At 43.1% G+C, this 72,089-nt stretch overlaps 3 protein-coding genes and 1 pseudogene across 6 annotated transcripts; 3 read left to right on the top strand and 1 right to left on the bottom strand.

The window, feature by feature from the left end:
- The first annotated feature begins 2,611 nt into the window (after positions 1-2,611).
- LOC310775751 (galactose-3-O-sulfotransferase 3 pseudogene) lies at positions 2,612-3,620 on the top strand (annotated as a pseudogene). Its single transcript has one exon. The product of its transcript is annotated as a galactose-3-O-sulfotransferase 3 pseudogene (transcript).
- A 5,250-nt stretch (positions 3,621-8,870) lies between these two features.
- On the bottom strand, positions 8,871-15,628 carry ghitm (growth hormone inducible transmembrane protein). Of its 3 annotated transcripts, none has more exons than XM_083636190.1 (9): positions 15,575-15,628; positions 15,111-15,241; positions 13,736-13,838; positions 12,899-13,010; positions 12,337-12,478; positions 12,030-12,138; positions 11,586-11,774; positions 9,899-10,070; positions 8,871-9,790 (listed from the first exon to the last, which is right to left on the bottom strand). In XM_083636190.1, the coding sequence occupies exons 2-9, from the start codon at positions 15,210-15,212 to the stop codon at positions 9,706-9,708; spliced, it is 1,014 nt and encodes a 337-aa protein (XP_083492316.1). In that variant the 5' UTR covers positions 15,213-15,241; positions 15,575-15,628; the 3' UTR covers positions 8,871-9,705. The 3 variants fall into 3 exon arrangements, with proteins under 3 accessions (XP_083492316.1, XP_083492315.1, XP_083492314.1); XM_083636189.1 differs by having other exon boundaries at positions 15,081-15,241; XM_083636188.1 differs by having other exon boundaries at positions 15,060-15,241.
- A 1,188-nt stretch (positions 15,629-16,816) lies between these two features.
- Positions 16,817-26,372, top strand: LOC310775753 (snRNA-activating protein complex subunit 4-like; the record flags this gene model as incomplete). The annotated part of the gene is made up of 3 exons (XM_083635890.1): positions 16,817-19,510; positions 19,952-21,360; positions 26,171-26,372. 3 exons carry the CDS (start codon positions 16,817-16,819, stop codon positions 26,370-26,372), a joined length of 4,305 nt encoding a protein of 1,434 aa, XP_083492016.1.
- On the top strand, positions 23,274-32,215 carry chst3b (carbohydrate (chondroitin 6) sulfotransferase 3b). The gene is made up of 3 exons (XM_083635248.1): positions 23,274-23,589; positions 29,606-29,821; positions 29,989-32,215. Exons 2-3 carry the CDS (start codon positions 29,742-29,744, stop codon positions 31,214-31,216), a joined length of 1,308 nt encoding a protein of 435 aa, XP_083491374.1. The 5' UTR covers positions 23,274-23,589; positions 29,606-29,741; the 3' UTR covers positions 31,217-32,215.
- Positions 32,216-72,089: the final 39,874 nt, after the last annotated feature.

Here is a 72,089-nt window from a genome sequence, read left to right on the forward strand (position 1 = left end):
GTGCCACCATGTTCAGCTTCTTTTTCTCGCGATATGAGATTTCATCTCAACGATACATATTGTCACGTTTTGATAACGCGATATATCGTGGGACGATATATTGTGACATTCCCTACCATTTACACAACTGGGAGCACACTGGGAATCTCTTTAGACAGCCTGGGACATTCAAACGTCCTGTCTTGTTCTGCCCGATTCTTTGTTTTTAGGGTCTATAATCTGTAGGTGTTTCTTGTAAGGCCCTCACCCAGCAACACATTTGACTCATGTTGCTGGGTTTTTAAAGTGTATTATGATTATGATATTATGTGTGTGTCAAGTCCCACTGGCCTAAGCTTCCCATGGCCTGGCCTCTTTTGGCCTTTGCAGTCCACTTTCTCTGCTGACCCGTCAACACTACACAACTACCACCGATCCGCCCCATGGGCGATGTCTGAAAGTCCTCCACATCGTTTGATCTGGAGTTTTTCGGTGATGTGTGGCTGCGCACAAGGCTCGTTCATACTTCCAAGATTATTGGTGGACAGTGTTGGGCAAGTTACTTTCAAAATGTAATATACTACATATTACTAGTTACTTTCATTTGAAAGTAATAGGTTACTTTACAATATTACTGTCTGTGTAGAACCGGCTCTTTTCAACCGTCTTGAAGTCAGTGTAAACCGTCCAAAATTCTAAATGTTATCCTTTTCCTTTGTTATTGTCATCTATACTGGTTATTTGCATGAAAACACACAATTTGATTAGGAAATGATTGTAACTTTCTTTAAATATGTGCTTTGATTAAAAAAAAAAAAAAGTAACTCAATTTGTAACTTGTGTTACTTGACAAAGTAACTGGTATATATAATATTACTGAAATCCTGTTGGTAATAAATATTACTGAGTTACTGCTAAAAGTAATATATTACGTGTGTTACTTTTGTAATAAGTTACCCCCAAGACTGTTGGTGGAGCATGACAATCACTGTCAACATTGTGAGAAAGCTCCCTGGTATGCATCATTTGCAGCAGGTTGAATGTAGAAGTCATGTGAGTGATGATGGTAAGAGTTCACATTCACCTCGGGCTCAGCAAGGCGTGTGTTAAAAAAATGGTGATTTACTCACGTAGAGGTGCGCTCACGTGCGCTTCCCCTGTTCACAGGTATAAAAATAGCCGTTGACGTTCAACGACACACTCATACGATACCGGCTTGCAGCCAGTCAGAAACCTGCTCTGTTCTCTCAAATACAAGCAGAAACCATGAGCTTTTCTAGGTTTAAGGTAGAGGTTAAACAGCAATAAAGGAATATTTTGAAAATGAAAAAGCTAAAGGGTAGAAAATATATTGATAGAAGAATAAAAATACGAATTGACTTGCTCAAGAAGTACCGTATACAGTATAACTGATGTGAAAGAACAGAGGTGGAGGTTACATGTACTGTATTTGAGTAATTTAAAAAAATGAATTGTACTTGAGTAGTTTCTACTTAATACTCTTTACTCAAGTACATTTGCAATAAAATAGATGTACATTCACTCAGTTACATTGGGCCATTAACCCATTGATACCTGATGCAGCATTTGCATGTACAGTATATCCCTCATTTGTATGTGTATCCCTTTAAGACTGCGAACCGCGTTAACGCGGTTCGCGGTCTTAAAGGGATACACACACAAATGCTGCATTAGGTATCAATGGGTTAACAGGTAGAGTAGTGAGTAGTGAGAAGTGTGCACACCCCCCACTCTGCAGCTAGAATGATGGGGGGAGGGGGGGGGGGGTCTTTCTACTGAAGTTAATCCAAACCCATCTCTTAAAGGGATAGTTCACATTTTTCAAAGCCTAAGCCCATTTTGCTACTTACCACTGATGATGTTGATTGGGGTAGAGTTCTTTCTCAGCACAATCCAGGCTGTTCTTCATAGGAGCTCTAGAAAGTTGGGCAAAAATGAATGCAAGGTCAATGGGGTCACGCTCCTAGTAAGTACAAGTATGTACAAGTTGACTGAAGCTCACTGGTTAGTGGATAATAATGATAGCTGGCTTTTTTCTAGGCTTCAATTTTTTGAGCTGAGGCCTGTGGAGGGCAGCAGTGTCGGCTTTACCTATCAGTTTCAGCAAATATCCTGTCAATTTGTGCCAATTTCAGTATATCTGGGATGTATTGATGTCATTATTTATTGATTGATTTATTGATGTATGAAAACACTCAAATGGATCCAACTTGCCTCCTTCCCCCCAGGTTCTCCCCTGGCCTCTGGCCTTCTCCATTAGAAGCTGCTTTCCTGGCTGAATTCAGCTCTCATCAGCATTGCAATGAGACCACATTTTTGCAAACTTGACAGTGTCACTGGATAGATGACAGAAATTACAGAAAATGACCTAAGAAGAAGGAGAAAAAGACAGAATTGAATTAATTAATCCGTTTTCTTGTGTTTTCTTCTTGTGTTTTTTCCAGGCTGTTTGGAGTGAGGTACAGCGTTTTCTGCCTGTTGAAGCCCTTTGGAGCCATGAGGCCATTAAAGCAAGCAGGCAGCAGAGAGACCCACCCACCCAAAGGAAGAGAGATATATATACAGCACATAAAGTCAACATGGGAGAGGGGGTGGGGATGCAAACCAAAAAAAACTGCTCTTCCGCTCCGCAGAGAGCAACAACCTGACGGTGGCGCTGCCCGTGGAGGCGTGCGGCCACCAGTTCTGCTACCCACGCTCCTTCACCTCGCACTTTGTGCACCCCCACACGCTGCCGCCCAGCGTCATCACCAGCCACATGCGCTTCAACAGGTCCGAGCTGCAACGCCTCATGTTTACATCACCATCCTGCGAGAGCCCGGCTCCATGTTCGAGTCGCTGTTTACCTACTACAACAACCAATACTGTCAGAGCTTTAAGAGGGTCCCCAACGCCTCCTTGGAGGCCTTCTTAGCCAAGCCCTGGCGCTACTACCGGCCGGAGGAGAAGGACTCCATGTACGCACGCAACACATTGACCTTTGACCTGGGCGGGGACAAGGACCGGCCTTCGACAGACATGGCGTATGCGCAGTCCTTCGTGGCAGAGGTGGAGGGGGGGTTCTCCTTGGTGATGATCGCCGAGCACTTCGACGAGTCGCTGGTTCTCCATCAGCACCTCCTCTCCTGGGACCTGGACGATGTCCTGTACGTGAAGCACAACATGCGGACGCCCAGCTCCAAGCGGAGCCTGACTCTGGGCCTCCCCGGCAAGATCCGTGCCTGGAACTCCCTGGACACACGCCTCTACGACCACTTCAACGCCTCGCTTTGGCGCCAGCTGTCGGCACTGGGTGTGGCCCACGTGGCCAGTGGGGTGCGGCGCCTTCGGCGAGCCTAAGAGCGGCTGATGAGGGGCTGCTTCTTCTCCGTTCGGCTGCGCAGATCAAGAACAAGGATCTCCGCCCCTGGCAGCCTAGCACCAAGGTGCACATTATGGGCTACGACCTGCCGGCTAACATCAGCCATGGAATCTCCAGCCAGGCCCAGGAGCTCTGCCTCAAGCTCTTCATGCCTGAGGTCCAGTACACGCGGGTTCTCCTCCACTCCCAGTCGCTCCGGTACCAGCAGGGCCAGACAGGGCTATGGTCTGGGGTTGCCAACTCCTGGAAATGGAAATAAGGAACGGGGGGCGGTCAGTACTTTATATTAACAATCACATAACTGCAATTGCTTCAACTTCAACTATTTACCCATTATTATTAACACAAGCAAACAAACCTGAATTTGATCAGTTTTTGCATTTTTGTGCGCCGCCTATTCCTAGATTATCATTCAAGAATTTTATTTGGGCGTTGCAAAACAGAAGTTTCTCATTCTTAACTCATTCACCGCCAATGACGTCTTTGACGTGTTATCAGCAATGGCCTTCCCCGCCAAGGACGTGTTTGACGTGTTTTTGTTTTTATTGGTGCAGCGCCTGCAGCAAACACTTGCCCAGCCTGTGACACAGACACAGGTCCCTGCCTTCAAAGGGTAGCCGACAGCACGCGATCAAACACATACCGCAGCTGTTGTTTTGAAATTGAGCAAGAGGAAAAGCAGAGAACGGGTAACGCTTCCTTGTGCAGACAGGAGAAACGCCATTGAAACGCCCTCGGCGCGCTGCACGAGCTGGAGTCGCCTTCCTCTGTGCCAGCCAGGAGAAAACGGGAGAAAGTAATCAAGAGATGTGTTTGATCATCGGAGGAATGAGGAAATGATCGATCAGTTTGCGAGGGCGGTGAGGACGTGTTGAATAGCCGAGGGGAAAACGGGAACGATCAAATAGCAGAGTTGATATGACAGGGAGACATGGACGAGGACGGCTGTACCAGAACAAATCAAAAATAAACACAGGAACAGCTAGGCAGCAGCGGGCAGAAGGCACTCACAGCAGCCCGCTGTCCTTCTCAAGAGCTCTTCAGTTGGTTCATGAAATCGCTGGGCTGCGTGCCCTCCAGTGTTGCTCCTGGCCAATCCCAGCGCCACAGGGCGTGGTTATTGCTTATCCTATGTTGGGTTAGAAATCTAAAAGGGGGATCGTGTGTGTGTGTGTGTGTGTGTGTGTGTGTGTGTGTGTGTGTGTGTCTGTCTGTCTGTCTGTCTGTCTGTCTGTCGGTGTGTCTGTCTGTCTGTCTGTCTGTCTGTCTGTCTGTCTGCACACTCACACCGAGTAAACTGTATTGTTGAATGTAAAAAAAAAAGCACTTCATGTGTGTATATATATATATATATATATATATTTTTTTTGTCATTTGTGTCCTAACGAATAATATTTACATGTCTGATGTCAATACAGTTCAAAATAAAAGAATTGAGAGTGAGTTATGCCTGAGATTGTGCCCTTTTACAAAAATGCTTTTTTCTCCCTTTTCTCTTCCCAGACAGGCTTTTTTGGTGAACATGGGGTGTATAAAAAGGGTTATAAGTAGAGTACAGAACATGCTAAAAGCTAACTTTCTTTTTGGGGGTGAAAGTAGAGACTTAGATCTTCATTTAGAGGTATTGGACATCACTGTAGTCCTAGTACAGAATTTACTGTGGGTCTTGAAAGATGACCAAACATTATGGAAATACTTGGCCTGTGCCAAAAATGCCAGTCAGATATTGGCAGTGAATGAGTTAATAAAACATTTTTTTTTTTTTTTTTTTTACACTTTGATGTTTATTAGTACCCTCCTAGTCCATCTGATGGACTTTTCCTGCATTCGCGTATGGGCCGTTTCGACATTTTTTGAGTATATGGTCTTAAATTAAGGCTAGGTATTTTTTTGGGGGTATTTGACAAAAATCAATCATAGTTATCATTTTTATACGATCCTAAGACCTATTTTCAAAAATACTCCTCAATTTACTCCTGGTCCATCTGATGGACCCATTGACTTCCATTGAAACCACTCTATTGGTACTCCCAGCAAATTTTCACAAAATTAATTAATTTAATTTATTTCAGCGGGCATCCTGGACCAAATACCTTGAACTTTGACCTTAATATCTAACCTTGGAGTTGGTAGAAATTTTGGGGGAGTTACATGGTCTCAAAGTCCATTGCATAGTTGTCCCATTGATTTCAATGTTAATTTTGCACAAAAAGAACTTTTTTTTTTTTACTTCCAGCTAATTTTTCAAAAAATCATTATTTCCTTGATGTTACACATCTCACCTTGACTCAAGCGGTTAAAATTGTAGTTTCTAATGTGTTTGCCTATTTCCCCATATTCCCCCAGTTTTGGCATAGCAATCAATTCCATACAGTTTACATGAAATGTAAAAAAAACTGATTCCTATGCCAAAGATGGGAAAATATTATAAAACTGAATTTGACAGTCCACACTACTGATTTGAAGCCTTTAGACCAGGATAGATGCTGGACTAAAGCTCGTTTGTGTTTTTTGGGGAAAATGGCTGGTAGTCCAAAACATGCGCTTTTTGGATTTTTGGCTCAAAATATGAAAAAATACTATTTTTACAAAAAATCACAAAAAATACAAAAACCCACTGATGATGTCACAATGTCTGTGACATCATCAGTAATGTCATCAGTGACATATTATTGACAAAAAATCATCTCATGACATCACTGATGATGTCATAGGCTAGTGATGTCATAGCTATTGTGACATCATGCCTGCAAATCTTTGATACTAGGCATCTTGCAGTGGTGACTTTTGTAAAACACCCCAACTTGCCCATAATATCAGACCCAAAGCCAGTTTGTCTTTATGGAAATGGAGAAAAAAAATCACTTTTTTTTTTTTATGTACTTTTTTTTTTTTACTGTACTTACTGTACACTGGCATTTGAGGGGTTAAAATTCGAATAGGTATGAAATGTTGGTATGAGGTATTAGGGAAGAAGTTACCAATGAATTATAAACAGTCAAAAATTTAATAATTATAAATTAGTACAGATTTACCGTTAAGGTCCATCAGATGGACCAGGAGTAAATTGAGGATTCCGCGGCAGCATTAAGTTTCAATTTTTGCATAGATCAGGTTAAAACAGCTGTATTTTAAGAAAAAACAATAAAGAGTAGTGCAAACGGTATTTTGATATAGGCCAAGCGGTAATGCAACTTCGCATCCACTCATTCAATTTTCTTTTAACAGTGCAAACAGCAACATTACATTACATATTATTTTGAATAGAACAAACCTGGTATTATGAAAGTTTAAATCATTAGTGCAAAAACATTTCAGATTTCAGATGAAATATTCTGAACACAACAAAAACAAGTCGGGGTCCACCACCACACCCAGCCACCCTCCGCATCGGGCCCGGGCTCCACGTAGACCCTGTACATTGTGTCTGCCCGGCTCTCGAGGAGTGGCATCACTAGCTGGAGGCTGCCAAGCACAGCTAGTCCTGTACAATACGCACAGTGATGATCTGGCAAAGCCTGACACACATTGTTTTGGTTTACTACTGTGGGCTTAGCCGGGTCATTATCGGGAAAACTTGGACATTTTTAAAAACACACCTCTGTAAACCTGAATAAACAATAAATAAGCAATAAAACATTTTATAAGTTACTCCCCAGATATGTCTCATAACAAAAACAATAATAGTTTCTTCATTTTGTTTTTAAAGAGTTTTAAACAATTTCTTGTGTGAACAATCTTGAAAAAAAATTAAAATGACGTGTACATGATCAGATCTTACTATTTAACCCTTCTTCTGAAACCTGGTACCTCTTCCCATGTGCATGGAATTGGATTGAAGGACTTCTCCGTGCACTTTGCAAAGTCATCCTGTGGTCCACTGGCAGGCCGGTTCTGGCCCCCAGGCCGTATGTTTGGCATCCATGTTATAGACAGATAATAGTTGTGGGTTGGTCCTGTATTTAACAGGGAAAAAGGGGGGAAACCGCGAGAGTGTAACTGTTGTTGCTGTTGTTGTTACTTTGTATGAAAATGACAATAAAAATCATTCAGTCACAAAAACACATTGGTTTCCATAGTGAATCTGTTTGACCACATACTAGGCTATATCTTTAATATAGCTGCTTTACTTTATAGAGGTAAACTATAGTTTAACACAATCAGTGTTACTGTTTCTTTCATGGTAATTGCCCTGAATGTTAAGCCTGTGCTTAAGTGACATATTGACAGAAAAGTAAGAAATTCAAAATAGATCAAACAATAATCTAAGAGTGACTTGAGGTAGCCTAGCAAAGAAGTTCCTTCCTTTAACTTGTTTACAAACTGTATGGCAACTATCAATAAGCGGTCATGAAAGAATGAATAGGAAATGGGGAGCTTTAGTATGGCATCCATATATTCATTAATGATCATTAAATGTTCTGTAATAAAAGAGGCTCTGACAGTAGAATTTGTCTTGTCTTTGTGTCGTTTAATGCGTGTGTGAGGTAGCTCTGTGTTGTGTCTCCTGAATAATCTCCTGGAGCTGGTCAGGTTGTGCTAACAGCCTGCCTTATTATTCCACATCTGTATTTATGACAAAGGACATATCCTAAGGGAGAATGGTCATCTCTGGTGGACAAACAGCACATGCTCATCGTAAATCCATACTTTTACATTTTTGAAAATCTATACGACACTTGATGTCCAATTGAAAATATAGTATTTGGCTGGGTAACTCGACACTATCCATTTACAATCCACAAGTTCCCCATGAGTTTTAGGGAGAAAGTGAAAAGCGAGCACACTCCAAAAAATGATGCATCTTCGGTGCAGGGCACATAATAATAATATCAAGTCACAACAGAAAAGCGAGCACACAAAAAAAGTCCTTTAAAAGGACTTTTTGTGTGTGCTGGCTTTTCTGTTGGCCCATGAGTTTTAGCACACATCTGCTTCCCCCGCACCTCTCTGATACAAGCCTGTCAAGTAGTCAGCAGCCTATAATGACAAGAATTACGGTGACATGAATTAATGTCCCCCACCCATTGAATTACAGTCCTTTGGTTAATACCGGTCTGGTTTATGTCGTCAGAAATACAAATAAAAATAACTCACGAGTTCTTCTAATCTTAAAAGGTTGAAGCCTCCTCCAGAATGTGACACTGAACTGCGCAAAAGGAAAAAAAGCAGCCCCCTTTAAAAAAAAAAAAAAGAAAGCTTGTTGAAGATGCATCCAATCGTTTTGGAGCTCTGTGATTTTGATCAGGAGTTATGTAGTTCAAATGTTGCATAACATTAATTCTGAACACATTAGGTTTTAGGCTGAAAACAAGACGTAAACTAGTATGTGTTATGATAAATGATATCAGGGACTGTTCATGGGAACAGCATAACACATCAGAAGTGAGTGATAAAGTCAAATAGCAAAATGCAGACCACGATGATTCAATAAATAAAAAATATATATATATATCTTCTGTTTAATATTCCCATCACATTCTCCCTCATGAGACAACAGCAACTGAAGACATGTTTGACTTGCTTTATTGAATGATTCCATCACTGACATTACTTTTTTTTACAGACACATATGCTAGTGCCAACCTCTTTAAGCCCATCACAAAAGTGCATTATCAATGCATATTGAGGAACTAGGTGCAACATAATAATTTGTTGTACTGTTTATTGTGATTCTGGGGCAGTCTAAGATTGACATATGGCATTTCTGTGTTCTGTGCATATACCAGAGAATTCAACTCTTTGTCTTAACAGAAATGGGAACCCACAAGTGAAAATAAATATAGACAGAAAACATACAGAACAATATAAAAGACTTCTGAGGCAGGCCAAGAGATGCCAACAGATAGATTTAACCTATCTGCCTCCCTGGAATAAACCAAATACACCAGAATTAAGATCTATTAGACACAATAATCAATGTGTGACAATTTGTCTTCTTTACTTGGATATAGTACAATATGCACTAGAAAGTGCAAACCTCTTCTTGACACAACAGCAAAGCATACATGTTTATTTGCCAGTTGTATTGGAGTTTAAACTAAAGGAGAACACTGGGTGTATGCTATGCTGCTAGTAGCAGAACACTGGGTGTATGCTATGCTGCTAGTAGCAGAACCCTGGGTGTATGCTATGCTACTAATAGCAGAACACTGGGTGTATGCTATGCTGCTAGTAGCAGAACACTGGGTGTATGCTATGCTGCTAGTAGCAGAATACTGGGTGTATGCTATGCTGCTAGTAGCAGAACACTGGGTGTATGCTATGCTGCTAGTAGCAGGACGTGACTTGGTTCAACTCTGTGGAAGCCAGGTCAAACTAAGCTGAAGTGAGACGGCTGCGGTTTATTTCCTTCTGCTGCCACTGCCGGACAGAATCATCACCAGCCTCATGAAGATGTTCAGTGTGTCCATGTAAATCCCCATACACCTATGAGATAAGATTAAATACAGTATAAGATTCATATCTTATAACATAACATTAGAAAATCGTTCTTAAACTTCCCAGTGCACTGAAATGTTTTCTCGAGTGACTTACGCATTGATGGGGTCATATTTCTGAACGGCATAGAGCGGGTGGGTCTCTGCTCTCTTGATGACCTTCTGTGTATCGTAGAGGAGGAACAGGCTGAACAGGACCAGGCCTCCATAGACGGCCACAGAGTACAGGCCGGCTCCGAACGCTGAGCTGGGCGGCAGGAACATGGACCCTGGGGAAGACACGAACAGTCACTATCCATGATGGTAATGTATAGACGTCACCTAATCAATTAGCAGTGTTGCTTGAATTTATTGATCAGCTACCTCATCTCTTCTATGGAGAATACAGCAAGGTTTGGCTACTTGGCTTGCTAATAAATGTTGGCAATTTGACTGTTAAGAATAAATAAATCAGATAAATGGAATAGGCTCCAGGAGGACACTCTAAAATTGGAGCAATTGGTCTGTCTAGAGTCGTTGAGAGCAGTGGTTCTCAACTTGTATAGGCTCACGACCCACATTTTTCCTAGTCATTAAGTGGCGACCCAAATTGCAGATGACTCAAAGCCTATATGTTATTTAAACAGGTTCAAACCCGTGATGCTCGCAGCAAGCAGGCCATGTTTGGTACCAATGGATGCCGTAAGCCTTCTAGTTTCAGAGGATACCAGTATCTTCACTCTGGCTTTGAAAGTGAGCTCACTACAGCCTCTGAAAGACAGCAATGGTGGCCGCAGTCTCAAAGAGTAGAATTACTGCAGCATTTGTTAACGCGGTTCGCGGTCTTAAAGGGATACGCACACAAATGAGGGATATACACGCAAATGCTGCATCAGGTATCAATGGGTTAAAAGGGCCCCACGACCCACCTTTGGGTCTCGAACCACCAGTTAAGAACCACTGGTTTAGAGTGCTCCTTGCACGGAGTGTGCTCGTGTTTTACTTGATGTGTTTTTATCATCTGTTTTTATTGTCCGTCTTTATCTTGCGGTCTGTAATTGTGTAACTTTCTTTAATAAATGTTTTACTGTAACAGGGCGCTCTTGCAAATGAGAGCTCGCTGCCCTGTATAAACAAAGGCAAAAAGAAAAAAAGAAACATAGCTTGCAGTCAAGGCAAACAATTTATCTAAAAGCCCCAATCTGGAACAAAGTTATGTCCTGAACATTTTCAGAATTAGAGCCATTGCAATACTTGTGTGGTAGCCATTTTTCTGTCCAACACTGCCAGCAGTCAGATGAGCTTTTCTGTACACTTGAAATGACCATAAGAAGACTGGGAGGGAAATGTCTACACCTAGGCTTGGATGGACAAGGAAAATATTGACCATCCTCTTGTGTAATGGTCAATTTGATGATTTGTAAAGAAATTGTGATTTTAAAACTGTAATTTTAGGATTATAGGATTTCTTTACACAGTATCATTAAATTCGCCATGACATGACTTATTTGGCCTGGACTATACTAAATATTAAATACACACCTAGAAGTACTGCTTGTACAACAATGTGATTAATAAAATGGCATATGTGTTATAATCATAAAATATGGCCAAGCAAACTAATTCACAAAGTTCTCCCGCATGACTCATTTGCATGCAAGAGCAATGCTGGGTGAAAAATAACAGCTAAGGTGTGACAATGTATAGTTCGACTACTTTTTTTTTTAATTTATTTCGTTACTGCATTACGTTACTGCGTTACGTTTATTAATTCGTTACTGCATTTGAAACGGCATTATACCAACCAAGTGAGGAGGCGAAGACCACTCCAAAGCCGACAGCCAAGGGTCCGCCCATGCTGAGGAACTTCTCACTGGGGGCGCACATGGCCACAGTGGACAGACCTCCCACAATGCCTGCTGTGTACCAGGCTGCCCGCATCATCAGAGGACCTCCCAGGAGAGTGAGGGGGGCTATAACAGCACCCATCACACCTTAGTCATAAAAACAAACAAAGGCCAATGAATTCACAAACCAAACATATTTCATCAGTTAAGATCACTTTTGTTCTTTACCAGTGAAATAGATCAGAGCAATGTCAGATCTTTCCAAAATTATCAAATACAAGTGCAGCTGATATTTTCTGAGCCTATACATCACTGCCCTCTAGTGTTAACTTGAAGCAAGGACAGAGAAGAGATGGGTTTGAATCATTGACTGGTTTGAATAAAGGACATTGTCGGAAGTACCTGCATGTAGCATCCAGGCGAGGTGTTTAGGCATTGGGCTCTGGTCATATGAAATGGAACGGACCAGCATACCAGCACCAATCATGGCAGCAAACGTTGCTCCAATTGCCTGAGTAAGAACATGACAGTCATATTGAATATCCAAGAACGACTTTGAAAATGTCCGACTGAGCCACTGTTTGCAGGTACAAAACATATTGCGTTAGCCATCAAATTGATTTGAAAATAAAAGTAATGGTCGACTTCAAAAATACTAAATCAGACCATGATAGGTGTAATAAAGGTATATAGGAGTTATAAGGCTTACTATCCAGGATCCTCTCATCATCAGACCCATTAGTGCTGGGGTCCGGCTCACGGCTACAGCCGACAAGGCTGTCAGTCCAATGCTGCCTGCAAAGTACATGTAGGTGGAGTGGATCCGGTCCTTCACATACTGAGGCCAGATCCTGCACAGAGTAGAGAGGGAAGGTGAAGCCTTTAGAACAGGCTTTTTCAACCTTTTTTGTGCCACTGTTGACATTGAGAAAATGTTTAGAAAAGCACGCTAAAATGTCCAGCAATGAACGTGTCAGCCAACAGGCCTTCTTCAACGTTGACGCTCTTTTTCTCTTTTATTGTTTGAAATCAACAAGGTCATTATTAGGCTAATAATTTTGCTGCCACCACCCACAGGGAAATTAAGAGTAGCACAACCATAGCACTCAAAGAGAGCTGTATGACTATGAAATCAATTATTTTGTTTGGCGCAACTTATGGACCAATTAAGTGAAATTGGACAATTTCCAATCACAGTGGTTTTAGGATACAAACACTTTCGACTGATCTGAGCTTCAAAGCAGAGGCAAGTACAAAAAGCTGTTACTCACATTGCTTTATCAATGGCACCGATTTCATTGGACATGCCGAGTCCATAGTAGCAGAGGGCACCAAGGCCAACTGCTGCACCGCCAGCCAGGACCATTCTCCCCATGCTGTCAACTATGGACAGAACAACAACCATTTATTCACAGGCCATTGCAGATGCACTTTACAAATAAGTTCATAATTACACTATAGAATAAAACAAATTACTTGTGTGTGTGAAGGATAGACACTGTGGTGGTCACAACTCACAAGTTAAATGTTTGATGTATGATTGAAAAGAAACTGTAGCATTTGAGTGCAATTACAGAACAGTTATCTAGTTTGGTCTCAAACCAGGCTTCAAACTGAGCTTATAATACACTGACAAGATTTTAACCTGTGAGGACAAGTGCAAGATGCATGGTATATATCGAACCGATAAATGATCGACCAATAATGGGAAATGTATCTTTATAGCTATATATAGCTGATATTTATATCGGCTATAATATCTATACAGCCAAACTATGTTTGTGATTTTTTTAATTGACTTTACTATAAAAATAAATAAAAAATAAACATTTGAAGAGTCACAAGTGTTCTTTGTTTTGTGTCAACAATAGTGAGTCAGTTAAGAGTTGGTTAGGTCAAAGCTATGGAACATGACATCATCCATCTTTGCCTTTCTCACTCTCAGCTGTGCATAAACTGCAGGTTATTATCAACTTCTTTTTAAAATACAAAAATGTGAAATTATGGGTTATCGTATCGGCCATGAGAAGCAGGTAATTATCAGTTATCGGTATCGGCTGAAAAAAATCCATATTGTGCATCTCTTTTTGATAATTAATGGTATTCACTTCTAATAGCAGTATCTGTTGCTGGCTCAAACGCTGCCTCCTTCAGCTGGTCTCTGGATGCCTTCGCACGACGGAAGCCAAATCTGGCCTTGGTGGAATAACCCTGGTGAAAGAAAGAGGAACAAACATCACATCAAGTGCACATTTGCACTGCTGATTAGGCTCTGAATTATTACATGGCTATAAGTCCAAGCCCAGCCTATCATCAGAAATAAAAACAATCATCGGCGTGAGCTAAGCAAAATGCTGCATATAACAAATAATATTGATAATTTTAACCAAGCTTGTGTGTATTAGGGGTGTCAAAATCAATTGTATAATCGATGCATCGCGATGCGGATGTGTGAATCGAATCGATTCGTTGACAGATTTTAAAGCACTTTCTAAGTAAAAAAGGGACTTGATATGTATCTGACTGCTTGTATTAATTGATGAAAAAGTTGCCATGTGCAGTAATAATACAGAAAATTGAGGATTTGATACTTGGAGCTGCAATACTTTGAGCTGTATCGAGATGCATCGTGGAATCGAATCGTTGACAGATGAATCGTAATCGAATCGAATCGTGAGGCCAGTAAAGATTCACAGCCCTATAGTGTGTATGAGATGCAGCCACTGAAAATTATCCAGTCAATCTGCCTATGTATTTGTAAGGTGTGGACATGCCATTGAATGAATATATTGATCTTAGAAAGCTGCAGCAGCAGCGGAATTCAGCTGACAGGAAGTAGCTCCCTTGCACGACGCACATTAACATGATGCATGACGAAGTCATGACCTGCCCTAATCTGCCTCTGATTGGCTAGACTCATTGCTTTCGCCAGTTGGATTGGTCAGGTTATTGCTAGTCTTTCAGTAGTAGTAGTGAGTGACCACGTGAGAAGTAGATTCACAACACACGATATGCACACAGACAGGCGTCAACACCTTTTTGTGTAGTTTTAACCGACAAATCGTACCAGCATACTTTGATGCCAAAATACGTGCATGCATGCTATGAAACATGTGTGCAGGTTGACAGGTCTGCCATTCCTGGGTTTGTGTATTTGAAAGAAGAACAATTAAACCGTCAAGTATATGCGCTAATGTTTGCCACTTTTCTTTGCATATGTCACGCCTATATTCAGAGTGAAGCACAGCACTGATCTAGGATCAGTTTTTACTTATGGATTAATGAACTTGATAATTAACCTTTTATAGTTTTGTGTTTCATTTTCCAATCTGATCTGTTACTACTAGTTACTTAGCTCCTGCTCATTGCCTCCTGTGCAGTTTAAGAGCGAAGCATCTTATCTGGCAACATGTAAGGGCATTTTTCTCTGACCTGTGGTTGCAGTAAGGTTACCTGGTGAGGCTTGAGCAGCGGGGGACAGACCTTCATGGTGGACGTCCTCAGGGCCGGACTGGCCTGTGCCAACATGGGACGGAGCCCAGCGACTGGGAGCCTGCTCAGGCATGCTAGCCTCGCCACCAACATGGCCAAAGTGTTCTGGTAACGATATCCGCCTGTTCATACATCAATACGGTGGGTCAACTAACGTTAACTGATAGACAGTAACAATGTCTCGAACATCACACAGTTGTTACGGTAAAAGTTAAGGGCTAACGTTAGTTAGCCAACAATACATTTAGCGTTAATATTAGCTTTTGACAGTGGCAGGTTAGTGGTGGTATACTGGGATAGCAACGTTAGCTATCTAACGCTATAACGTTAACGCTACGTAGCTACCTCCAGCTACATCGTCATCTGAAAGTTTTATTTCAGCCAAAATCAATTGGTCTAAATGTATTCTAGGCGTCTATGTATTACAAATATCCACAAATATGTAAGTTACATACCGAGAGAGCAAGGTTTTGTCGTTCACCTTTCTGGAATGAAGTGCGCAAGTTACTGACGCAATTGTTTTGCAACCTTCCTGAAAATTCTCATTCAGTGCGTCATCATTGAGCGACAGATGACGGGACCATGGGACTTGAAGTTCAAGTTGGCCTGCACTTTGCTGTACATATCATCAGGATTGGGAAGTAAGTAACTGATTACATAATGTTTTGTGGTGCAGGAGTCTACACCTTTCATGCCCTGCTGAGAAATCTGATCTACAAGTTTATCTGTCGTCTTAATGTGTCTCAGAACTTGATTATCATGCTGCTGTCTCAACCTGGTCTGAGTGCTATTAAGTACCAGTCCAGCATTTGGGCACATTGGTACAACTCTTTAATGTAATGTATTGGGGTCTGTATATGTTATGATTTTATGTATTGTCTGTTTTTATACTGGACTTTGTGTCTGTTAATAAAGTGATGATGATAATGCAGTTACTGTAATCAGGATACATAAAAGGTAACTGTAATCCCTTAGTTACAGAAAAAAGATGTAATCAAGAATACAGTTAGCCTACATTTAGTAAAAATGTAGGTTACTTAGCAGGATAACAATTTAAAATACATTTATTGTATATTCTATTTATTGTATATTGTGTATTTATCCAGCACTCTAAATATTGACTCTACTTAAATGACATCACAATTGCTCAAGTGACATCACTGATGACATCACAATTGCTCAAGTGACATCACAGATGACATCACAATTGCTCAAGTAACATCTACAATATTATGTTTGATATTGTAGCATTGCGTGTGGCAAACTTGTAGGAAGAAGGGAGACTGGAACGATTCTTCTCTTTAACTCAAAGCGAGCGGCTTTATTCCCTGCCGCAGCTCACATACTAACCTGGAGTTGGAGGGGCCCCGGAAAATAACAGCAGCTGGCTGCCTGGGTTATGCTACAGACCGTTCACTACGGTAGCTAACTCCCAGCTAATGGTTAGCATTGCGTGTCTCTATCCCTCCCAGAACAACGACAGCAGCACGTGTGTAACACCATAACTCTTCCCCCTACTTCCCGTCCCCATTCCTACACGGCCGATACCCGTACGGACAGCACCTCCCTCCAACTAGAAACCAAGGAACACATGAACGTCCATAACACACCCATTCCCCAATCCCCCAAGTCCATATCCCAGCGTCAGTCTGTCTCAGAGTTTGACATCCAGAGGGGAGACAGACATAAACTACGTCATGTCTGTCTCCCTCACAGCAGAGAGAGACAGGCTCCAGCGACAGGTGGAGCAGCTGGAGGCGAGTCTGTCAGCCAACCAGCTGCTGCTCACCAGTGAGACAGATGAAGATTCAGATGATGATGATGATGATGCTCAAGAGGAGCTGGGCCAGACTACAGCAGGTCTGGTGGCTCAGAGAGAGAGGATCCAGAGGGAGATCAAGGATTTGGAGACAGTTCTGGGATCGCAGTCAGATGACGACAGCAGTGCCAGTGAGAGCGACCTGGGCTTCTCTCATTCGGCAGACTCGTCCCTCCAGGTGAACCTGGTCTATCAGCAGGTCATTCAGGAGACTCTGGAGCACCATGACACACTGCTGCTACACAACCAACAAGAGCAGAGGGAGGTGCTGTCTCAGATGTCTGGACCAATCACAGACTCGGCCAGGGAAGGGCACTGCCCTTCCTCCTACCAACAGCCAATCAAAATGTACATGGGCCGCTTCCTCAAACCCTACTTCAAAGACAAACTGACTGGACTGGGTCCACCAGCCAATCCGGAGATGAAGGAGAAAATCAATAAGATGACGAGCAGTCAGGACAAGCCAATGAAAAGTGAAAGATGGGAGGCCTGGCAGAAGACTCTGCTGATCCATTCTGTAGCCAGAGACCGCCTGAAGAGACTGACCCAGCCCAAACTGTCCAAAATGGACTATCTGACTCAGAAGCTATCTACAGCGCAGCCGACAGACAGCTGCTCTCTGCTGAGAGAGCAGATAGAGAGTCTGGAGACAGACATCGACCTGCTCAAAGGAAAGACGGAGGAGGAGATAATTGGTGATCGATATGATGATCATGACTGGGCCAAAATCTCCAATATAGACTTTGAAGGCACGCGGGAGGCGGAGGACCTGCGCTGCTTCTGGCAGAACTTCCTCCACCCGTCCATCAACAAGAGCCGCTGGAGCTCAGAGGAAGTGCAGGTACTGGGGGAGCTGAGCAGGAGACACCAGGAGAGAGACTGGGGGCCTGTGGCTGAGGAGCTGGGGAGTGGTAGGACAGCCTTCGTGTGTGTGCAGACCTACCAGAGGTTTGTGTCTCAGAGTCTGAGACGCAGCAGCTGGAGTCCAGAGGAGGACGCATCGCTCAGAGAGCTGGTGGACAGGATGAGGATTGGAAACTTCATCCCCTACACACAGATGAGTTACTTCATGCAGGGTCGTGACCCGGCCCAGCTGATCTACAGGTGGACCCAGGTTCTGGACCCGTCAATCCGGAAGGGCCCATGGTGCAAAGAGGAGGACCAGCTGCTGTTAAAGGCTGTGGCTCGTCATGGAGAGAGGAACTGGTATAAGATCAGGATGGAAGTTCCTGGACGAACTGATGGAGCCTGCAGGGACAGGTATCATGACTCTCTGAAGGCGGGGATGAAGAAGGGGGGGTTCGACCAGCAGGAGACGGAGCTGTTCAAACAGCTGGTCAACAAACATGGAGTTGGCCGATGGGCAAAGATCGCTGCAGAGATTCCAAACCGTATCGACGCCCAGTGTCTGAGAGAGTGGAAGAAGCTGAGCAGACAGAAACAACGCGATCACATGAAGGAAAGTCCGTCAATGGGCAGAGGAGGAGGCACAGCTCAGAGGAAGAGACGCCCGGGCTCCAGAAGGCGAACGGTCAAACTGGAGGAGAGCGAGGATGAGGAGCATTTGGTGGTGTACATGGACAGTGAGGAGGAGGAGGAAGAAGAGGAAGAGGAGATCCAGGAGCCAGAGGAGGAGTACAGCTTTGCCTCCATACAGCACTGGGTTCCTCTGAAGACACGAAGAGTCTCTGCTCTGAGCGTCAGGCTGGTGATGCTGCCGCCGCCTGGCCCCGCCCACAGCATGCCTAGCCTCTCCCACAGCACACCTACCCCCACTCAAAGCACGCCTGGCCCCTCCCACAGCACGCTTGGCCCCTCCCACAACACGCTTGGCCCCTCCTGCAGCATGCCTGGCCTCACCCACAGCGCTAAACCCGTCCGCTGTACGGTTCTAGAGGAGTCTGGGCAGCTGAGGTCGGTTGTCGGCCCGAGGACTAGCATGCTGCCGAAGGCGGAGCGTCAGGGCGCCCGTGCGCTGCTGATGGTGGCATGTGACCGGCTGCGTGCTGAGATGATCCGGCGTTCGCATGGCGTTCAGGGCCGGTGCTCCAGCCCTGCCTGTAGCAGCAAACTCCTCCCCCACATCTCCAGCCCCACCCCCGGCAGCAAGCTCCTCCTCCACAGCTCCAGCCCCCCCGGCTTCAACCGTGACCAGAGCCGCTCCGGCCCGGCGGCCAACACCAAGCTGAGTCGCTCGGGCGCGGCGGCCGACAGGAGGCTACGGTATCAGTTGATGGCGGCCGTGACGCCGTGGATCGGTGACCTGCTGATACCCACGCCGGCACGGACCAAGCAGAGCTCCGCCCACAGCCTGAGGCAGGTCAGCCAGGAGCTCCGCCTCTCCTCCACACCCGTCTTCCTGCTCCTCCTCCAGGCGCTGCACGTGGACACGGTGGGCTGTAAGGAGGTCATCGAGGAGAGGGACAAGAAGGACTTGTCATGGAGACCGACACCGGACCCGCCCTCACCCCCGCCCCCTGCCGAGATGAAAAGTGAGAAAACAGTTGCAGGGATTCTGCAGAGAAACAGAAAGAGAGAACAAGGCCGAGAACTAGATGTGCAACAGAAACTGGTATTACAGCAACTAAAACAACCAGCACAGCAACAGAAGCCAAAACTACAGCAAGAACAGCTACTGCAACAAAAACATCAACTACTACAGAAACAACAGCAACTAATAGTACTACAGCAACTGCAACCATTTCTACATCTTCAACAGCAGCAACTGATGCAACAGAAGCAGCCTCGTTCTCCATGCATGTGTCTCCCTCTGATCCCTCTTAATATGCATCCTAACTTGCCTCCTAACATGCATCCTCAGATGTCTCCTATATCGTTTCCTCTTCAGACACTCTTCCTTCCACACCCTGTCCTCCAACCTCGGCAACCCCTGACTGTATCCCAGCAACCCTTGACCGTATCCCAACAATCACTGACTGTATCTCAACAGCCCCTGACCGTATCTCAACAGCCCCTGACCATATCTCAACAACCCCTGACCATATCTCAACAGCCCCTGACCGTATCTCAACAGCCCCTGACCGTATCTCAACAGCCCCTGACCATATCTCAACAGCCCCTGACCGTATCTCAACAGCCCCTGACCATATCTCAACAGCCCCTGACCGTATCTCAACAGCCCCTGACTGTATCTCAACAGCCCCTGACCGTATCTCAACAGCCCCTGACCATATCTCAACAACCCCTGACCGTATCTCAACAGCCCCTGACCGTATCTCAACAGCCCCTGACCATATCTCAACAGCCCCTGACTGTATCTCAACAGCCCCTGACCGTATCTCAACAGCCCCTGACCATATCTCAACAACCCCTGACCGTATCTCAACAGCCCCTGACCATATCTCAACAGCCCCTGACCATATCTCAACAGCCCCTGACCATATCTCAACAGCCCCTGACTGTATCTCAACAGCCCCTGACCGTATCTCAACAGCCCCTGACCATATCTCAACAGCCCCTGACCGTATCTCAACAGCCCCTGACCGTATCTCAACAGCCCCTGACCATATCTCAACAGCCCCTGACCGTATCTCAACAGCCCCTGACCGTATCTCAACAGCCCCTGACCATATCTCAACAGCCCCTGACCGTATCTCAACAGCCCCTGACCGTATCTCAACAGCCCCTGACCGTATCTCAACAACCCCTGACCATTAGCCAGCAGGCCCTGGCTGTACCCAGGCAGCAGACTCCTCCCTCCTTCCTGGCCTCTCACATGTTTGTTCACAGATCTCTTCCTGTCGCCCATTCTCCACTGATTGAGGGTACAGCACCTCCACCTCCTCCACCAGGAGACCCTTCACCTCCTCCAACAGGAGCCGACCCGGCAGTGCCCCCTGCACTCAGGAAGGGGGTGCTGCAGTTTGACCCGTCTCTGATGTTTCGGGAGTCCAGAGGAGCGGTGCAGGAGTGGCTGAGCGGGCGTGGGGGGGCGGCGGCCCCCAGAGTGGGCGTGGCTCTGCCCTACCTACCGCCCTTCGTGAGCAGTCTGAGCAAGCTCAGTGCTCTGCTGTGCGCCAAGAAGGCTCTGACTGACTCCGCCCTCAAGCTGCTGTCCCAGGACGCCCGTCCCAAACACACCCCGAAGAGACCTAAAGCTGAACCCACATCTGACCCTCCAGAGGACACACAGCCAGTCCCCGGTCTCAACCCGGAGGCAGAGCCTGCGGCGGCCGTGCGCCACCTGGTGGCCGTGTGCTTCTCGGCTGACCCTGTCTACCAGCTGCTCAAGGCTCGCTTCCTGTCCTGCTTCACTGTCCCTGCCCTGCTGGCCACTGTCCAGCCAATCACAGAGGAGACTGAGCCCTGGCCAGCCAGTGAGGAGGAGGACAGGGTTTCTGCAGAAATCCTGGAGGAAGAGTCACAGAGAGGAAGAAGAAGACGGGGGAGAGCCAAGATATGGTGAGAGAGCGGAGGGTATGCAGCAAATAACCACGGGCTGGATTCGAACCCAGGTCTCTGCAAGGAAAGAACCTGATACGGTCCTCACGCAACCCTCTGAGCCACCGCAGCCCTACTGCTGAGAGACTGCATGGCTGCACCATGGACATCACACACATGTACTTAGCCTCTTAGATCAGCTTACTAAGTTAACTAGAAGCCACATTATATTACAACCACATTTTATTATATTCTACACACAAACCAGGCATAGCCTATTTATGTATAAAAGTTGAGGCACAACCTTGTGCACTCCACTAGGTGGTGTTCTTTTCTCTCTCCTTTCTATGGTGGCTAAAGACCTAAAATAAATTACAATAAAATGATACAAATATTCATGCAGTGTCTCTATTGTTTTGCAACCTTCCTGAAAATTCTCATTCTGTCCGTCATCATTTGAAGTTCAAGTTGGTCTGCACTTTGCTGTACATACCTACATCAATCCTCCTATCACTGATCAGGCTTGGGAAGTAACTGATTACATATAATGCAGTTACTGTAATCAAGATACAAAAAAGGTAACTAATTCCTTAGTTACAGAAAAAATATGTAATCAAGATTACAGTTACATTTAGTAAAAATGTTGGTTACTTAGCAGGATAACAATTTAAAATACATTTATTGTATATTCTATTTATTGTATATTGTGTATTTATCCAAGTGGCTCTGCACTCTAAATATTGAGTCTACTTAAATGTCTACTTTATGTTTGATATCATATGGTGCAAATAAATAAAACCTAAAACACCTAAAACCTCTGGGAGAAAACACCCCACAATTGGCTCTTAAAAAGGACCAATGAACACAAAAAATAAATGACTATTGACTAGAAACCAGATAATCAGTGGACTGTAATCCGAAGATAGAAATATTATTGTTATTGTATTCGATTCCTAGGGTGGAGACTTTGGAGATGATGCGACACTTGTCCTCTTCTCCCTACTTATACTCCCACCGCTTATATAGCCTCAGCCAGGAACTGATGACATCACAATTGCTCAAGTGACATCACAATTTCTCAAGTGACATCACTGATGACATCAGCACTGATGACATGAGAAACAGGCAACTGGCCTACCACATATCATACTGCAGGCCTAGCCTATATAAATGTAGCTTAATGCAATTCTTGTTTCATACCCTCAAGCCTCAATTCCCCTTATTATGGGTTATTATGCACTGATGTATTTTTAGGGTTGCAATTTAAGGCTATAATAAAAATCCAAATGCTTAAATTAGCTCTTGATTTTTCCACTGCCCAATTTCGTCTATAAATAGCATAACGTTAAACACATTGTATTGTATTCTACACACAAACCACCATAGCCTATTTATGTATAAAAGTTGAGAGGCACAACCGTATGCACTCCACTAGGTGGTGTTCTTTTCTCTCTCTCTCCTTTCTGTGGTGGCTATAAAGACCTAAAATAAATTACAATAAAATAATATCAACATTAATAACAAAACATGTTATTAATAACCCTGACATAGGTTTTCGCTCACCAGTTTGTTTTGTTATCGGTCATAACCACTGAGCTATAACCATGGAAGTGATAACAGGCAAGAGTCAGGACAACTTTGTGTGTGTGTGTGTGTGTGTGTGTGTGTGTGTGTGTGTGTGTGTGTGTGTGTGTGTGTGTGTGTGTGTGTGTGTGTGTGTGTGTGTGTGTGTGTGTGTGTGTGTGTGTGTGTGTGTGTGTGTGTGTGTGTGTGTGTGTGTGTGTGTGTGTGTGTGTGTGTGTGTGGGAGGGAGGGGGCGACGGGGGACGGTGTAGTGCGCCTCTTGTGTGGGGGAAGCTCCGCTTTTTTTGGGACCAAACTTTCCCATGTGATTCATTGACTGCAGACTTGTCATTCAGTGGCTCAGACTGGAGACGCAGCGGCCAGAGCAGAGGAATCACTTCGAGAACCTGACCTGAACCTGTATGCCTGACCACGCCGAGCTCTTTCAAACATGTTTCCATCTGTTGCCGAGTTCACACTTGGAGAAAGTAGCCCACGTGCTTCGTTTGGATTGAATTTTTCGGTCACACAAGTGAACTAGCATGAGTCCTCCTGCTGAGTAATGGAATTAATTTCTACCTGGAGTCGCACGGTGAGGAAAGGCTGATCAGCTTAACGGGTGATATGATGCGGGATGCCATCAGGCACACAGGATTTCTCTACGATTTGTTGAGTCTCAACACAATGGTGGGTATACTGATAACAGACAAGTTACTACTCCTATAGCCTAAATAGGCTTTCATTTAGAATGATACTATACAAATTGAAAAGGGCTGCCTTATGGTTTTGGTCATTTAACCTAAATAAGGGGTCCTATTCCTCTAGAAAGTAGCTAAACAATTTAGCAACAAATAGCCTCTGCGCTCTCATTTGCATATCCACCTGTCGGGAAAGATTGCGACTTGACAGCAAACAACGTCTGCTTTCTGCGTGTGTCTGCAAAACCCCCGCTGCGGACAGGACAGTGTAGGCTTGCATGTTTTTTTTTTTTTTACTTGAGACTTAAAATACCCTTTAAATGACCTCACTGGATCTTATTCCACTGACCCATACCAAGTACAAAATCATGGTATTGTCCCAAGCATATTCTATCAGTAACCAGATCTTGCGTATAGCCTACTAGCCTACACACTCCGACCTTAATTAAACTTGTCAGCACGAGGATACTGATACCCCCCCCCCCCCCTCTCTCCCCCCCATGATGTCCCATGGCTGTCACAGACTAACTGTTGAACTGCCCCTTTTCATGTAAGACACAACCTGCTCTGTGAGAGCATGCTTCCCGCACTTGCTGCACAACACTGTTGAAACAGCAATACACCAGGGCAGTATGCTGTCAGTGCTAATTTGAAGGCAACAGACATCATTGATCAGAAAGGCAAATGCTCTTGTGGGGGAACTCGTGTAATAGTACATTGTGTGGTTTGGGCGGAACCACCTCTTCAGAGAGGAAGTGAAGCAAAAACAAAAGACAATTTCCTTTTTGCCATGCATCTGTAAACCTATGTCAAAAATGAGAACGGCCCTTTTCTAATAGCAATTGTAATGGGATTTTGCAATAGATTGTGAATGTAGCCTACACATTCAACCAAAAATTGGGCTCGGCTGGCTGATGTTGGATTTTTCCTTCACATGAGACTTACATGAAATAAGAGGCAGCTATTAAAATCATTTGTAACAAGATGATAAATGGTGCATGTGTGGTTTAGTTATGAGCAGATGATCAAACGTGTCGCATGCCTCAGTGGTTTGTGAATATTCAAAATGTCAGCTCATGCTCTTTTTACACAGCAGGAGTGTCTGCTGCAATAAACTGAGATAATTGCTGTGGTTGTAGTTTTCCATATAAATGATGAAATCTCAGACCACATACAGTAGGTCAGGTGCTGATGAATTGTTGATCTAGCTTTTTTGTTTGTTTTATGGAGAGAACGATCTAAAACAGCTAAATACGTACTCCGTCCCATGGCTGTAACTACTGCTCTTGCACAGAATGTGTTCACTTTTGTAGAGATCGACCCATGAGACAGAAATCTCTTACCCAGAAAACAGAAATCTTTCACCCAGACAACAAAAATCTCTCTTAAAATAGGGGGGGGGGGGGTCTCATTTAGAGACATGTGTAACGTATTGTGATTTTATGAATTTATGTGTCTTGCTTACGATTGTACAATAACTTAAGAACAAAATGAGCAGAAGAAAATGATGCAATATCAGAGCTCAACCACAGATTTCCTCAGATCTGCTGTAGGTTTACTCAGACAGATCTGCTGTAGGTTTACTCAGACAGATCTGCTGTAGGTTTACTCAGATCTGCTGTAGGTTTACTCAGACAAATGTAACTCTTTTTTCACAATGTTTAATGTCCACTGGATACTATGTTTCCAATTCAATCATTTTCTTCTGGTATGATACATTATATTACATCATTTTTTAGCAGATGCTTTAATCCAAAGCGACTTACAATAGTACATTTTGTCAACAGTAGTGGAATCAGCTGTGCAACACAGTCTGCATCAGCTAACACTTTTAAAAAGGAATAAGTGGCATTTGTCAATACTTGAAGGAATAAGTAGCATTTTTGTTAATAGTTGAAGGAAGGATTTTTTGTTGTTGTTGAGCAGTTGGTTCAAGAAGGGTTCAGGTATAGCCTGAAGAGGTGTGAAGGATACTATGTTTCCAATTCACTAATTTTCTTCAGGTAGAATACTATGTTTCCAATTCACTAATTTTCTTCAGGTAGAATACTATGTTTCCAATTCACTAATTTTCTTCAGGTAGAATACTATGTTTCCAATTCACAAATTTTCTTCAGGTAGAATACTATGTTTCCAATTCACTAATTTTCTTCAGATAGAATACTATGTTTCCAATTCACTAATTTTCTTCAGGCAGAATACTATGTTTCCAATTCACTAATTTTCTTCAGGTAGAATACTATGTTTCCAATTCACTAATTTTCTTCAGGTAGAATACTATGTTTCCAATTCACTAATTTTCTTCAGGCAGAATACTATGTTTCCAATTGTAGGACAAGTAACATCCAGGAGCTCAGTCACTGACCCTCTGACGTGTGAATGACCCGGGAGTTTATGTGCTGGGATCTCAGCCCAAAGGGGCTTTAGAGTCTCCTCTGTGTAAGAGAGCTTTGTGGTTGTGGCATGCGGCAGGGTGGTGCAAGACGGAGTTGATTTTTCCTCTTGGTGAAAGCGTACCTCAGTGCACGGGGCTGTTCACACTTTGATTACACACCATTCCACGTCAACAGTGCTCTGGAGCTGCAAAACTTCCCCATTCCCTCTCAGAGAATTTCGCAGGCGGTGTCCAAGCATTCCCCTGTGTTTAGAGTGCAGGCGTTTGGACTGGCTACAGTGCTCCAAATGGGCCTGGGACAGAAGTGGCAACAGGATGCGAGAAGTGGCCCTTCAGACGTGTTGAACAGAAAAGTCAGAGGGATCCAGGCTCAATAAACACTGCAGAGAATGATGCGCACGGAGAAGAGCTGGCAGCGTTCAGCTCTTCACTTCCTACATGGTGTTTGTTTTCCTGTGAACCACAAAGCTCAATTCCTGTAGTGTAGTGAAACGCTTGGTCTATTGGTTGTAGCTCTGCTGATTAATAGCAGCAGTCTCACTAATGGGTTGGCCCTGGGGCCAGACATGGGCTCCTTTAACAGTGATCCATGAGAAATCACAGACACACTCAGTCTGGACTATCTGTAGCACCTGAAGGATCCCGTCAACACATGTTTTCACTGACCCACATGTCGGACACAGGGGTCAACGCTGACTGTTGATCCAACTTTGTCCTCTCTTCCTAAGCAGTTGTTTTGCGAGGTCCGCTTCAGCCTAAGCATTTTAGTGGGCGCATATATATATATAAAAAAATAAGCTTTTCTAATTTTGTCAGTGGCTCTTTTACTGGCAAAGTATGCAGGATTCTGCTTAAATCCCAAGATTAGTCAGGGATCTGTGCCAAGCTGCCATTATCTCAAAGGTAACCTAATATTAATCTTTCAGGAATGGGCATGATATCCCCCAAATAGCGACCAAACATCTTAATTTGACGGCCCCACTGCCTGCCAGGTAGAGGCGTATTATTCGTCAGACTAGTAGTATTGTGTACGGCACTGCATACCTTGCAGTCGCGATTTATGGCTCTCTGACAAGCAGGTTTCCCCCCTCAATTTGTGTACTGTGTACTTATACCTCCTAGTGTTTGCCTACATACCCCCTCACTCCCAGTGAGTGTTTTAGAGGCACTGTGGTATATTATGGGGGCGCAGCAAGCCATTAGCCTATCAGCAGATGGCCTCCTGTAGCAGTAGCCCAGTCATGTCAGTGAAGGGCTCTGTGGAAAAGATCTCCTCCCAGTGTTGACATGGAGGAGCAGCTGGCAGATTGGACAGGCTGTTCTGCGTCCATCAGTGGGATAGGGTTATCACACCATCCCAGACAACACCGACTTCAAGGAAACACCGCTGCAATTGTGGAATAACGTCACAACCCCCCCTGTTGCAGTCTGTCATTTATATTTCACTAGCACCTTCAGAGTTGTTATTCCACCCATTTTAACTAACTGCTACAAAGACAGACTCATAAACATTGTTCTCTCTATGTGTACCAGCCTTCAGCACTTGCATGGTGGGTGGGCATGCCCCTGAAATGCACTGGTGCACTTCAAGATAACAAAGACTTCCTCGTGGGAAAGACTGAATTCCAGTCAAACATTCTGCCATTTTCTATTCTTATCATCTTCAAGATATGACATTTTTGTCTCTGAGAAAAGACATCAGAGGAGGCACAAGAAAGAGAAGTGTTTTGTGTGGCCATGTATGGATTCCTTTATTGCAGCGGGTGTCACACTCTTTTTAGTCCACGGGCCACGTGGGACCCAATATTTTGGTCTCAAGTGGGTGAGACCAAGAAACTCATGCATAATAACCTATCCACCTTATTTTTGAATGCCCCACTGTAAAAAATAATTGTGGGAACAAGGTCCGGTTTAACGTGACTCATTGTTGCAAGCTGCTTGCAACAATGAGTCAGGCAGGCTTCTTCTGCAGCCTTTGTACTCGGCTGCAGACCCGAAATATAAACCGGAAGCTGGAGTCCATTATAAAAGTTATAAATATAGTCACGTTATAAACAACTAACCAACGCTGCGGGTCCGTATGGAAACAGTGTTACTCGAAATGGTTAAAAGTTAAATCAATTTGGTCATTCAGTGGCGTTTTACTGCCATGTAAAGTCTATTACGCTAGCCGTTAGCATTAGCCACAGTAGCCGACTACTCACAATGCATTACGTTATCCCAGCACCCGAACGACACGGCTGAATGGCGCTGTTGTAAAATCCTCATAGACGTTTTTTTTGTCAAGTTAAAACAGTGTAAAAATTACACCGGAAGCGGAAGAAGCACCCATCAGGCATCATGGCAGCTAGAAATAAGGTGGATAAATAACAACACCTCCCAATTTACACGGTTTCACATAGGGTTTTCTCAGCTACCAACAGGCCGATCATATCAAATCTACTGTCTGTAACTGTGCATTACAGTTGGAAGCAACTGTGCAATTCTCTATATTCAGGGGTAATAAACATAGTTGACCATTTAGTGATGACTACAGAAAACATGAATACTTAATATGGTGACTTGCCCCTGCTGGTACCTCTGAGCCTTCACAAGTGCATCAATATTAGGAGTCAAATCCCGAGCTTGAAAAAAATTGGAATGGACTTCTCAGTGCAATTTTCACACTTTGCAAAGTCTAACCTGTGGGCCGGATCGGACCCTTTGGTGGGTCGGTTCTGGCCCCAGCGCGCCACATGTTTGACACCCCTGTTTTATTGTTGTACACTACAAGCCATCTACGCTGACGACAGTAAGCATCGCAGGTTCTCTCCCCCCCCCCCCCCGATTCTTTTATCCCATTTTTATCCCACATTAGTGCTAATTTTAATGTATTTATCCTGGTTGCTGCTCCACCCTCTGCCGATCTGGGGAGAGCCGAAACTGGCTCCATGCTTCCTCCGAGACATGGGCAGTTAGCCAGCCGCTTCTTTTCACCTGACAGGGGAAGCTTCACCGGTAGGACATAGCACGTGGAAGGATCACCCTATTCCAACGAGTTCCCCTCCCTCCGAACAGGTGCCCCTAACGACCAGAGGAGGCACCACATCAGCGACCAGGATATTGCATGTTTTTGGTGTGGGGTTCCTATATGAGGGAAACCCCCAGGGGGCACGGGGAGAACATGCAAACTCCACACAGAAAGGCCCTTTTGACGACCCCACCCGGGTGGGCACTCAAGGACATGCGGACAGTCAGCGTCCCAGGTGGGAATCGAACCCAGGACCTTCTAGCTGTGAGGCGACAGCGCTTACCACTGCACCACCGTGCCCCCCTGCATCGCAGGTTCTCAGTCTATCGTATCAAGACTATCTTTCTCCACCCAGTTACTCATTCCATGAGTACAGGAACTGACCCCACGTGGGTCGGGTGACGTGGGTAAATTCTTTAATGCAAGAATAGAGTAGAATAGAATATGGCTTTTAACGTCCGAATTTCTATGACTAGTTAAAAGAAGATTTCCCTGTGCTCTGACAGAAAGAATTGAGAGCAAGTGCATGTTACTTACAGGCAGTCGTGCTCAAATGTGCAAAATGTGTGACTGACAGTGTGATGTTCCTTTCCTTTACAGGATGAAACACCGTCCACGATGGGGAATACAAATAACTGGAAGGCTATTTAAGAAGGCAACTGGAGGCTTGTAAGATTGGCAGAAGCTATTAAGAAGCCGTTTGTAACAGGATATCCAGGCACAACTACATCCAAGAATGAGGATCAAATACACAATATCCATTGTCTTTGTTGTGGCACTTGTTATCATCGAGAAGGAAAACAACATTATCTCAAGGTTAGTCCATTTCAGCCATCAGTCAGAATGCCTTGGTGTTCCACACCTATCTCTTTCAAGCTATTTGACTAGCATTCCTCATTGCAAATGTCAAGCTACATAATGAGTCTTTGTTGTTCTTACCTTTGCAACATAACGTAACGCTGTGACTCCTCCCACACTCTTAGGGTGTCAGATAAGCTCACCTTAAAGCAGACCCCACAGACCCCTCTGCAGCCCAGCGGTTCTTCTCATGTCTTGCTGAAGCACAATGCATCCTTCCCCGCCCTCGGCAAGCTGCACCCTGCCTTCGTGCTGTTGAAGCGGCACCTGGAGAACTACACGGAGCACCAGGAGCTCGTGGCCGGGGGCCGCAAGCACATCCTCCTGCTGGCGACCACCCGGACGGGCTCCTCCTTTGTGGGCGAGTTTTTCAACCAGCAGGGCGACAACATGTTCTACCTGTTTGAGCCGCTGTGGCACGTGGAGCGGATGCTGACGCTGGAGACCGGAGGCACCAACGCCTCGGCGGCAGCCCCGGCGTACCGCGACGTGCTGCGGCAGCTCTTCCTGTGCGACTTCTCCCTGCTGGAGAGCTTCATCGACCCCCTCCCTGTGGACCACGTCACCCCGGGCCTCTTCCGCAGGGAGTCCAGCAGCTCCCTGTGCGAGGACTCGGTCTGCAGCCCCTTCGTCAAGGGGGTCTTCGAGCGCTATCACTGCAGGACCAGGCGCTGCGGACCCCTGAACCTGACCATGGCCTCAGAGTCTTGCCTCCAGAAGGAGCACAGGGCCATCAAGTCGGTGAGGGTGCGTCAACTGGAGACCCTGCGTCCGCTGGCCGAGGACCCCCGTCTCGACGTGAAGTTCATTCAGTTGGTCCGGGACCCTCGAGCCGTACTGGCCTCGCGCATGGTGGCCTTCGCCGCCAAATACAAGAACTGGAAGCAGTGGGCCATGGAGGGGGATGTGCCCATTGATGATGACGAGGTGAGGAAGCTGAAAGGGAACTGCGACAACATCAGGATGTCTGCAGAGGTCGGCCTCAGACAGCCGGCGTGGCTGCGCCGGCGCTACATGCTGGTGCGCTACGAGGACATCGCCCGCTTCCCAATGAGGAAGGCAACGGAGATGTACAGGTTTTCCGGAATCCCCTTCACTCCACAAGTGAAATTGTGGATCCTAAAGAACACACAGGCCTCCAAGGAGGCCAGTGGTGTGTATTCTACACAGAAGAACTCCTCCCAACAAGTCGAAAAATGGAGATTCAGTATACCTTTCAAAATAGCCCAGGTTGTACAGAAAGTCTGTGGACCAACATTGAAGCTGTTTGGGTACAAATTTGTGAACAGTGAAGAAATGCTAACAGACAAGTCCATCAGTTTGATAGAGGAAAAGATGTTCAACTTTATATAGACATTGACAAACATGAACTCTGAACCCAGACAGATAAAAACAACCGTTGGGAAAACTCTGGGATGACTGATATTTATTAGGGACTAGTAGCCTTATACAGAGAACAATATATTTTCTGATGGTGTGCTATTTAAAGTTTAATATTATTTAAAAAAATTGATTGATGAAGAAAAGGTATTGTTGAACAGACATACATACTGCCTTTAACTATTAAAGATAGGTGGTTGAAACAATGTTGAAACCTCATATGAGTAGAGCATAGTAAAAAGAGGTTGCTGTCTTTATTTTGCACTCATGATCACTTTCTCACTCCAACTCAAACTGTATTGCTTGTATTGCAAGTCTGTCCCAAAATCATTTGAACTCCTTAAGTAAATAAGGCATAAGGGAGATATTGTAACTGTGTGCTTGTGAACAGTGATCAACTGTTCCAAATGCTTTAGGAATCTTCGATTAATCTTCTTTTTGTCCAACAAATCCTGAGCTAGCAACAGACGCCGCTTTTATACCAAAGAAACTTGAAGTGAAATGTAATACAGGGCCAAATGAATGAGTTGCCTTGTATAGTAATGCTCATTGCAGGAAAGGAAATGCCAATGTTTTGCCATGTAATTTCTGCGCATAAGATTAAGAAGGGATGTTGTTTCATGCTAATTTATTTTTTTCTCTTCTGTTTGCTGAAGGGTCATTATGACTTCCAGCTCTGAATGTGCTCCACAAACTCCTTCCCCCCCTGCAGTGGGCACTTTTCTTGCACATGTATACTGTAGGTTGCTGTACACGCATGTTTTCTAATTGGCTAGTTGTTTGAAGTTGTCGTGGCGACAGTGTCAGGACCCGTTCTGTCCAAGCAGATGTTTACAGTGCTACTGTATGCAGACATTCCAACTGCAGCTGGTTTGCAGGATTGTGTGAGGTTTGTCCGCAGGTCTCTGGCTGTTGACACAAGTCTCTTGGCTGGTGATAAAAAAAGAGGCCCCCGATACTGGGGCCTTTGTTGATATGCCTGTCTGTTTCTTTTGCATTTGTTTGTTACAATAAAACTTCACTTTCATTAACTGCGGGGGGAACAAATCTCAATTTGTGTGAGATGACGGTTTCAATTTTGACATCGTAAGAATATCACAAATATAATAGGCCCTTTTCACAGCAGCCGTTTTGGGTGTCAAAGCAGCGTAAACACAGGTGTAACAAATAACATTAATGAGGGCCCTGGAACACCCTAGAGTGGAACTGGCATTAATGTTAATTGCTTACACCTGTTTTCCCTGCTTTGAGACCTCAAAATGGCTGCTGTGACAAGGGCCGATAGAGTACCGCAGGGTTGACGTATTTTTGTAGTCGGAAGGCGGAAGTCCCGGACATGTTGGAGCTTACGGGGGAAAGTGAATGGGGGTTTTAGAATGGGGATTTCACTTAAATGGATCAAATAATGTCTGTGGCTAACAGTGGGAGTGGTAATTTGTGTTCAGCAGGATAATCTTCACAAACGTGAATCACTCGTATGCCTTTTGAAGCGTTTTATGAAAATCGCGTTTAAAAAAACTCATTTACATTTCAAAAGTCATAAAAGTGATTCACGTTTGTGAAGATTATCCTGCTGAACAAAAACCGTCACAGAGGTTTTGTGGAGAACAGTCCAGACATGCTGTGTGTCGTGGTTTGGTGAAGATTCTAAATTCTAAATGGCGGCAAACCTTGAGGAGGGAAATAAGCCGGGCTTCCATGGATAGATGCAGCTCGACCCATGGAAAACAACAGTCAAGGAATAGTGTTTCTATGATTTACATTACAACCACCGAGTTATGGCCTTTTAAATTTTGAAACATTGGTATAGCGCCCCCTATAAGCGAAATCATGCCAAAAAGATTGTACTAGCTCTGAGTACATACCTGCATACAACTGCACCAAGTTTGGGTAGCATCAGACAATATATTTTTGAGTTATGTTGATTTTTGTGAAATAGGCTCCACCCACAAAACTTGGAAGTCGATTATATCACAACGGTGCAGACTTAAAGTCCCATTCTTCAACTTTTCCAAGTTTTGCTATTGGAGAAACTGCCCATACTATTGCACCCAGTATTGATATCGCCGTTCAAAGTCAGCAAAACAGCGCCACAAAGCTCTATGTACATGTTGTGACATCGGCTACTCACCACGTGATGAAATAATAATCCATAGTTACGTGAAACATCATTTTCGTAGCAAATCCGCACAGAGTTACTTCCTTTTCCTGAACACAACGCTTCCGCTGTACAGCGCATGCACGCATCTTGCCACCGGGACGCAGCCACCAAACTACTTAGTCCCAGGAGAGGCCTTTGGAGGGCGGTGTGTGACCAATAGAGGTGACATTCTCCCTGTTACAAGTCACTGTACCATCTTCAATGACTAAAAAGCTGTTATATTAAGGTGAAAAAGTTACCTGATTGGGGCTTAAAAAAAGAAAAGAAAACATGAGAGAGGTTTTGTGCATGACAGACCAGACATGCTGTGTGTCGTGGTTTGGTGAAAATTGGATAACATTTTTTTTATTTCACCTTTATTTTACCGAGAAAATTACTTGAGATCCAAGATCTCTTTTTCGAGTAAGACCTGGAGGAGTTTGTAGGAGGAGTAGCGAAAACAACAACAAAAAAGTGTTTTGGACAAAATGCCGGAAAATATATTTATTCGGGAATGGTTGGGCCTATATCATACACCATACATCATGCGTATAAGGACCTGAATCCAGGAAACATTTTTTGATTGTAGACACTATGGACCAAACGTAAAGAGGGATGTTATAGTGCCACCATCAGGTCAATTGGTGTAATTTTTTTGCCAATAGTAAAGTACGAATATATGAAGCTACTTATCAAGTTTGGTAGCTGTAGCTCTTATGGTTTCTGAGCTACAGCTACTTTTATATATATATAAAAAACAATTCAAGTGAATGGGGAGAGGGAATCGCACTTAATCGTGAATATTGCAAAAACTGCATGAGGAATCTCTTTAGTAAAGTAATAGCCAGTGTTGGGGGTAACTCATTACAAAAGTAAGATATTACATGTAATTACTTTTAGCAGTAACTCAGTAATGAACTTATTACTTATAGGATTTCAGTAATATTATACCAGTTACTTTGTCAAGTAACTCAAGTTACAAATTGAGTATAAAAAAAATAAAATCAAAGCACCTATTTAAATAAAGATACAATAATTTCCTAATCAAACCATGTGTTTTTATGCAAATAACCACTACAGATGACAATAACAAAGGAAAATAATACAATTTTGAACTTTGGATCGTTTACATTGACTTCAAGGCAGTTGAAATTATTTTTCGGGATGGTTCCGGGGCGGCGATGTCATTCTGCTGCTGCTGTTGTTTTGGTGGAAGTAATGCAAAAGTAGTGTAATAAGTAATGAGTTACTCTACACAGACAGTAATATTGTAAAGTAACGTATTACTTTCAAATGAAAGTAACTAGTAATATGTAGTATATTATGTTTTGAAAGTAACTTGCCCAACACTGGTAATAGCACACCTCTCCTCAATGAGCCGCACGTGAGGTCCCCGCATGCCTACGTATAGTGTGAAAACTGTCGGTGAAATAGCGTGCACAACTTCAGGTGTCTCAGACGGTAACACACACACAGACAGACAGGCACACACAGACACACACACACACACACACACACACAGACAGACACACACACGACCGAACACATAATCTCCTCCTGGCTTCGCCTGGCGGAGATAATAAGCAGAAGCAAATTACTCAAGAATGTACACCAGCCTGGGTGTAACAGTGTATACACTGTCACTTGTTGCACACACACACACACAAGCACACACGCACACACACGCGCACTCTCTCACAAACACACACACACACACACACACACACACACACACACACACACACACACACACACAAGGAAAGACATGAATTGACTAGTTCTGCTTGTGAACTACCATCACTCACTACAAGCTGGTACTTACTTATTGACTCAAGTGTCTCTGCCCTCTTTAGTTTGATCTGCACCAAATGTTGAAGCTTGGTGCAAAGTGACAAGCTGGTCTTGGAGGAAGCAAAGTGTGGAGGCAGCTGCATGCCTTCCAGTGTGTTTACCACTGTGCGGGCCCGGGCCCGGCTATTTAAGTCTCCAAACCTAGCAATTACCCCAGATTTACATATAATGTGGTCCAAGTCATTTTCCTCCACCTGACCCCACCCGCCTACAGAAACCATGGGAGGCTGCAGTCTCTCTCTCTCTCTCACTCCCTTCATCTCAAACACTAAAAAAAGAAGTGGCTTATTATTTTCCCATTTTTTCATTCACTAGTCTGTCTCACATTCCTATGCCACCTCAATGCACTTCAAATATACTTTTTTTTTTTAATCAATAAGTCACATTGGTGAGGTTCAGCCAGTTGTTTATTTATCTCTTTTTTTGAACAATGGTGTCGCCACTTCTGCAGAGTTATGAGTGAAGACCTAATGAGGAGAAGCCTCATTCATAGAGTCTTATATTGCAGTGGCTTTATGTGGGACGTGTGGAGGGTGGAGTCACTGTATGGTCGGGGCAAATATAGAATAAAATAACCACTCTCCACTGAATGAAGGCCTTCTTCCCCCCGTTCTGCAGTAAACTGAGGGCACTTAGGTAACCCCGCCCTCCTGCCCTGTTATATGTGCCCTGCCACATCAGCCACGAGGGCTTTGGAATATGCAAAACAGCGTTAGCCGAAGCGCAGAATGATGCCATGCTGGATCTGTGACACACAGACAAAATGCAGGTGATTCAGACGTGTCTCAGAGCGATACATAAAAGTCATGCTGTTGCAAGCAATAATCACGGTGGATGGGCGAAGAGGAGGCATAAATCTAAATCGCACTATAACTCATACTGGGGAATGCCATTCACAAAACTCAGGTTGTCGCATAAAACTGTAGCTATTGATGAGTGATGAGTAGACAAATCAAAGTTTTCTAAAATCATCTGTCAGACAAAATTGCTTAATAGGAGAATGACTATAATTATTATGATTTTCACTCGTATCTGATCATTTTCTAGCCGCATCGTCAAAAACCTATATATAGATGATTTTCCAGTGCATGCTGTGTCAGTCGATGTATAGTTTCATTACCTTCATGTGCTCACAGGTTCCCATTTACTTTGAAACTCTGCTAGACACCCCAACGTTTTCCTCTGAGCATTGTTTATAGGGCCCAGGCAAACTGCCATGCCATAAGCTTTGCATGGCCAGTATCATGCTGCTTCAAATAAAATGCTGGCAATAAAACCTGTTTTTCATCAGCACTTTATGGCACTGGATCAAATGTCTTGTGAGCTACTTACTGTCTTGCTGTTACCATATTAAAGTCAGACACATTTTAGTTTGAACTTCAACAGGAAAGGGTAACCTGCAGGTTGACTGTTCATGGTGTTTTTCTCTATGCAGCCAGCCAGAGGTAGTTAGTGAGATCAAAGATCAGAAGTGGTTTCCTGTCACAGTTTCCTCTCATGCAGTGGTGGCTAAACTGTCTGTTGCAGTGGGAGAGGGGTGGCCATTGTTTCTAAACCAGTTGCAATCAAACCAAGAGGCCTCCGTTTCTGCTATGAACATGACAACCTTATTACCGTGTCAAATCCTTATCTAATTAATGTCTGCTCATCTTTCAGCAGAAAGCATATTTCTGTTTGATCAGGCTATTTCACAGAATACACCCCTGGGCTTTATCATATCATATCATATATCATATCATACTGTATCATGATATGATATTTGATTTTTTTGTGTGCACCCCGCTGTGGCAGACCACACCATTAAAAGCTTTGAGAGAAAAGGAAATGGCTGCAGTAACGGAAATACAATTCACATAAATCTCTCTCTCTCTGGATTTAGATTCTGCAAAACAAGTGAAAAATGCCACAGAGATGACATGTGGTTTGTGGATGTGGGCAGTGGCCCAAGCTCTCTGACCATTACAGCCACCAAAGTATGCGTCAAAGAAACAAAACAGCAATCATTGTGATGGCTGTGGTTGTTTAAGAAAAAGTATATATTTTAACCTCACAGAGCGGTATGTGATTTCCGTCCGCACAATGAGGGTACACTATAATGCCAGCAGTGTCTGTCTGTCCTTCACATAATCTTGAGTGAGCGGTGTGGTTCAGCCACGATTGTGATGTCATTAGTGATGATGTCATCAGTGATGTCACTTGAGCAATTGTTGTGATGTCATCAGTGATGTCATTTGAGCAACTGTGATGTCATCAGTGTCTTATAGTTCAAATTGGCTAAGTGGGCACTGTGGTGGTTGTGTCTGTTTGTCTCCAGTCTCCACCCTAGGAATGAAGCGCACGTAGCACGCAATATGCCTAGTAATAATAATAATAATAATCAGAATTCTGAGGAAAAAAGTCAGAAGACTTCTGAGATTAAAGTCAGAATTCTGATATTAAAGTTAGAGTTCTCAGATGAAAGTCAGAATAATGATCACCTGAGCAATTGTGATGTCATCAGTGATGTCACTCGAGCAATTGTGATGTGACTTGAGAAATTGTGATGCCATCAGTGATGTCAATCAAGCCAATTGTGATGTCATCAGTGATGTCACTTGCCGTTCTGAGCATGTGCAGTTGGGGAATTGTGCGCTGCTCAGTGATGTCACTTGAGCACTTGTGATGTCATCAGTGATGTCACTTGAGCAAATCAGTGATGTCATTTTAGCAAGCCATCCTGACTGAGCATGCACAGTTGGCAATTGTGCAATTAAGCAAGGATTATACAAGTATACTAGTGAGATTATTATTACTATATAATAGGGTGTTTCCGGCTACATGACATCTACCTGCCTCTGTGCTGTACTAGTTACATATAAAGTAATGAAACAGACAGCTTCGCTATTTATTGACTTTCAAAATACATACCATAAGTTAGCGGAGGCTTCCAGCTGTTTCAAACACAGCAGTCTCGCATATACAGACAGACATTTTATCTGTTATCACAATATTTCTATAATATTTCCTTTGAGACTATGGGGACTTGAGAGTGAAGCAGAAGAAGCAACGTTACTTGAAAGAAAGAATCGTCGCTATGATGTGCCGAGAACAAGCCGATCCTTTCTAACGTATTAATGGCACACTGGGAATCCCTTGTTACCACTGGTTAACAGTATGTCACAGTAGAATGTGTGAATTGTTTATTGATTACAAATATATTACATTCAATCAAAACACACGTCACAATACTGTGGTAACAAGCTATTCCCAGTTTGTGATAAAACGGTTTGAAACGACCGACTCGTTCCCGCACATCACATTGCACATCACATTGCACATGACAGCTGTGAATCGGCTGGATGAATTGAGATATAATCACATGGCGCGAAGCATCCTCGTATCTAAATTAGGGCTGCCACTTTTTCCAAAATGAAATCCCGTTTGGCTGTGCCACTGCAGTGTACGTTTACAACATGAGACTCAGGCTTCATTTTTCATTTTGCGTCTCACAGTAGCGACCCCAGAGGCAGTTGCGGTCCCCGCTTCAAATGGCTTCACATCTTCACTAACGTACCAATCACAATGAAACAGCAGAAAGTTATCTTGTGAACATGCTCCTTGGTGTTCCCGAATATTGCATAGTTTCCAATATCTAGCCTTTATTCACATGCCAGAGCATGTCATTTCTGCCTTTTCCGATTTGTAATTACAGGTTTCCACCCGTAGACACAGCAGAGATGGCGCTGTTTCCCCGCTGGGAAGCAGAAGAACAACAACCGCCATTTTGAATGGAAAAGCAGAAACTACATGCTCTGGCATGTGAATAAAGGCTCGGTATTGGAAACTACGCAATATTCGGGAACACCAAGGAGCATGTTCACAAGGTAACTTTGTGCAGGAGGTATGTACTTCGCCCAGGTCAACGTACTGACCTCCAGGTGCATACTTTTTTACACGAGATGGATTCGCCCAGGCCAACTACTGACAGGACCAAGCTTTTTGATCAATATACCGGTAAGCGATTGATCACTATAACCATGATCACTATAAGCAGATTCCTCTGTATTATGAAAGAGCTTGCCTTAACACTTCACCCAGAGAGAGAGGTCATTTGCTTGGAAATGCTTTAGGAATGACTAAAGTCCCAAGAAAAGGACTTGTGACATGTGTGTCACGACCTGGCTCAAGGCGTAGACAAAAGTGGAGACCACACATGACTTTTATACAAAATAATCAAATTTATTTTAAATAAACTAAATAAAAAGGTCAATCAGCAAATCAGTAGTGTCTGTAATGTGTGGATGAGTGTAAAGGCACAAATCAATGTCAAACCCAACTGAAACAAATCAACTGAACAGGGCAAGGAGGAGAGAGAGACTGACTGCTCAGGCCTCCATTTATAGGAGTGAGCAGCCACACCCACACAGGTGTTGGAGGTTAGCTGATTACTGTAGGTAGGTGGTGACGAGTCTCTCCTCCCAGCTCAGCAACTAAACAAACAGGCCAATAGACCCTTCTCACGGGGGCCATTTTGTGTCGAGAAGCCAGGGTAAACACAGGTGCAAGCAAAACACTAATGAGGGTTTCCAAATTCCAATCATGGAAGTTGGAAACCCTCATTAGTGTTTTGCTTGCACCTGTGTTTACCCTGGCTTCTTGACACAAAATGGCCCCCGTGAGAAGGGTCTATTGGGCCTAAAGGGCCAAGGGCTGTCACATGTGACACACACCATGTGACTTGTGACACACACCAGGGATTTTCCACGCAAACACAACGCAATCTTTTGCTTCCCTACTTGGCTTTCTTGGTTGGCATGTGGTTTCCCTGGTATCCCCTTTATCATTTTCACGATTAACTCACTGTTTATGTAAAGTATTGCCACGCCCTCCATCTTGTCCCATGAGAAAACATTTTTTGAAGCATTACTCTTGCTCTAAACTTATATCCATATATAGTGTATCCATTCTGGTTTGAAACAAGGATGTAGGGAACCAAGATAATCAAATGTGTCAATGGTTCTAGCAAACTAGCATGGTGGTTTGTCATAGTTCTGGATGAAAGAAAACAAATGACCTTATTGGGAGTGTATTTTTGACTTTAGCTTATAGGCCGCAGTGGTTCTCAACCTGGGGGTCGGGACCCCCTAGGGGGTCATGAGATTATTTGGGGGGGGGGGGGGGGGGGGGGGGGGGGGTCGCAGGAGGATTGTCAAAAGAGAAAAAATAAAATAAAATATTTTTCTCCCATGATGATTACATCTCCCATACCAATGGTTTCATGTATTATAAAGCTATATAAACTATAAAAACCATTTCAGTGAGTGAAATCAGTGTGTGAATGCATGCGCACTGTCGTTGGGTTGGCTTGCGGCGGGAGGGGGAGTCGTGAACCCCAGCCTAAAGTTTTTTTGGGGGGTTGCGGCTCAAAAAGATTGAGAAGCACTGGCTTAGGCCGGGACGTCCCGTGCAAGACGGGGTGAAGGAGAAGAGTAGTGTCAAACAAATACCTGGGGTTGTGTCAGCAGGTGGTGCAAAGAAAACAAGAGAACAAGGTACTGCTTCCTGCTGAAGAGTTGTCATTCTCATATTGACTCTTGATGCAGGTATTTTAACCTCTGACTCTCATTCCTTCACCAGAGTTTAAACAAGCATGTGCTGTAGTCTGGGCCTAAATAAGACGTCTGTTTGCTCTGGTGCAATCAATTAACTTGTTCCTGTTTGAAGTAACTTGGGTGTTGGGACATCAACAGCTATGTTGCATAATCATATATGCAATGCACCGATTTGCACAACCAGAATGAACATAATTAAGAAAGCACAGACTACGCAAAACGAAGCAAAAACAAATAAGAATTACAGGTCGAACACATTCAGTATCCTTGAAACTTTGGGTAAAATCATCTAAATGGCACATACGAGTATAAAAAGAATATCATTTCGAAAATTGCTGTGTTGCTACACGACTACGAGACTTCAAATAGACTCAGGTTTCTCAAGTACGAGATGTGCAGCATTTGCATTTTGGAATGGGTTTTGTGAAAGAACAGTTTCCTCAGCCAGTTTCTGGCGGGGGACACAAAAGCTTCAGTCTTCCCTTACCAAGAGCACATCAATACCTCCTTTTGTGTGAGCACCAGGCGAGAGTGAAGAGGTCTTTCAAAAAATTTAACACTACTGAATAGATCGCGCCGCTCGTCCCACACTGCTGGCACATTTTGGCGCCGCTCCAAATACAGAGGAAGTGCCACTTCTACTGAACTACAGTCACAATAACACAAGCAGAACCTACTGAACTACAGTCACAATAACACAAGCAGAACCTACTGAACTACAGTCACAATAACACAAGCAGAACCTACTGAACTACAGTCGCAATAACACAAGCACAACCTACTGAACTACAGTCACAATAACACAAGCAGAACCTACTGAACTACAGTCACAATAACACAAGCAGAACCTACTGAACTACAGTCACAATAACACAAGCAGAACCTACTGAACTACAGTCGCAATAACACAAGCACAACCTACTGAACTACAGTCGCAATAACACAAGCAGAACCTACTGAACTACAGTCACAATAACACAAGCAGAACCTACTGAACTACAGTCACAATAACACAAGCAGAACCTACTGAACTACAGTCACAATAACACAAGCAGAACCTACTGAACTACAGTCACAATAACACAAGCAGAACCTACTGAACTACAGTCACAATAACACAAGCAGAACCTACTGAACTACAGTCACAATAACACAAGCAGAACCTACTGAACTACAGTCACAATAACACAAGCAGAACCTACTGCACTACAGTCACAATAACACAAGCAGAACCTACTGAACTACAGTCACAATAACACAAGCAGAACTCTACTGAACTACAGTCACAATAACACAAGCGGAATCTACTGAACTACAGTCACAATAACACAAGCAGAACCTACTGAACTACAGTCGCAATAACACAAGCAGAACCTACTGAACTACAGTCACAATAACACAAGCAGAACCTACTGAACTACAGTCACAATAACACAAGCGGAATCTACTGAACTACAGTCACAATAACACAAGCAGAACCTACTGAACTACAGTCGCAATAACACAAGCAGAACCTACTGAACTACAGTCACAATAACACAAGCAGAACCTACTGAACTACAGTCACAATAACACAAGCAGAACCTACTGAACTACAGTCACAATAACACAAGCAGAACCTACTGAACTACAGTCACAATAACACAAGCAGAACCTACTGAACTACAGTCACAATAACACAAGCAGAACCTACTGAACTACAGTCACAATAACACAAGCAGAACCTACTGAACTACAGTCACAATAACACAAGCAGAACCTACTGCACTACAGTCACAATAACACAAGCATAACCTACTGAACTACAGTCACAATAACACAAGCAGAACCTACTGAACTACAGTCACAATAACACAAGCAGAACTCTACTGAACTACAGTCACAATAACACAAGCGGAATCTACTGAACTACAGTCACAATAACACAAGCAGAACCTACTGAACTACAGTCGCAATAACACAAGCAGAACCTACTGAACTACAGTCACAATAACACAAGCATAACCTACTGAACTACAGTCACAATAACACAAGCATAACTCTACTGAACTACAGTCACAATAACACAAGCAGAACCTACTGAACTACAGTCACAATAACACAAGCATAACCTACTGAACTACAGTCACAATAACACAAGCATAACTCTACTGAACTACAGTCACAATAACACAAGCATAACCTACTGAACTACAGTCACAGTAACACAAGCAGAACCTACTGAACTACAGTCACAATAACACAAGCATAACCTACTGAACTACAGTCACAATACCACAAGCAGAACCGTTTTAGGACTGGGCGTCTGGGGTAGTGCAGTGTAGTATACTGTCGATTCCCTGCCTACCAAAACGAGGGTCGAGCCCCCGGTGTTACCTCCGGCTTGGTCGGGCCTCCATACAGGCACAATTGGCCGTGTCTGCGGGTGGGAAGCCGGATTAGGGGTATGTGTCCTGGTCGCTGCACTAGTGCCTCCTCTGGTTGGTTGGGGCACCTGTTCGGGGCGGGGGGTTGGGGACGGTAGGAGAGAGGGGAACTGTGGGGGAATAGCGTGAGCCTCCCACCTGCTACATCCTGCCGCTGCAAGTCCTCGCTGTCAGGTGAAAAGACGCAGCTGGCGACTGCACATGTATCGGAGGAAGCATGTACTCTACAACTCTCCACAGATCGAGGAGCAACGATCGCGACATGCAGGGGGAATTGGCCACGTACATTTGGAGGAAACGGGAAGGGGGGGATGCTTAACAGAAAAGCTGCTGGGCCGGGTCTCAACAGTGTAATTAGCAGCCTTTTCCTTTTGACCTACTGTAACAGATGCCATGTGAGGAGCGACCATGTGACGCTGTCTGCATCCTTCACCGCAACACTAACAGATGACAGGAGTCAAGAAACGTCTTGAAAACATGTTTGCACAGTACACCAGAGTGACCACCGGAAGAGGTCAGCAGGGATCCAGCTTTAGATGTAGGAGTGGTTACGCTCAAATCTTTCAAAATCGCTGTCTTGATTTCCACCTTTTATTTCCACTTTTGTCTTTTTAGCTCTCTGTCTCTGTCCTAAAGAAAATGGCTGACAAGGAATCATTTGTGTCACACACAGTGTAGTGTGCACAGCGCTGACCAAGACATGAGAGGCGTTTTATTTTGAGTCAAAGTTGGAACAATAATTACAGGCTGTAATACCCTGTCGTGTGATTCAGAATATGGAGTTGTCATAGCAAACATGAAATGGACTCTCTCTTTAATATTTATTGTACGATGATACATTGAAGATGGGCTTGTAACAAAAATAGCGTTCTGTGCTATATTCATGATAATTCTTATGTCTATAGAGGTTGGCCACAACCCACTGTGCTGAAATAAAGCCGTCGTCTGAACGCACCCCTGTGCTTTGTGCAATGCAAACGGACAGGGTGGCACCGCCCCAGAGCACCACAGCACGCCGCTCACAATCCAACACAATGAGGATCATCATATGGTCATAAGTGTCATGTTCCTAATATGCTCTTAAAATGGGACAGCTGTGGACATAAAAGAAATTAACCCGCCGATGTAGAGGGGACAGAATTTGAGCCATACAGAATAAGAAAGGATTCAAACTCGTGCAGTCAAGATATAATGTACTGTAATGTAATGTAATGATATGATATAATGTAATGTAGGTATTCCCAGGGCATCCCATAATATACACTTTTTAGTACCAGAAATTTAGTACCAGAAATCTGTATAGTCTATACAGTAGGGGAGAGTGGGGTGAGTTGTGCCACTTTTTACTTGAGGTGTCTTTAAAGTGAGGGCATGACAGTAATGCCTCCAACTACAATATGTAAATATATTTCAGGATGTTGTGCACCACTGGGAACACTCCCTTTGGATCTTAAATAAACTGTTAAAAAAATATGGCGATTCTTAAAAAAGTGGTCTCTTGGCACAACTTGCCCCCGGTGCGGGGTAAGTTGTGCCTTTGGAGAGAATACGTTGGGGTAAATTGTGCCATTGATTACTGAAGTAAAACAGAACATTTTCATCTCATATACTGTAATGCTATATCAAAGCAAGACAAAATAAAGATAACACTAAAGTCCAGTGTACTATAACAGGGTTAAACAAGGCTAAACGGTAGCAGCAGTTGACCTACATATTTAACATTTTCAGAAATAAAAATGATGTTCAAAATGAACAAAATCAACTATCACAGAGCCAGGCTACACTTGCCAATACTGCAATATTCTTCAACAAGGTCTATTTAAACATTTAAGAACAAAATGAAATAAAATTTCACTAAATCAACTGCAACTGCACTGGCACAACTTAACCCAGGCCTTTTGGCACAAATCACCCCATCCCCACCATTTTAACAAACTTGTATCATATAGCTGGTTTGGAGCTAACATCATGCTAACAGTATAGCCTCATATTGTAGCTTACTAAAACACTAACACATGTGTGAAATGTTTTCAAGCTTGTCTATAATTGTTCAGACACAACAATAAATAAACCTTGATCATAAAAAATTTACTTTGAGAGGCAAAAAACAGTTTTTTGAACTTAAATGTGCTTAGCTCTTGTGCCATCTGCCTCCCTTCTTTGCAGAGTGAGTAAAATGGATGCCTCTTCAAAAATGTGTGGTCACATGACCAATTTCTTCCATGGTTTTCTAGATACAAGGGGTGGCACAACTTCCCCACTGGCACAACTCACCCCACTCTCCCCTAAACAGATTTGTCTATATACTATATATACACTATATCTGCTGGACAGCGGTGAGACCGCACCACCTATATACTATTATTGGCCTCCTCTAAAAATACAGGAAACTGGTCAGCGGTTCCTGAGTGGTCACTCTCTATGTCTCTCTCTCTCTCTCTCTCTCTCTCTCTCTCTCTTTCTCTTTACAGGGCCAGTCTGTCTGCCATGGGGGCAGCAGTAAGGGAACATTTTCATACCTTTGCCCCGGCCGCTTCTCATGCACAAAGACGCACTATTTCTAGCGCACAAGGCCGCAGTCTTGTGGCTTCTGGTGGGCGAAGATAAAGTCCGGCTGAAATCCCCTCTGAAGGAACCACGTGTTACAGAAAGAGAGCCGGAGAAGACAAAGGAGCTCGCCTTCTTCGCCTTCTGTTATTGTGAGATTCTTATCAAAAGATGAGGACATCTCACAAAATAATATCGTCCCAAGTTGATCCCGTCTCAAGTAGCAATCATGTCTTTGTTGTTGTCTGACTGACAACAACAACGCTCGCAGAAAACCACAACAAACAAAATAAAAACACAAATGGGAGACACAGTCACAGTCTGGGCATGCTTCACATTTCATAGGCAGCCACAATTGCTGCTCTGTAGATGCATCAGAAGATTTTATTGCGTTTTTCCTTCCGTATTTTTATCGACTTTGGTGCCTTTTACAGTACTACACAAAAATGAGACACCGCTGCCGCTCGTTGTCGATGTCCACCTGTGTGTAAATGAACGCTACTGTAGCCAAGGGAGGACAGACGCCACAATGAATACAGGTGTGCATACTTTGAAACAAAGAACAGAGGAGACTTGTGTCCAGGCAGGGCGGTGTGGACCGGTGAGGGTCAGAGTGCTGCTGGCCCCGCAGTGCAGCAACATCCCCTCCAGCTACACAAACAAACATCTGTGTGCCACGAGAATGTGCAGAACAGGTGGTAAGGGCAGGACCTATCATTCATGCTAGATGACAGATGAGCAGCAGTTGATTGGGCTGAAAGGGCCTTCTTCACAGCACTGACTCTGCGTGGCTTTGTGTTACCTATGAGCAGTTACGGACATGTGAAGTGTAAAAAAAGATATGGTGCATTGGTGTTCTACAGAGAAATTGGGGCTGCGATATGGACCAGATATCTCTGTATTTTCAGGCTGACTGACGATACATGATAGCCGACCGTATATATCTCGGTATTTTCTGCGAAAGGTAACTTTCACAAAATATTTACACAATGATTTTTTTTTTAATAAATAATCATCAGTAATGTGGATATAATTAGTCTGGTAGGTTCAGAAAATTACATCACCTTACTGTAATGCAGCCTTTAAAACCAGGAAAATACAACACTTATGCCATATCATGATAATGATATCTAAAACTAGTCTAGTCTCATATCATAATGCCAATATAATATCAATATATTGCTCAGCCCTAAGAGAAATGGACAGTGATGGGGGTAACTCATTACAAAAGTAACATATTACATGTAATATATTACTTTTAGCAGTAACTCAGTAATATAACTTATTACTTTCAGTAATATTATACCAGTTACTTTGTCAAGTAACTCAAGTTACAAATTGATTTACATTTGATTAAATCAAAGCACATATTTAAAAAAGATACAATCATTTCCTAATCAAACTGTGTGTTTTTATGCAAATAACCACTATAGATGACAATAAGAAAGGAAAATAATAACATTTAGAATTTTGGATCGTTTACACTGACTTCAAGGAATTTGAAATTATTTTTCAGGATGGTTCCGGGGCGGCAATGTCATTCTGTTGCTGCTGTTGTTTTGGTAAAAGTAATGCAAAAGTAGTGTAATAAGTAATGAGTTACTCTACACAGACAGTAATATTGTAAAGTAACTTATTACTTTCAAATGAAAGTAACTAGTAATATGTAGTATATTACATTTTGAAAGTAACTTGCCCAACACTGGAAATGGAGAATAATTTAAATTGATCATTGATTCATCGACCTGTTACCCAGCAAAATGCCTGAGAAAAGTCTTATCTGGACCTTGGCCAGAAAAAAAAAAACGTTGAGAGCCCCGCCCCCGCTCCCTTTTAACTACCTTGGTAATGTGTGTTCAGGAAAGAGGCCCCTACCAGGGGAAAACACTCCTCTCTTTGCTTTGCTGAGGTCAGGACTCGTGTGAAGATGATGAGGGAACCATTTGGTGAGATACAATGGATCTGAGGAGCTGCAGTGTGTGAGTGTTACCTTTATCCAGGTTCTTCAGAACCGAAGCGGATTGCTTCATAAAGCTTGGTCCCGCTCATGAGTGTTCCTGTCAATGGCACAATTCTGAAAAAGACATAGGCCACATGATCACTTTACAACAGTGGGACTCAACCTTGCCCTACTCAGGAGCCACATTGATAGCCTGGGTAAACCCATCCCCCACGTGACCTGCTCTCAGACCTGTTCTCAGTGACTGGGAACTGAGAGAGCAGGTCACGTGGGGGCTGGGTTTACCTAGGCTACCACATTGACCAAAAAAAACAAAAACAAATCTGCAAAAATTCCCTTTCCTCCCTTTATTTTTTAAAAAGATTTATTTATTTTAAGTAGGACTTAAAAGAGCCACAACTACCCATAAAGGAGCCGCATGAGGCTCTAGACTAGAGCCTCGGGTTGAGTATGACTGCTCTACAACATGTTACACTTTTTTTTTAAAGGTCCCATTCCGTGCAAAAGCTGTTTTTACTTGTAAATGCATATATACTGCTGTCAGCCCTCCCTGTAATGAGTGGTCACACGCTCAGAACTGCCACAGTTGGATTTGTCCCTATCCAGCGTCACCCTGCAGTCTCCTCCAAGCCACACCCCCAAACGCGTCGTTTGCCGAGAGGGGAATTGGCTGGGAATTGGGACGTCACGAGCTTCCTTCTGCATACTGCGCGCGTGTATCTCACACAAGCTATCTGCACCATTTTGTCTATAGCCACAAAATTAACACTTCTAGCTGGAGCAACGCCGGCTGTACGTGATCCAGCAGCTGCGGAGGTGCATTCGGTAAGTCTAGGCATTTTGAGATGTCCTCTTTAGCGTAGTAACCGTTAAGTTAACGATAACTCGCAACCTAGCATGCTGGTCCACAGACGCTAATCTGATTGGCCGCTGGGAGCCTGGGGCGGGCTCTTCCCCAGCGACCAATGGGAGCTGTTGGTTCTGAATAAATTAGCAAAACCAACCATTCTTGGGACGCGACGAGATGAGGAAGGGACAACTCCGTCACAGCAAACGGGCTTGCTGTATTTTCGACAGATTAATCCAGAATCATGTTTTGTGGACCAGAGACACACGTTTTTAAGAGGTTACAGCTGCACGAATTGGGACCTTTAAATCAAATAATCATTGCTTTAAAAATTGAAATCAACTTCACGTTCATGTAATTAATCAAATGTAATTATTCTATAAATAAAGGCTGGGAGTAAATAAGGGGTTAAATAAGACATTCAAATCGTCAGTGCGTAGGGGATGTAATAAAAAAATGCAAACAAAATAGCACTAAGTACAGTGAAGCCGGCCTCCCACATGGGGCGCAGTGTAAATGAAAAGCAGTTGACCAGTCGCTCACAGGCAGAGAAGTCTTTCCCAAGGTTGACCTTGACTTCTCTCCCTCCCAGATGCTGATAATCACAGCGCTGCCAGACATGTAAGAGAATCTGATGGAGCCCAGCTCGAAGTCGTGCTGCTCCGGGGCCTCCGAACGCCGCAAATGGCCCCCGATTGGCTAACTGAAAGATATGAACACAATTGTGAATGTAGAGAGAAAAACTTCACTGTTGTGGTTTTGCCGCTACTGATCCAACAGACCACCAAGGGTTTATTTTAGGGACGCATGATGATATGGGCATGTCCTCGGCATCGGCCCGATAAAGGCTTTAAAATAAAATGTTATCATTTTAATTAAATTATTTTTTTATATTTTTAATTATGCCCAAATGCTCGATGCTTGACTGTTAAGTGTTTTACATAACCTAGGTTGAAGTCCTTTTCCTATTTTGCCCAGTGCGACATTTTGAAAAACATTGTATTTATGTCTGCATCTGCCAGTGGGCCATCATGGTAAGAGTAGGCATGATAATGTGTTAATTAATTCCACTACAGGAGAGGCTTATGTTCTCTGAAAGGAGGTGGAAAAATATGTGTGCATATATCGCATCGGCAATCAGCCAAAATATATCATGCATCCGTTTTTCTTTGATTCATGGGAGCTTCCTCAGTGTTAGAGATGTGTGGTGGTGCTTCCTCAGTGTTAGAGATGTGTGGTGGAGCTTCCTCAGTGTTAGAGATGTGTGGTGGAGCTTCCTTAGTGTTAGAGATGTGTGGTGGTGGAGCTTCCTCAGTGTTAGAGATGTGTGGTGGAGCTTCCTCAGTGTTAGAGATGTGTGGTGGTGGTGCTTCCTCAGTGTTAGAGATGTGTGGTGGTGGAGCTTCCTCAGTGTTAGAGATGTGTGGTGGTGGAGCTTCCTCAGTGTTAGAGATGTGTGGTGGTGGTGCTTCCTCAGTGTTAGAGATGTGTGGTGGAGCTTCCTTAGTGTTAGAGATGTGTGGTGGTGGAGCTTCCTCAGTGTTAGAGATGTGTGGTGGAGCTTCCTCAGTGTTAGAGATGTGTGGTGGAGCTTCCTTAGTGTTAGAGATGTGTGGTGGTGGAGCTTCCTCAGTGTTAGAGATGTGTGGTGGTGCTTCCTTAGTGTTAGAGATGTGTGGTGGTGGAGCTTCCTCAGTGTTAGAGATGTGTGGTGGTGCTTCCTCAGTGTTAAGAGATGTGTGGTGGTGCTTCCTCAGTGTTAGAGATGTGTGGTGGTGCTTCCTCAGTGTTAGAGATGTGTGGTGGTGCTTCCTCAGTGTTAGAGATGTGTGGTGGTGGAGCTTCCTCAGTGTTAGAGATGTGTGGTGGTGCTTCCTCAGTGTTAGAGATGTGTGGTGGTGCTTCCTCAGTGTTAGAGATGTGTGGTGGAGCTTCCTCAGTGTTAGAGATGTGTGGTGGTGCTTCCTCAGTGTTAGAGATGTGTGGTGGTGCTTCCTCAGTGTTAGAGATGTGTGGTGGAGCTTCCTCAGTGTTAGAGATGTGTGGTGGTGCTTCCTCAGTGTTAGAGATGTGTGGTGGTGCTTCCTCAGTGTTAGAGATGTGTGGTGGAGCTTCCTCAGTGTTAGAGATGTGTGGTGGTGCTTCCTCAGTGTTAGAGATGTGTGGTGGAGCTTCCTCAGTGTTAGAGATGTGTGGTGTATGGAGACAGATGATTCTTCACAGTGTGCGTCAGGGCCAACAGTCATATCACTGAGACAACAAACAGCAAGCTGCAATCTATAGCTGAGTGGGTTCTAAACAACAAACTGATGGTGACTGTTGAAGACTTTTAAGAAGAGCATTGCATCGTATTTGGATCACTTGATGATACTGAACAAGTCTTTTCACTGAGAATGAAGCTACTGAGCAGCGTAATGAGGTGAACCTTTGAGTCAAAGGCCACGGTCCACACACAATATTGTTGTCAAAATGAGGAGACTGTCTGTAGCCTAAACATGCTCTGGATCCTTGACACCCAACACAACTGAGTAAGTTGTTTACAGTAGCTTTAGTCTGATTTCATTTGTATTATGGTTGATTTTTGTAATCAACAGGGATGTAGTTAAGCTTGAGCTGCCATGAGACCTTGAGACTAGATTGTTGCAACTGAAGTGTGGACGTTGCTATGCCGTTACCACTATTATGCGTCATATATGCGTCAGTGGTCTGTCTTTGTTGAAGGTACTGTAAAGAAAACAATCACCTTTTGATACAGCATTATCGCCACATCTTGTGTGGCAATACATTGTATCGCAATGTTATTTTATATAAATTGTCAGGCGCATGTCACATTTATGACAGGTTTTTATGACAGTGTTGGTCAGCCTGTCTGCTTGACAATTTTGCCGCAATAAAAATGTATGAAGTGATATGAACAGACTGGAAACTTTATCTTAAAAATAGATGTTGACTAAGCTTTCCTTTGGGGATATAATTTGCAGCGGAAAAAGGCAATACACCGCAATATATCGCATTCGCAATACTCAATGCTATCGTATCGTGACTTATCGTGATAATATTGTATTGTGGGGCATCTGGTGATTCCCACCCCTAGTGATTGCATGGAATTCTTCATCACAAATTACACAAAAATATATATATGTACCGGTATATATATATTTATTTTAAGAGAAAACGTACATCACAGCACAGTGCCTCCCTATGCATGATTTGTGTGTGCGTCTGTGTAAGGTATATTTTTTACGTGCTGAAATCATACTTTTGAATTTGTATTATTTTCATTTTAAACTTCAATCTAATTTACTTGCCTCCTTGGCTTTTGTGTACATGAATCTATACATAGATGGATACAGTATAGGATTAATGCATACAAATAAGGACATAGTTATGACATAATATGATATATGATATCATATCATATCTGTCCAATTTAGTATGGACCATGAAATTGTACATTTGTGTACTTTTCTGTGCAATGAATGGCAAACAGGGAATAAGGGTGTGAATGTAGGCCTGTCCAGCTAGGCAACATTAGGTTACTAATGTCTCTCCTCTGGTGTGGGACCATTCTGACATTGCCTCTCCTGTTTTGGATACATTCGTTTTAGAGTTACTGGTTCTGAGCTTTATTTTTATTTTCTTATTCATTTATTATGTTTTTAATTCAATGTGTAGACTAAAGCAGAGAAAACACTAGATGGGAACATCATAACATAAAACATCACTAACAGATGAAGACAGCAAAAGGGCTGCTCAGGTATGAATCCACTTGATGATGCATCTGTTTAATATAGGAATATGAAAAATGTGACAGATGCTTGATAACAATAAGCTTAATTTAATTGTGAAAGCCTGACATACTCACTGTAATTGAAAACATTTGAAATAGCACCATCAGAATCAAGGAAAAAATAATACATAATATAATGTGGGCAAAGAGAGTCTCTTTATACAGACTCCTCACTGGGAGAGACCAAAGCCAACTCTGTAAACACAGAAGTACACCTCATAAAAGAGATCATTCATATGTTTGTGATTTGACTTTTGCACGTCAAGCTAAACTGAGTAAACAGCATCATTTCCCACTGTGAGCCCCACGGCACAATAGACCCTTTTCACGGCGGCCATTTTGTGTCGAACATCCAGGGTAAACACAGGTGCAAGCAAAACACTAATGAGGGTTTCCAACTTCCATGATTGTAAGTTGGAAACCCTCATTACTGTTTTGCTTGCACCTGTGTTGACCCTGCCTTTTCAACACAAAATGGCCCCTGTGAAAAGGGTCTATTGCAGCCCTTCAAACTGCCGTGAACCTCTAGGTTTACGTGCAAACTTTAAATACATGCGCAATCCCCAACCATCAATTTAGCTTTTGCAACAGCAGCACAGTAAAACCGGCGGGCGATGGTTTTACGAAGTCAGTGATTTGAACAAAAATACAGAACCCACTCTCAAGGAGTGAACAAGCCCTCAATATTGTACTGTACACAACACTATATGGCCACTTTGGCTTGGTCGACATGCTAACAGTTTACCATAGTGACCACCAGAGGAAACCAAGGCAGGAGTGTGGAGACACTGCACACACAACACTAGAGAGCCTTGACTTCAGAATCAATGTGAAGAAATTATTCTTATTTTCTTATCAGTTTCCCCCCCTGTATTTCCCCGTTTTCTCTCCATATGTACTTGGCCAATTCCCCCTGCTGTCCCAGTCATTGTCCCACCCCCTCTGCCGATCTGGGGAGAGTTGTAGACTAGCACATGCTTACCCCAATACAAGTGCCGTCACCAGCCTCTTCTTTTCACCTGACAGCGAGGAGTTTCACCGGCAGGACGTAGCACATAGGTGGATCACGCTATTCCCCCCAGCCCCCCCCCCCGAACAGGTGCCCAGACCGACCAGAGGAGGCATCAGTGCAGCAACCAGGCCGCATCACCTTAATCCGGCTTCCCGCCCGCAGACACGGCCAATTGTGCCTGTACGGACACCCGACCAAGTCGGAGGTAACACGGGGGTTCGAACCTGCGACTCTTGTGTTATAGGCAGGGAATCTATTACCACGGCACCCTGACACCCAATGTGAAGAAATTAATTAAGTTTAAATATAATAATATAATGTATGCATAATTTTCCTCTGTTTTGACAAATGAATGTCAGCAGTATCCACAGACTCACTACCCAAAAGTCTGTCTACTATCCCAATGTCCCTGTAGAGGTCAGTGTACTCCAACATTGAGTAACTGCATCTCTCTCTCTCTCTCTCTCTCTCTCTCTCTCTTCCATTTTCAAAGAGGATTAGAATAATGATTGATGTCCAGTCATCTCACTCAGCAGCATGTACTCTTAAGTTCTCGGAGCGTCTCCGTGCAGTGTTAGAAACTAGCGTGACATCACGATCATATCCCCTCCAGCAACTTTTATAGTCTAATTTACAGCCTGGCACATGCTTGGATATGTTGTGTTGACAGATATATGGGAAACTGAAGTAAGTGTGCTGAGTTACAGTGACTCCACGAGCTTGTAAACACCATTTACGCTTTCAAAAAGGAGACATATTCCATCTCACTGTTTGCCCTCTCCACTCTGCTTTAAGCATGACTGTGTGATGGCCAGAGCATCTGATGTCCCCTCCAATGTTCTGATGTCCCCTCCAATGTTCTGATGTCCCCTCTAATGTTCTGATGTCCCCTCCAATGTTCTGATGTCCCCTCCAATGTTCTGATGTCCCCTCTAATGTTCTGATGTCCCCTCTTCTGATGTCCCCTCTAATGTTCTGATTAGGGATGTTCATCAATTATCGAAAATCCATAATTGATCGTTAAGGAATGGAATCGATCATGTGGAATTTCTATCGATTATTGTTATTATTATTATTATTTTTTTTGCGGGCTAGGTTTGGGTGGAATTCGTTCCTCCTCGCCCCACTCCATTGCACAGCCGACTAACGTGAGGTGGAGCTTCATATAGTCTCTAGTTTTCTGGCTGGGCACGGGCCTTTGTGCCAACAAAACTGTTTTAAACATGGGGAATTCACACCGGCATGCGCCGGGGACAGCAGAGTGTTGGAGAGGAAACGCATTGAAATAAAGAGTTCATTGAGGAGAACACGTTGTCTTTCATATTTTCTGCCATAGGCATTCATTTTGTAAAAAAAAAATATATATATATATATATATATATATATATATTATTAATATGATCGATAATCGATAATTGATCGTTAATTTTCCCGATTTTCGATTATGGAAATTTTTCAAAATGAACATCCCTAGTTCTGATGTCCCCTCTAATGTTCTGATGTCCCCTCTTCTGATGTCCCCTCCAATGTTCTGATGTCCCCTCTAATGTTCTGATGTCCCCTCCAATGTTCTGATGTCCCCTCTAATGTTCTGATGTCCCCTCCAATGTTCTGATGTCCCCTCCAATGTTCTGATGTCCCCTCTAATGTTCTGATGTCCCCTCCAATGTTCTGATGTCCCCTCCAATGTTCTGATGTCCCCTCTAATGTTCTGATGTCCCCATCCAATGTTCTGATGTCCCCTCTAATGTTCTGATGTCCCCTCCAATGTTCTGATGTCCCCTCTAATGTTCTGATGTCCCCTCCAATGTTCTGATGTCCCCTCCAATGTTCTGATGTCCCCTCTTCTGATGTCCCCTCTAATGTTCTGATGTCCCCTCCAATGTTCTGATGTCCCCTCTAATGTTCTGATGTCCCCTCCAATGTTCTGATGTCCCCTCTTCTGATGTCCCCTCTAATGTTCTGATGTGCTACGTCTGCACAATGCCAGCGCCTGCTCCAGCTCTTAATTGTCATTAAAGAAAATAGTCCTGGACTTCCCTGTCTGGGCCATCTGCATGGTTTCTCTTATGATTGCTTCCTGATTTTCTATAGCGAGGAAGTGTGAGGAATGACCTCTTCAAAGGGATGTGTACCCCACCATCACTAATCCTTAGTTAATGGCCAGCAGGAGCAACAGACCCCAACAACCTCACATCCTGCCAAGGTTTTATGCACATCATTCTTTTCCCAATTTAAAAACACTGAGTCCCAATTTGCAAAAACACATCAGCGGCATTAGGGCTGGCGTTGGACACATTTGGGCACGGTGATTGTGGAAGACAGAATCCGTATCCTGTCATAAGATTTCACACAGTTCAGGGTCAAATGCAGGAGGAGGGAGGGTCGGCGCCACCTTGGAGAAAACAGTCACTCCTAAGGCCAATTGCTACATCTGAGTCTGCCTGTTCAACCCAGACAAGGTGGTTATGCACTAAAGCAAAGACTTCCATTACTGTGTAGATACCTCAATAAAACCAGTCATAAGAGGGCGGTAATTAGTGATACGTTTCCTCATGGCAGGGCTGAGGCTGGAGTGGTGCATCGCAGGGACTCCGAGGAACAGGCACAGCTCTCCCTGGTGGCCTCAGGCTGAACTAACAGACCGTTATTGGTCTCACAAGCTTCCAATTTACAGAATTAAGGAGAAAAATGTGCCTGCCCATTGCAACTTATTTATGTCCAGGATCAACACTTTCTGCAGTATAGACTCTATGGATGTGGTTGACAAAATGCAAGGCGCTGTAATACAGGCTGTAATACAGGCTGCTTGTTAGTGGGAAATCGGGCTATAACCTTGGAAAGATGTTTTTTTCCCCATGTTAGAAATCAACGCACAGACTTGTATGCAAAGTAGATTTCAATTAAGGCTTTGGCGCTTCAAAGTCAAATATTTGCTCCAATACAGGCACAATTAATTGGGATTAATATAGTGAAACATGGATGTTGTTGCTGCACACATGTAGAACAGATGCCACTGAGCCTTGGGGAAGCGCAAACACTTCACTTTCAAGTCACTGATCTCTCTCGCTGCTTCGTAACGATTTAGCATTTTGTTCAAATTATTCTGACATCACAGTTTGCGCCATGTGACCTGTCAGTGCCAGTTACAGAAGGGATAAGGCCAGTACCACTGTATGCACTTCATTAACTGCAATGATTTCAAAGCGTCCGTTTAAAACTAGTTTTGTGCATTTGTGCGTTTTGTTCAAGACCGTGTTAAGAAAATGCGCGGCGAGCTTATTCAAGTCAAGACGTCTCCATTGACATTTATGGTCGGACACTGATGTAAATCAATATCAATCTTGGGTTGGGAGCTAACTATTTCATAACAAAAAATTTAACATTTCCATGATTCTATATCAATTCAATGACTGCATGCATTGCAGGAGGTTATTTATTTCTTCACCCACACAGATGTAGATGGGGTTGATTTTATTTCTACTACAGATTGTAATTTCTCAGGAATGCACTGTAACATCCTTCACCCCCGCATCATGTACAACAACATCCCATTAAGAGTTGTCATTTGGAGCGCCCTCTCAGGTTGAAAACACTTTGATTGGTCATTTCCGGATTATTCGTTCTTCTCTTCCAATATTTATCGCTCTCCGTAATGGATATCAAGACAGTTTTCAACTAATGGTAGAAGATATCCCATCCGAGCTCAGCGAAGAGGCCATCTATTGGTCGGGCCAAAAGAAAATGTTGAATCTTTAATCTCCTCACCTTTTGGCTAATTCATAATTTAGTGAATTGGGAGTGAAGCATTTAGCTTTTCCTGGCTATGGCCCGCTAAATGAAATGGTGCGGAAAGTGTGAGGTCATTAACGTGTTACAGGTATGTTCGCTCCTAATATTGGGGATAATGTATTCCACCCGAGTGTGACAAAAAGAGGGTGATGGAACTCGTTCACAGGTAGGAGCCGGCTATTCACTTGAGAAAACTTCATTTTAGGACATTAGGTTATAAAAAGTTAATATCGTTTCTAATTAGGAAAGATATCCCTCCATATCTGAGTGAGATTTCCACTCTGTTGCGTGTGGACTGATAGAGCAACAGTACAAGATAATTTACCCCATTCTCCTGTGCATATCAGACGGGGTTTATTTTTAGCACTAAATTGTGAACCTGTTATTTCTTTGACATTGTCGCTCAAATATACACCCAATGATAAGATTGCATCCAACCATCTCAATAAAACAGATTGTAGGCCACCTAATTCTTTGCCCTGGAATAAAACATTTACTTTTTGATAAAGTATTATAATGTTATAAGTGAGAATTACTACTCGATACTAATTTGTACACGAATCGCTGAGTATGCAGATGTGCATAGTGATGCAGTAGCAGCGACTTGTCCGAAAGATGTGTTTACTTTGAGATGGTCTGTCATTGTTTCAGTCATCATGAAGAAGAATTCATGGCTTTTTGCAATGCAGATTGCAGAGTAGACAATAGGGATGCACGATGATATCAGCACGTCATCGGTATCGACCGATAAAAGCTTCAAAATGAAATATCGCCATCGGCAAGGAAAGATTTCTGACGATACGACAGGCCGACAAAATGACGCTTTAATTATGCCCAAATGCTCGATGCAGCACTTGACTAAATCAAATAACTCAATACTTAACTTACATACCTAGTTTTATTTGAAAGAAAATGTTACATAAATCAAAAAAGATGCCATGTTTTACATAACCTAAGTTGAAGTTACATTACATGCCGACTCTTCAGCCCAGAAGAAAACGTACCTAAGTAAGTTGAAGATAGCTTTCATATTTTGCCCAGTGAACGTGTAGATTTTGAAAAGCATTGTATTTATGCCTGCATCTGCCAGTGGGCTATCACGATAAGAGTATGCGTAATAATAATGTGCTAATTCCACTACAGGAGAGACTTGACGTTGAAATTAGGTGGGGAAAATAGTGCTCATATATCGGCCAAAGAGTTGGAAAATATCTGCTGCATATCGGATATCAGGGGGTGGGGGGAGGACAATCCAATATCATGCATCCCTAGTACACAACATTTACAGTAGGAAAATGGCAAATAATACTAGACATTTTTGGAATATATCATAGAATATATCATGTAATAGATAAAAGAGGGTATTATCTTTGTATCTGTTAAAATATGTTAACATCTCACATACTGTACGTCTGAATAAACGTAATGTTTTCATGAAGCCCTGCCTGCTTGTTGGCATTGACTCACTACAGACGAGCCCATAACTCCTTGATGTCTATCGATCCTTCAGCCTCCGTTGAATTTATTTCTACAAGTCTATACAAATGTGTTTCTGTGCAGCCTATTGTACTAGAGGGGTTAATGTATTATACAAAGTGTTCAGATCAGGGATTAGATTTCCCCCCCAATTCCATCAGTCAATTCTCCGTGCTCTCCAGGGCATTCATCATTTTGACAGTTGCAGATAAGGCAATTATTTTCCTCAAGCAACTACAAAATGTAGACAAGTGCTTCTGTGACAGTGTGTCTGTTTGCGAGGGAGCACAAATATTATTCCAGCAGTCACTGATGGCACATATTGCTTCTTACAAAGTGATATCCTCTGTAACACAAAGGGAAACAGATGTTAGGAACATTTGTGCATCCTAATGCACTTCAACATCTCATCTTTTTACAGGGAATTCAAGCTCCATATTACACGAGATCCAATAAGACGTCTTCTTTGCAGATGGTTTGTTGTTAAGGCCTCATTCTTGCAGCTGGAATAAATGCTTACTCGATAATAGAGACCATAATAATTTATCTGATGTTATGCTGATGTTTTAATTGTCACTTAAACGCTAATTTGATTTTCCCTGACTGTCTCCCGAAAATGTATTCCACAACTGCAAAGCAGGGCAGCGGAAAAATAATAATATACAATGCAAAATATATAAAATTATACCTAGCCCATGCATCATTTAAATATTCTACACAATTAATAATAATAATATATAGACACATATCTATATATATCTATATATATCTATATCTATCTATCTATCTATCTATCTATCTATATATCTATCTATCTATATATATATATATATATCTATATCTATATCTATATATATATATATATATATATATATAACTGTGTAGGATTATATCTGCAGTGTAGTAAAAGAACAAATGTAAAACATTAATAAGGGAAAGGCAAAACGAACTGATTTGCATCTAAATACGTGCCAGATATTTTATTGTATTTATTGTATTTCACATGGCTGTCATCTTAAATTATTAATTTAGAAAGGACACTGGCTTCCCAGTCTCCACCTTGCTGCCCTGAGATCTCTGTTTCCTCAACATTACTGTATATTTAATGCATCAACTCAAATGAATCCAGCACAAAGCAGAGAGAGCCGGTGGCTGCAGGGTAGTCTGTGATCTCCTCTCTAAACCCCTGGGGGGCAGCAGAAGACCTTCATTTCTACTCCAATGCAGCTCCTTATGGCTGACTTCCACCATCCCCTACTAGTGGAGCAGAGTAAAGAAAAATCATTCACATCTGGAATGAAGCACCAAAATTGGCACAAATACTCTTGGGGATTGTTCTTTTGATCAAACCTATTAGCCACACAAAAAATTAGATTTTTCCAATATGGCTGCCATTTTCAGCACAGAAATACTATTTTGGGGCAACTGTGTAGAATATTCCAATATGAATGATCTTGCTATCAAACCATACATTTATTGACCACAGAGAAGCCAGATCTATTCCATGTAAATTTCAAAATGGCTGCCATTTTAAAATATGGCTGCCATTTCAGCCATTTTTACCATAGAACTTCACTGCAGGGCGGTTTTGATTATTCTGGTGTCAAATGACAGGTTGGAGGATTCAGAATTATACATCAGAAATCATTTTTATCCTTTTGCCATTTACTCTGTATTTTTTAAGTAATGTGAAAAATATGTATAAACATTATTTGACCAAACATTTATTAGAAATTATGTATAAATAAATAAATAAATAATGCCTCTCAAACAGCTCTGATAAGTAAGAAGATACTCGAGCAATACAGTCGGTCTGTGTGGGAACGCCCACAATACGTCACTTGCGTTTAGGGCTGTGGGGGAAAACGGGAAAACATTAGACTCCGAGTTGTAGGGGGCGGTAAAGGCACCTTAACGCTACCGCCTGGGACATTTATAATTAAGCTTCCAGTGTTTTCAGCAAACTCAGTATCTACCAATAGATGAGCCGACATGAAGATCTTGGAAAACGTTGTGGTCATGATGTACTGTATGACAGGTCCAGTACAGCTGATGCTGTTGATGATGCAAGGCTGGGGGCTTAGGGGGACGTAAAGGCACATTAACGCTGGTTGTTTCTGCTATTAAACAGCAAAAAGAAGAAAACATGACACTTCTCTGATGTTAGCATGCAAGTTTAAGGGTTGAAAACCTGCGCTTTCTCCACATTTCCGGGCTGGCAGAAAGGAGGTGTCGTGCCAGTCAGGTGGTTTCCGCCACGCTGACCCCATCTATCATGCGTCTATGAGGAGGCATCGCCTGAATGTATGTATTGTGATGTCACTCGAGCAATTGCGATGTCATCAGTGATGTCACTCAAGCAACTGTGATGTCATCAGTGATGTCAATTGAGAAATTGTGATGTTCTCAGTGAATGATGCCATCAGTTAATGTTATGTCATAATATGCATGATCCTGTAATCTTATGATGTCATAATCATGAATTTATGTCATAATGTCAACAGACTTCAGTCCCTTCATAAAGCCTTTTGTTTGAGATGCAGTCGGTGTCAGTGGATGGATAGATGCAGAAGACGGCGGTAATGCAACATTGAGGATGCCAACTGCCATAAAACACCAAAAAGAAGAAGATGCAGTCGCTGCGGTATAGTGACAGATCTGAAGGAATGGCTGTGCGAGCAGGGCATTACGACAGGGAGCTGCTCCATGATGCCGCCTGCGCAGGAGACCTGGACACACTGAAGACCCTGCTGCAAGAAGACCGCTTCAGAAGGTGGATCAGTGAGAGGAGGGTTGTGGGCTACTGTTGGAGCATCATGCATCAAGCATGGTCACACTGCCTGTGTTGCCTACCTGATAACCCAGGAAGCCCAGGTAGACCTAGCTGATGCTGATTGCTGGACGGCTCTACTGGGCCATTTTCAAGGGTCACCTGGACTGTGTCCCGATCGTCCTGGAAGCCGGGGCCGACCCCAACAGAAGAAGCATCTCATACCATTACACCCCAGTCTACTGTGCTGCCCAGGCGTGAAGGCTGGAGATACTGCAGGAACTCATCAGGTTCCGTGCCTCTGTTGACATGGACAGCGCCACCTGGACTGCTTCCGCCTGCTGCTCGAGGCCACTGGCGTTCTGACCCGTGACGTGGCTTCTCGCCTGTTGGATGAGTCACTGAGGTGGTTCAGGTGCGAAGCGGCCTTCGTCCAGCTGCTCCTGGACCACGGCCCTGGTGACCACGGAGCAGGCATACCTTGAGGCGTGGGCGCATCCCAAGGTGCTCAGGGTCTTTCTGGAGGCCAACAGATGTCGTTGCAGTCTGGTCCACGTGTGTTGGATCCGGATCCGCCAAGCACTGGGCATGCATCGCCTGAACCAAGTCCATTCCCTACCACTAATACAAGTGATGAAGGACTTCATGCACCACCAAAACTGACTTGAAGGACTGTCAGTTTATAGCACGTGTGGCTTTATTTACTGAAGACTGCATGGCAAACCTGGGACATTTATAATGAGGGTTCCAATGTTTTCAGCAAACTCAGTATCTACCAATAGATGAGCCGACATGAAGATCTTGGAAAACTTTGTGGTCATGATGTATGACAGGTCCAGTACAGCTGATGCTGTTGATGATGCAAGGCTGGATAAGTTTGCTTGGAAGCAGAGGCTGTACAAAGCCATCCCTCCTATCCAACCTGCTCTACTCCAGCATGTAAAGCGTGCTGCCTACCAGGCTGGATGCATAAGGGGTCAATCATTACTTTGTCAATCAGAAGCACAAAGTCCTTACGACTGGGGGTGGATCAAGAAACATGCACATTTTCTATAACATAACTGTTGATTCTCGAATTGTCAGGTTATTAAGATTATAGATGTCTTCAATGCATTGTCTGCAATTTATCCATCAGAATCCTGTGTCCCCTGTGTGCCATCAGAAGACATGGACGTGGTGGGGATGGGACTACCTGCTGGGTGACCATTGATTTCGTCTTCACCTTGACTCCCATTCTTTATTAGCTATACATACAGTCTGACTGGCTTGAAGCAGCCTGGTGGACTTAGCTCTCCCGGCCATTGGTGACTGCCTGCCATTTCAGTCGGTGCCGGATGGAAATCCCATTCCGCTCCCTGCAAGCTCTGCAATAGACCCTTTTCACGGGGGGCATTTTGTGTCGAAAAGGCAGAATAAACACAGGTACAAGCAAAACACTAATGAGGGTTTCCAAATTCCAATCATGGAAGTTGGAAAACCTCATTAGTGTTTTGCTTGCACCTGTGTTTACCCTGCCTTTTCGACACAAAATGTCCCCCGTGAGAAGAGTCTATAGCAGGGATACTCAACTTGCTTTGCCCGGGGGCCACCTTCGTGAAATGATAGAAGGCCAGGGGCCAGTTAATAAACAAACAATATACATTTTTCTGTAGCGGATTGTAGGTTTTTGGGGTGTCAGCCGGAGTTTAGTCTGACAATGTTGTGCACACCGGATAGTTAGTTAGGTTAAGTACATACATAAGTGCCTGGGTAGCGAGCAGACGGCGGTATTTGACAATTTAGCAGCTAAATCATGGATTATTGAAGATATTCCATATTCCAGACTGAAATGCTATAACAGAAGTATTGGAGTATTGGCCAGAATGACATGAACATTTGGACACTTATTCAGCGGGTATCTTGCATGTTGCGTTCAGGTGCACTGTAAAAAGAATATATATATATATATCTTTTTTTTTTGCAATTCCATCGCGGGCCACACAGGGGGTGCCGGCCGCGGACCGCCAGTTGAGTATCACTGGTCTATAGGCTCCGACCTGCTCTGACTGCGGCTGCGACCATATATGGATTTCCTTTCCACTCCTCCAGTGTCGAATCTGTATGCCTCTGCTGCTGTATAGTGTCGAATCTGCTGATCTCAAATGCCTGCGCCGCTGCCTTTGAAACAATAACAGCAGCAGCGCTACCCGCTAGCTCATTGCTACACGCTGAAAACGATTGATGTGTATTGTGCAATGAAGCCAGCCTGCATGGTACTTTCGGTGGATGGCTGTAAAGGTATTATAGAGCATTTTCCCCCGCTAGTCCACAGTGCTGCTATTACTGGCCAGACTACTGTAGGTATACAGTATATTGCTTTCGTAAAAAAATATGTAAATAGTTTACAGCAAGATCTCTATATACTGTATATATAAAAAAAAAAAAATATTAGATCAAATATACTGAGTTTATTTAGTCATAGCTTGTGTAATAAGTTTTGCAAAAATAATGTTGTTTATGCAGATTTTTCAAATTACTTAAAATAATATGCAGAGTAAATGGCAGAAGGAGATATAAAAAGGATTTCTGATGTATCATTTTGGATCTTCCCTAGTCGAAAACCTGTCATTTGACACCAGAATCATCAAGATTGCCCTGGACAGTGAAATTCTATGGTAAAAATGGCTGAAATGGCAGCCATCTTTTAAAATGGCAGCTATTTTGAATTTTACAATTTTACAATTCTACACAAAGTTGCCCCAAAATAGTATTTCCGGGCTAGAAATCAGCAAAAATCTAACCCTAGATTTTTGCATGGCTAATAGGTTTTATCAAAAGAACAAGGTGTATTTGTGCCAATTTTGGTGCTTCTTTCCCCTTGTGAACGATTTTACATTAAAAGTGCATTATCTGCTCCACTATACTGCTGAGGCTCAACTCAGAACACCACTCAGCCTGATGAGAAGTCTCCTATAAGAAAGTAACTACAAGGTTTTCTCTTACAAAGATTTCATTTTCTTTCCTTCCTTCCCTCCTTTCAAAAATCTAATTTAAACTAACTGTTCCTAAAATTTCAGATTTCAGAGAAGCGCAGCCAAAAGGTTGAACAAATAACAGAAGAGTATGTTAAATCAGACTCTCCCCATGTACAGTAGATGTTCAGAATTGTCTGTTTATGTAAAAAAAAATATATATTTATTTATATATTACTGTAATAAATCAGTGTTAGAAATAAACGTGCAAATCAAACAATCAATTTTCAACGCTTTTTAAAGTTATAACAGAAAATAAGCAAATACGGATCCATTATGAATATGAGTTGCCAAGAATATAATCTGCTGTCACTCCTTAGCAAGATGTTAACAAGCCCGCATGCTGAGTGTCAAACTCTAGATAAAGATGCGTCTTTGGGTAACAGTAACATTTGGGGGAAATTGTATAGCTTGGAAAGCCAGGAATACACAGCACTCCTGATGGATTCTATATGATATTATAAGAGTGGAGATGGCACATTGTGACTGGAAGGCATTGCTGTCTGGAGTTAATAAAGGTGAGGGAGTGGAGGGAGAGAGCAGCGGGATGACGTGGAGCTCTGTCATCAGATGAAAGTGGGAACTTGTCCTCCCATCGCTGTCAGCACCTTTTAATGATTGTTGAACCTGGCCAAGCTGTTCCTCCTTAAAACTTTCCCAGACCAAAGTGTCTAATAGATTCATAGCTTCATTATTAACTTGTTCTTGATTCCTTTGGAGCAACATTGTTCTCAAATTTCAAGGGAATTTTGGCAGGTGGGCAATTTTTTAGACAGCAGCAATTTTGGAAGCAATTTAGGAAAATAAGTCCAACCCCCCCCACATAACAAAGAAGATGTAATGCCCTATACAGCAAACATTTCTCTGATATCTCTAACAATTCCTATGATTGTGAAATAAATATGAATGATATATGTGCTGAAGTTCAGCCACATCTACTACTTTTGACGAGCGAGAAGCAACCTTCCATTGATTCCTTTAACGGGACAGTGCAGGACGGCTGCAGGACATAATTATTACAATCACGAGACATCGTTTACATTAAGGACAAAGAAGCTGCAGATTAAAGGAAGGACACAGTGTAACTGTGTAATAAAGTAAACCATGACCTTAACCATCAGCAGTAATTGGATATTTGTTAAATAGAAACATTACTGTCAGACACTGATCATCTCCTCGGGATAATGGGCTTACTAATATCGATCAGAATGTTAGTCCAACAATTTCAAGTTGTACAATGTCAATTGAATGTACTATTTTCGATGAAGCCATTGCCGGTTGGCATGTAAATAGTTACACAATTAATTGTTACAGAACAGTATCAGCCAGATATCCTGCGATAGAACAAGTTGATTTGTGTTTTGATGAATCCCATAATAAAGAAAGAATATAAGCTAAAATACCAAGTTGTGCAGTTGTCTTGAATAGATGGCTATGCTGGTAACATGCGATCCCTAGTTTCACAATATCATATTGCAGCATGTGAGCATAATAAAAAAAGAGTGATTCTGAGTAGGAATTGGAACAGTTAGCGGGAGGCTAACAGGCGCAAAAGACAAAAATGGCGATTAAAAAACAAACAAAAACAGTGTGATTAGAAGCCTGACAAAGGTTTCACGAGGCCGTCCGGCTGAGCTGCTGTGACAATAAATCAAAGAGAGACAGAAGGCCAGGGCCTTTATGGGGAGTGAAGCCCTCCTATCGCAGGTCGGATTAGAAAGCCCATTTCTATAAGATATATGGCACTTTTGACGGCCTATCAGACCTGCCTTGTTGTGTCCACCTATAACGTTTGATTTTTTCCCCCTTTTACAATCACATTATTCCCCAAACTGTTTCAAAGACAACTTTAAAAGTCTGTCTCCTACCATACTATAACAGCCAATAAATACACCAGTAAAAAGTACTCAGTGTACAGTAACTACACATCCACTCAAAACACACACACACACACACAACTATATCATCCAGTGTTATCTTAATAATTATAGTAGAAGTGTAGCCCCCCCCGCCCCCCCCCCATTTTTTTTTTACAATAAGTTAGCTTACCCCTTTTTGTCTGAGAGCGAGTGTCCTGCCCATCTGTACGTCTGTGAGAGGATGCATGGTGCATGTAATGAATGAGTCTGCTGGCCGAGGCTTGAAAAGTCGTTTTAGTAAAAAAGAGAGTGAGAGAGAGAGAAGATCCGCCAACAGATGAGGAGAGGAGAAACCAAGCTGAACCTTGGATCAGCCCCTTCAAACTGTCCCACCAAAGACTTATTTGGCTCAGCAACCTTCATCTGCCAGCCTGCTATTCTGTCTCCAACACGTGTTCAAATATTCTTCTTCTATAAGAACACACTGTGACACGTAATGCCACTACTATCTTTGGATCAAGGAAATACATTTCTATTTTAATTCAGATCTCTGTATTGTTATGCTGAATGACGATACACAATATACTGTATATCTCAGTATTTTCTACAAAGTGTAAAATATTCACACAATGACATTTTTGATAGATAATCAACAGTAACGTGGATATACTAAGTATACTATGACTAAGGGAGTAAAGGCAAATAATAGAACAGCTAGAACAGTCTGGTGAGTTCAGAAAATGACATCACCTTACTGTCATGCAGTCTTTAAAAGCAGGAAAAGACAACAACACTTATGCCATAATCACGATATTATGATATCCAAAGTCTAAGGCGATATCTAGTCTCATACCACGATATCGATATAATATCAATATATTCCCCAGCCCCATTTTAATTGTATGGATTTTGGGACTATAGTGTCTATAGAGTGACTTATAAGTTTACAGTCAGTACTTTGGAGTACACACACACACACCTACAGAAACACAGCCACGTGTGTGTGCGCACGCACGCACGCACGCACGCACGCACACACACACACACACACACACACACACACACACACACACACACACACACACACACACACACACACACACACACACACACACACACACACACACACACACACACACACACACACACCATCCTTCAGTCTCATTGATTCTGTTTTGAATAGTGCATTTTCTCTTCAGCCTAGATAGTCTTGCTACTGCCCATGCTGTTAGTGCGCCAGGCATTTTCCAAGTCTTTACATCCATTACATTCCACTAGGTAAATACCTAATGCTGGAAACATTTGTCAATGTATGCGCCTGGCTGAGCAGAATAGATTATTGGGGGCTGAGTAAAATACACTGCATTTCCAAACAGCACTATACGCCTGTGACATATTAAAACTTCTCACAAGACTCCATGCAGTTTCCCCCCCGCGCCAATGATGTGTCATATTTCATGGTAATGTAAAGCTTGCAGACAATAGTAAACATTCTTGGTGAAGAATAGCAATGTCAATATTTCAAGCAACGTGACCAACGCGGCTATTTCTGCCCCTTCTTCAGCAACAACATATACCAGTATAGAATTAGACCACCTTCATGTTTTAAGTCAAATGAATAGTCATCAATATGCTTAAAATTGAGATGTATTCAAATAGAAAGGACTCTGAATCCAATGATTGTATTGTATGTACACATTTACCCCAATTGATTTCATCTAATTTATGATCAGTTCTTCCAAAGTCATTGATGCAAGATTGTTCTTTGACTCGATAGTATTATTTATTATTGTTTGCTCTCGTAAAAAACAATGACCTATTTTTCTTTCTTTTTTCTCTCCAAGAAGTTGCAGTGGGGAGGACATCCAAGGCAGAGCAGAATGAGGCCATTTTGAAAAGAAAAACATTTATTTTGTGATGGAACCTGTTGCAGAAATGATCGCAGCTTATCCGCTGAATTAGCACGGGGGAAGAAAACAACATTTTCACAGGGAGAACGGACTCATCTAGGAGCCTAAATAGTCATGGAAAAGGAGCACTTTGAAGCTCATTAATTGGATTAGCACTTCTGGCTGGCATGAATATGCATGGCACTGTGGGTAGTCTCTACAATGTGACATACTGAAGAGCAGTTGAAGGAAAGTGAAATCAGCTACACTATCAGACCTACACAACAGTGTCGTACATTCAATTCAAAGTGAAAGAGTGCCTATTGTGGGCCTGAAACGTAGATACAGTATATCTATATGGTGATATTTAATATAACTGTTTTCCTCATCTTTGCAAGTTGGAATCATTCTGACTAAATGATGGCTGTGGGGGCTCTACTGACCGTGTACTGAATAGCTATCGCCTTTTGAAATATGGAGCAAAACGTTCAACTAGTTCTTACTTCTAGTACTTCTTCTTATTTGTGGCTAAACACATTCAATATAAATATAATCTCAGATATAAAACGAATCATGTGTTTCTTAACGTCAGTATGTCAACCTCTTTCATTATCTGAGGGAAACATTTGACCAATCTCAGTTTGATCCTCTGTAATTGATAAAGAATAGGAGGCTCTTCAACAGACACAAACAATAAAGAGCAGGCTCTGTGAGTGGACAGGGGTGATGTTGGCTCTCTTATTTGGCCATGTTTCCATTCATTCCCTCAATATTCCATTCCTGGTTCTGCTTGACGGGCTCGTCCATTGTGGAGCGCTGAATGGGAGAGCGTAGGAGCGTCTCTGCTTCCGTTAATTAGAGCTGGATGCAGCTTCCGCTCCTTCAGAAGTCAAAGTTACAGCAGAGAAAAAGCCCCTCTGTGCTGGCCCAGCCTCGGTCCTCCATTGTGGCATCAAAGACATGAAAAGGTATAGCTTACCACTGGTTAGCTGGTAGGAGGTCGCAGTCGCACTGTTGGGACGGCTGCCTGGGACCAGGTCAGACAATGAAAAGTGAGCTGCTGCATCCCATAGAAGAGAAAACCATGCTAAATTGCAGCGCTAAACATATTGTTGGTGGTTTTAGGTGCAATGCTGTTGTTGGCATTCGGGTAAATAGCCACGTGCCCAGGGGCCACAATTAACTTTTTTGTCCACCGGTCAAATGGCTAGTGAATGTTCCAATTTTACCTGGCAATCAAAAGATTTTACCTGGCAATCAAAAGATTTTACCTGGCAATCAAAAGATTACCATTGTTTTTTTGGCTGCTGAGTGAAACAAATCTACCAGCCACTTGCATATTTTACCAGCCTTTGGCTGGTGCTGATGTTGGCCCCTGGAGGTGTCATAATAAGCACACGCAGAACTCTAGTGATGCTGGAGTGCTGCGCATGTTGAAGTTCATATATGAAAAATGACAAGGACTATGATATGCATAGTGATTGTGCAGGAAGCCCTTCTTGTCTTTACAGATGAAATGACTGATTGTTCGTGGAGGCTTAAGTGATGCACGAGAAAAAAGGAGAGAGAGAGAGAAAAGTCCCGGGGTCTGTTATGACATGTGGCTACGGGTGTCCTTTTATACCTTGAGATTCCCTCTGCCTCATTAGTTAACACACTTTCTTAGTTTTGAACAATACCTTAGCTTGAGTTCTCCCAGCAGAAATCCCCCCGCTCAGTCCATATTTCCAAGGCCTGCAGCAGAGTTTCAGAGAGAGGGCCCTTTCCCCCTCTGTCCTAACAGCTTTAATACTTGTAATTATCTCTTGCTGGGGGAGGCTGGAAATTGGATTAGGGTGGTGAGTCTCAGCTGAATGAATTACCTCCATCTCCCCACTTGGTGGGCCACACACTGATAAAGTGCGGAAAAACGGCTTTGGATTGAGCCTTAGCATTCATGGCTTCCTTGTGGAAAAAATGGAATTTTCCAACAGAAGGTGCCAGTGTGCCAGCAGTATCTGTCCACAGCATGTTTCATCTGCTCCTGCTCTTCTGGAAATGCAATTACCTGCGTTATCGGGGCCTAAATGGTGACAGTTTGGCAGGGGAGCGGTTCCACCTGCCAAAGGCATCATTCGGCAATGTTTTTGTTGCATTCAGTATTCTCTCAGTTTCAAATTATCCCCCCTCATTTCCACCTGTCAAAGGCAAAACAATTCGCTGATTTGTTTACAGGTCGAATAAGGAATAGAAAGCCCTTAACCACCAAGCATAGATGACTATGTCTAATACGTATGTACGTATATTGTTATTTAACTCTCGAATGATGTACTTCTTTTCTCATAACCTCTCACATGTTTACTTGATCATTCATAGAACGTTTGGCTAGAATCAAACATTCTGCAATATTTTCTAAAGGATTTCAGAATTCAAAGCGTCAAGCAGTGGAAGTAACTGTACATTGGACCGGAGAGCGGTAACAAATGGAACAGCCAATAACAATGTTTTATTTCTGTATTGTACTTGAGTGACTGCACATGCAGTACAGCTTGATACTAAATTATTTAACAACATCAATTCAGCTAATGTTCTACATGTGTTGTTTGTCTCAAAGGAGAAAAGCTCAGCTCTTTCAGAAGGTCTATTCAATCAATATGTAGGAAGGCTTGCCACTGTGGAGAACTCACCTCCAATACATGGCACAACACTGGGATGTCTCCGATGCAGGATGATCTGCTTTACAATGCATTGGTGCCAGTTAAATACAGAGCTCAAATAGAATATGCTCTTGGTCTTGTAGATGTAAGCAGCTGGAATGTATACTTTACACAGTTAAATCCTGGTAATACTGAGTACCGTATATGCGGAAAACTCAATGTAATATTGTTCAAATGCGTCAATTTCATATTCTGTTTACTGTTTCGGGATATATTTGCTCGTGAATGGTTTGAAATTAGGATTTAATGATAGATCCTCAAATATGCCCCTACATCCTGTGTCTAAATGAAGCAAAATTGAACCAAACTCCCTCAAAGTAACTAAAGTACAACTAAAGAGTGAATGCTCGGGGGAAAAGTTCAAGACTCTCAACTTTGTGTGGAATTTCACCAACTTTGTTTCCCCGCTGTTTGTTAAATAGTCGTTTAGATTCTGTTTCATATTTAATTTCCTGCTGTGTCATTGTAAAGAATCAGATCAAACGGAGGACAAACTAGCCCTACATACCCAGCGCTTGCTTTCAGACACCCCCCCACGTCTTTTGCACTTCCCATTCTTTTAACCCCCCACTGGGGACAATCCTTGAAGGTAGATAAAAAGAACAACAAAAGATAATTACATCTAAAAAAAAAAGGGGTGGGGGGGGAGGGGCACGAAAGTCTCATCTTTCTCACACAAACGGTTGGAGATAGATCAGCACAGTGAGGGTTTGGCAAATTTATGCAATGGCCTCCTTCAACATTTACACTCTGGATGGGACATATAGGTGGGTATAGACAATATCACATCTCGCCTCTAATTGTTACATGTTCCCATTTTTACTGTCTCACCTTATCAAACCTACTGAATAACCAGGAACAAAACAAACTTTGGATGCATTTGTCAATACTGCACGATAAACCTGAACACCAAACTCCAAATTCATAATCATTTATGGAGAGATTATCAATTTACAGCTCTGCTATTATTATCAGAGGAGGAAAGATTGCCCTGACGCGCCTTGTTGTTCCAACTCAAACCTGCATCCCATCGATGACAAATCTAAAATTATAATACTGTAATGCTTCACATAGAGCCAGCTATTTAGGCGTGAATTTAATATTCATTGCTTTTGCAGCTTGGTTGGTTTTAAGGTGCTATCACCCTTATCCACCCTCCTCCCAACCCCACCCACTCCCCAACATCGCC

Source organism: Poromitra crassiceps (assembly GCF_964638095.1).
Source record: "Poromitra crassiceps genome assembly, chromosome: 4".
NCBI classification, from domain to species: domain Eukaryota; kingdom Metazoa; phylum Chordata; class Actinopteri; order Beryciformes; family Melamphaidae; genus Poromitra; species Poromitra crassiceps.

Coding starts and splice junctions, on each gene's coding strand:
- ghitm (XM_083636188.1), bottom strand. CDS start 15,212: ATGTTGGTGGCGAGGCTAGCATGCCTGAGCAGGCTCCCAGTCGCTGGG. Junction 12,479..12,898: donor GGTGCCATTGATAAAGCAAT/GTGAGTAACAGC, acceptor TACTCTGTGCAG/GATCTGGCCTCAGTATGTGA. Junction 11,775..12,029: donor CGCCTGGATGCTACATGCAG/GTACTTCCGACA, acceptor TTTATGACTAAG/GTGTGATGGGTGCTGTTATA.
- chst3b (XM_083635248.1), top strand. CDS start 29,742: ATGAGGATCAAATACACAATATCCATTGTCTTTGTTGTGGCACTTGTT. Junction 29,822..29,988: donor GAAAACAACATTATCTCAAG/GTTAGTCCATTT, acceptor CCACACTCTTAG/GGTGTCAGATAAGCTCACCT.